Source organism: Podarcis gaigeae, assembly GCF_964106915.1.
Source record: "Podarcis gaigeae genome assembly, chromosome: Z".
Lineage (NCBI taxonomy): Eukaryota > Metazoa > Chordata > Lepidosauria > Squamata > Lacertidae > Podarcis > Podarcis gaigeae.
The window spans coordinates 28,601,323-28,673,411 of record NC_139691.1 but is presented as its reverse complement, the minus strand read 5'-3'; the positions used below and the strand labels follow the sequence as shown (position 1 = coordinate 28,673,411).

Genomic DNA, 72,089 nt, shown 5'->3' with positions numbered 1-72,089 from the left:
TGTTGCAGCTACTGTAATGAAATGATCTTCTATTTGACTTTGAGTGACACCCTCAAAAGGCACCTCGTGGCTGGAGCTCTGCCGCAAATGATAACTCTACACCTACAGCTGAAGAAAACACACAAAATGTATTACTCTATTTTTTTTTGTTTTTCATTTCACTTAACAGTATCTATATATGTAACAACACCTCTAAGCTGTTTCCAAGAAATATTAATGAAAACAGCTAAAAACAAGTAATTAAAATCAACTTTATAAATAGAACCCGCAGCAAAGAGATTTAAGTCAGCCTCTACATGGCTGGGAAGCTGTCCTAAAGAAAAATGTTCTAAGCAGGCACCGGAAGGAATGCAGTGAAGGCACCTGCCTGCCTGATGTTACTAGGCAGGGAGTTCCAAAGTGTAGGTGCTTTTCTTACAAGTGTGAACAAGTATCATGTGGCATCTGTAAAAGTGCCAGTTCTGCAGATTGAAGCAGTTGAGTGGGCACATATGGGGTGAGGCGATTCCCGTCCCAAGCCAGTAAGGGCTTTATATACTAATAAAAACACCTAGAACTTGGCCTGGAAACAAATCAGTAACCAGTGCAGATCTCCAAGCAGAAGTGTCTTACACAGTCAATGCAGAAATGGTTATCCACTTCCAAGACTACAATGGGGTGAAGAACCTGTGGCCTGTGACCAAGAAGTCACCCTCTCGGTCTCTTTATTCAGCCCTTGGTACTCTTCCCACATTCCTTCTCCCCATGCATGCTACACTTTCACCAGCCTTGCTCTGCACTCTCCTCAAGTCCCTTTGCCTGGCTGAAATGTGTTATTGAACTGTGACAGTGCCTTTTGCTTTCATGGATAGAAAGATTTGGAAAGGCAGGGGATTGTTATCTATTAGTGATTCAAACTGGCTTATAGAAACGTCTAACTTTTGCGTGGCTGGAATGTAGCCAGCTTGACAAACGTAAGAGTCCCATCCAATGGTCCACCCACTTTTGCATTTGGCACCACCCACCAATGGCATGTGGTTCCCTTCATCCAATACAAAGAAGCACCACCAATCAAATGTGCCAACAACCACACATTAAGTTAATGACATGTTGTGCTCATGATACTCATTGCTGAGCTTGGCCAAAGTCTTGTTGGCTTTCATGGGTCTTTCACAGCTCACTTTGTTCCTCAGGACAGATTCAGAAGAGCAGGATTTCCTTCGATTCCCCCCCCCCCACGACGTTTATTGACTTTTCGTAAACTCCAGGAACATTTCAAATTAGTATAAGTGAAGGTACGGGATTTGGAGCGATGAAATGAAATACAGCTTACATAAACAGAACTGTGTCTTCCGGACACGGTAATGAAAATTCAGGGAAGCTTTGCCCTCCATTTGATCAATCCTGCACAGCATAAATACAATCTGGCTGTATTTCTTATTCTGCGTTATTGCACAAGTCAGAATACATGATATATTGCTGCCTTAACAGCACAGAATGTTTTATAGTCCAGTGCTATTAGTAACAAAATGTATACACTTAACATGGATTTGATAGTGATGGATAAAGCACATTACTTAATGTTAAACCATGTTTTAAAAACAGCCTCTTGTCTCCTGTGACACACAGACTGCTAAGCAGAAATGAAGTCCAAGATGCCTTGTAGGGCCCTTCATGCCTTGAATACTCCTCATTGTTAAAACAAAAATGAAATCTCCCAGCAATCTGGGACATCTGAGGGAAAGGGACTGGCTGTTGTGATGATTTTCTATTTACAGGAAAGCATTTTTGTTCATTTGTTGTTGTTGTTAAATTTTTATACTGCCCTTTGTCTTAGGATCACAGTGTAGTTTACAATACATTATGTTAAGAGAACATTCAAATATGTGAGTCTCCACCTGCTATGGTACATAGTCCATTCTGCCATTACAAGATTTTATGTACCTGTAGACCAGGCCTAAATTCTGTAACCACAGAATACTGGCAACATCTGGGAACTAGCCCATGAGACAACTGGCCAACCAGACCTGTAGAGATGGACCAGAACTTTGGCACAGATGGGTCAGATCTGATCAGGATGCAAGCCTTTAACATCACCGCCCCAGTCAACCCGGAGTTTGGCCCCATGGCTTGGCAGGAGGTGAGTACAGGTGACTCCCCACTTATGTGGGGGCTACATTCCTGGGAACTCCATATAGTGGGGAACACCATCTAATAAGCCAAACTCCTTTGTGGAAGGGGGTGTTGATCAAGGGGAGGAAAGTTAACAGAGTGAGTAGTAGTCACTCCAAAATCCAAATGTGTCCACAGACCTAAAAAAAGATTTAATCTTTAGCATGTATTTTTAAAAAATCTATGCCTGTCTATGAGCATATGAAAATTTTAATGCAATTCTGTGTCCCCTTTTTATTTGTGGGGGCGGTATGTGTCTCCTCTGCTTTGGCACCATGAATGTTCCACCCTGGTTAGACTGACAGCGCAAGGTCACCCAGTTTGCTTCATAGCTGAGTGAGGGTTTGAAACCTAGTCTCCCAGGCCCTAGTCCATGGGTAGGCAAACTAAGGCCCAAGGGCCAGATCCAGCCCAATCACCTTCTAAATCTAGCCCGCGGGCAGTCCAGGAATCAGCGTGTTTTTACATGAGTAGAATGTGTTCTTTAATTTAAAATGCATCTCTGGGTTATTTATGGGGCCTGCCTGGTGTTTTTACATGAGTAGAATGTGTGCTTTTTTTTAAAAAAAAATGCATCTCTGGGTTATTTGTGGGGCATAGGAATTCATTCTTTTCCCCCCTTCAAAATATAGTCTGGCCCCCCCACGAGGTCTGAAGGGCAGGGGACCAGCCCCCTGCTGAAAAAGTTTGCTGACCCCTGCCCTAGTCCAATACTATAACCACTTCAGCACACTGTGAAGCAACCAACCAAAGTAGTAGTACAGTGGTACCTTGGGTTACATATGCTTTAGGTTACATACGCTTCAGGTTACAGACTCCGCTAACCCAAAAATAGTACCTCGGGTTAAGAACTTTGCTTCAGGATGAGAACAGAAATTGTGCAGCACCGGCGCGGCAGCAGCAGGAGGCCCCATTAGCTAAAGTGGTGCTTCAGGTTAAGAACAGTTTCAGGTTAAGAACGGACCTCCGGAACGAATTAAGTGAGGTACCACTGTAGTAGTAGTAGTAGTAGTAGTAGTAGTAATTACTTATACCTCGCCCATCTGGCCGGGTCTCCCCAGCCACTCTAGGCAGCTCCCAACAGAATATTAAAAACACGATAAAACATCAAACATTAAAAACATCCCTAAGCAGAGCTGCCTTCAGATATTTCCTAAAAGTCAGGTACAGTGGTACCTGAGGTTAAGAACTTACCGTAATTCGTTCCGGAGGTCCGTTCTTAATCTGAAACTGTTCTTCACCTGAAGCACCACTTTAGCTAACGGGGCCTCCCGCTGCCACTGCGCTGCTGCTGCTGCGTGATTTCTGTTCTCAACCTGAAGCAAAGTTCTTAACCCGAGGTACTATTTCTGGGTTAGCAGAGTCTGTAACCTGAAGCGTCTGTAACCTGAAGCGTATGTAACCCGAGGTACCACTAGTTGTTTATTTCCTTGACATCTGATGGGCTAAGCTCACAAGTGTGAACCATCCCTATGTCTTATGAAGTCTGAGTAACCATCTTCTTACCACCATACTTAACTGGCAGCCTGGAAATTTCAAGCAGTGTTGCCTGAAGTTAAAAATAAATGTGGGCATTTTAGTCTGCGAGACAATGGAAAAACCAGCAATGTGCTATAAAAAGTATGTAAGGGGGATTTTTATTTATGGGTTTCTTTCAAGTTCTACTTCCTGCACCCATTTGCTAAGTCTTCTACATAACCTCTCCCTCCTCCACTCTTTGCTTTCTACTTAAGTCAAACCTCCACATATTTGCCACCAAGTATATATAATACCTGACTGTAATGCACATTTTTTGTGTATGCCATCTTGCCAAATGGGTATTGACATTTGCCAGTTAGAGTTTAACAGAATCAGGGAGATGAGAGCAGTTTGGCCCTTAAAGAAAAAAAGAAAAAGAAAGAAAATAAGACAAACTCATAATTTATAGCTGCTTGTTCCATGAGTCACTAAAGGACGGTGGCTTAATAATTCATGGTTATTTCTCTCTTAACATACAGAGGTGAATCCAAGGTGAAGCCTCCTGTGCAAGAATGAAGAGGCTTGAAGAGAGAGATGGGTTGCCTTTAACAAGTGCACAATAAGCAAGATAGTTTCTTCCAATATGGTGATTCTATGATATCCAGCTTTTAACCAGATTGCTCCTTTATTTTACAAAGCACTCTGAAGCATGTTCCTCATGACGTTTCTGCAAGTAAGAGCATTACTGGGGATGTGCCTGTCTTCATATTACAACTTAAACCTATTTCAAACTTGCTTAATTGCCAAGACTTTACCCCCAAAGGATTGTAGGAACTTGTATTACTGTGAAGGAACTGGGACTAGCTAGAAAAACCGAAGACAATATATTCAGCATTCACACAAAATTATAACTCCTAGAATTCTGGGAATTATTATTTTGTGTGAGTGCTGAATATACTTCATCTTCCCCCTGGATCTCAGGTGGCCTATCTGGCACACCAAAATCACATACAAAAATATGTGCAGAGGATCTCAAAGCCTGCTGCTTATAAAGCCTGCGTTTTCTGAATGATTCCTCATATTAACCCACACAATGCCTGGCAGCTTTTGTGACCCCCCCCAAGAACTGTGATGGGGTATTTAATTTTTTATTTCTATTTTAAAGACCTAGCACAAGAGAATGCTTTAAACATTTACGGCCCCTGTGAGGCAGCTATAAAGAAAACACAGGTAGATGTCCAATGCTAAGTCAGACCATCTCCCAGCCCTACCTGGAGATGCTGAGATTGAACCTAGGACCTTCTGCATGTAAAGCAGATGCTCTATTGTTCAGCTACTCTTAGGAGACTTAGGACCAGGAAACTGCTTTATAGAAAGTCTAACTCAGTATTGCCAACACTGACTGACTGCTGTTCCCCAGGGCTTCAGGGTCCTTTTCAAATACTACCCAGAGTTGTGAGCCTGGGACCTTCTGCATGGAAAGCAACTGCTTTATCGGTGAGCTTCATTGAGCCTTGGCCCTTCTCAGTGGCAGTGCTCCACACAGCAGAGGGCACATGGAAAAATCTCTCTTTGCAACTGCTGAAATGCACCCTGTTTTACCTTCAGCCTGGTAGTACACAGCCACAGTGACTACTGACACTGATGTGCAGAACTGAGGCTTGAGTGTGGTCTGGTCTAGTGCTTAGATTAGCGAAGCCCAGTTTAGGAACATAGGAAGCTGTTTAAGTCTCCATTGATCCATCTAGCTCAGTGCTGTTGACATTGTCTGGAAGTGGCTCTCCAAGGTTTCAGACAGGAGACACTCCCAACCATACTTGGGAGATGAACCTGGGGCATTCTACATGAAAAAAAGAAGCAGCTCAAAGGCCCTTCTTCACATATCCCTACTCAGTCATGAAGTTCACTGAAGCATTTTAGGTAAGTTACTACCTCTGTGCCTAACGTACCACACAGGGCCACTATGGTAATAAAAATCAGGTGGGTGGGTGAACTGCTTTGAGTTCCCTAGAGGAAAGATAGGCTATAAATGTAACTGATGAGCACATGAGGCGATATAAGGACCTTTTACACATCATGACTGCCACATGGATGCTTTCATGCATACACTGCCAGCCTCATGTTCTGCAGATTATTTTCTTTATTTTACAACATTATGCTTAATTGTAATAGAACTTCAAATTGGTTTACAGAGCTGGGGATGATCGAAACGATAGTCCAAAACATCTACAGAGTACCACTTTAATGGACATGTGTGTCTCAATTGTGATCTCTGTGCGGAGGCTATGGTCTAAAGTTGTTGCCGAAATATTGTGTGCCCCTCTTTTCTTTTTATGCATGGTTTCCCTTCATTCAGAGATGCTGTAGGAAATTGCTTTACCAAGTATCAGAAATCACTAAATTGGTATTGAAAAATCATAATATTGATGGAATTAAAACAGAGAGTGTGGGTTTGATAATACAACTTTTCTAATCTTCACTTCAAGATGAATCTGCTTTTGATCTCTCAGTACTTATCTGTTTATGTCATTTTGAAAATTCCTCTTGGTTTGCGAATATGTAAAATTCCTTTTTAAAAGGGACAACATTTAACATTCAGTTTTCCCTTTCTAAAGACTGTACATCTGCAGACATTGGAGCAAGCTGTATATATAATCCATTCCTCTACCCATTCATTCCATTTGCAAATATTTTAAATATTTTAAATAAAAACCAATAAACATTTTCTTTCATCTCCAGCGCAAAAGTTCTATAACAACTAACTTACAGTTAAGATCAAATTCATTGTCAACTTCTTATGAGAAAAAATCAGCAGCTAGATAACTAAAAACAATAGAAAGAATGAGAATCCTACCGTTGCAAATTGCCTCCTAACTTCAGATGAATTCTGCAAGTGCCTGATACTGTATACAAGTCACCCGACAAAGAAGGTTGCCGCCACTTTCTGGCCTCCAGCTTAATATAGAAAACAAAACTGGAAGTATGCAAGGCGTTCAAAGAGCATTTGGTTGAACAGAAGCCCCGGTATAACTCGCAATGTGCTTCCGAAAGGCATTTGCAAACATCGTGCAATCAGCACATGGCGCATTGACTTTTTCCAGTAGGCAGCACACCTTGTGATTGATGTTGGGAGAAGGCTATTTCAGCAGAAAGCATCAAACAGCATTTGAACAACCTTTGCCATTCAGCTCATTCCTCATGGTGGAGGTGGAAAGTTACTGTTTCTATATATAGATTGGTGCTTTTCTTCTCAATTGTATTTTGAGTGGTCCTGAGTCAGGGCTGGTTTTGTGGTAGCAAACGGTGTCATTTTTTGTTTTTAATCTGTGCAGCTTGGTATGCCAGAAAGATAAGCAGATACACCCCATAGCAAGTGGGTACCTTTTACCCACAGTAGCATGTGGTTAGCATTTGAAAACAAAGCACTGACTAGTAGCTATGCCAGTTACACCTGTGTCTTCACATTCAGTTGAATGAGCATAGAAATTTGCCTTATACAAAAAACAAATCATTGGTCCATTTAGTATTGTCTACACTGACTGGCAGCTGCTCTAAGGCATTTCAGAAAGACCTACTCCAGGTAGGTCTTTCTCAGCCCTACCTGGAGATGCCAAGGATAGGACCTGTGACCAGCTGCATGCAAAGCATGCGCTCTACCACAGAGCTATAACTTTTTGCATATAAAGTTATGAAATGCTGACATAGTTGAATTTGTGATGGGCCAAAGTATTAAATCCAGCCAAATTTTGTTGGGTTTCTTTGGGGGGAAGTGGGGGACACCAACCAAAATTGGCAAATTCTAGTGTTTTGTTGTCATCTTACCTTATTTCATAAAATACCTGTCTGCATATGTGCCACAACAGAATACAGCCCTAAAGATCATAAAAGGTCCTTATGCAAATTATTCTGTGCTTTTGCTTCACTGTGATCATGGTATATAGTGTGTCTCCCATGTTCCCAATTTCAGCACTTGCTGCCCCTCCTCCCAGGTTACCCACCTCATACATCCCCTCACCTGCATAGGATTATCATACCACCATGTATGTATTCGGGGACATAATTTTTAATGTATTTTTAAGAGCTCTTTTCCTTTTTCAATAGACATTTCCCCCCATAACTCTGGAAGGGCCTCGAAGACAAGAGGCTGCATACATACTTGAGGTATGCCCCCTCTCCCTGTCTATTTTTGCTTCTTCTTTTTCTTTTTGAAGAAAACTCTAGCACTTGGAGACTTAGTTAAACAGGAAATATTTAAAGACGTCCAACAGCTCTTTATCCCATAGAAAGACATCAGTGCAACTCCCTGTTCCCTTTTCAAACGACACCAAATTAGATGAGGAATTGGAGATCTCCAGCACCAAATCTACATCTGGACCTTTGCCTAATGTTCCAAAAACTTATCAGAATGATCAGCCTTCTCTGTACTCCTGGCGAGACAGGATGGACAGATCTTTCGAATTCGAATCTGGCTCTTTGTTGGCCAGTGATCCACATTTTATAACACATACCTCATTAATACTTCCACAGCCACAGATAGAACCAACAATCCTCCAATTAACCCAGGAGGGAGAGGGGGATTGACAGTTAATGAAACACCATGGGACTGTCCCCCCCGCTTGGGGTGCGGTTGGTTGGGTTTTATCTTCTAGGGATACTTACCCTATCAGACCTCCACCTCTTTCCCATACCATTTTGACCCAGGAGTCCTGGCCCAAGGATGACTTGTTATTGAGGGGATGTTACCCATCTATTGGGGAGGCTAGTATGGGATTTGGGATTTCCACAATTGAAGGGCTAGGGAGGAATGGCGGTGGGGCTAGATATCTCTACCGGCGAAGGGTTTCGAGATGCAGTGATCCTCGAACCCCTTCCAATCTACGCCCCATCCCAAGGGATGAGGGTAGGGAGAGCAAGGATTACACACCTCCGTCATTGGTGCTGTGCAATGCCAGGTCCATAGGCAACAAAACCGCCACCATGCATGACTTTTTTGTCTCGCAGGGGATTGACCTGGCTTGCGTGACGGAGACCTGGGTACGGGAAGGCGAAGTAGTCTCCCTACATGAGATAACACCCCCAGGTTTCTCGGTCCTCCATCAATCGCGGACTGTGGGTCGGGGGAGAGGAGTAGCGTTGTTATTCCGGGAGGATTGCTGTTTCAGAGCTCTGCCATCACCGGCAATCTCTGGCATTGAATGTTTTGGTCTCGTGTGGGGCACCAAGGAGAGCTTGGCTGTCTGGCTGGTGTACCGACCACCCAGCACACCTGCAGCCACCCTGTCAGACCTGCTGGAGGTGGTGGCGGGCTGGGCCTTGGAGTTCCCAAACCTACTGGTTTTGGGAGACTTCAATGTCCATGCCAATGCCGCTCCCTCCTCACAGGCTCTGGACCTGGTGACTTCCATGGCAACACTAGGGCTCTCCCAGTTTGTTTTGGGCCCCACTCATCAAGCAGGCCACACGCTGGATCTGATCTTTGGGGCTGGCATAGATGTGATCATGTTCCCCGCTGTGGAAGTGCCATGGTCTGATCACTACGCTCTGAAAGCCAAGATTGACTTCCCGCTCCTCCTATTTGGGCTCGTCCGCGAAAACTGATGGATCCTGATAGATTCCGACAAGCCTTGCGGAACCCTGCTCCTCCTGGCGACTCATTTGAAGACCTTGTTTAGGACTGGAATAACCAGCTTTTGACAGCCATAGATGAGATCGCGCCTAAGCTCCCTCTGCGACCCCATCGAAACCGGGCACCTTGGTTTACTGAGGAGCTCCGGAAAATGAAGCAGGATCTCAGACGGCTAGAGCGAGTATGGCGACGGACTCGTGACGGAGCCTCAAGAACATCTTATAGGATGCTTATGAAAGCCTATGAGATGGCTATGAAAGCTGCTAAGAAATCTTACTTTGCAGCTCTCGCCTGGCACAACTTTTTAGAATAATTAGGTCAATAACGTCCTTAGGAGGACAACCAAATTTAAGCACAAATTCGACCCACAGCTGTGAGGCATTCACTAGCTTTTTTGTGGAGAAAGTCCTGTTGCTCCGCCGTGACCTCCCTGCCAATTTAGATACAATGACTGAACTGGAGGCCCCTCGACTGACTTCAGGTCCAGTGTTGGACCATTTCGATCGGATACTCCCTACTGATGTGGATAGATTCCTCCAAGTTGGTAGGCCCACCACCTGCCTCCTTGATCCGTGCCCGTCTTGGCTGATTAGGGAGTGTCCAGATGTTGCGCGGACCCTCCTGGTTGAAATTATCAATTTGTCCCTTGACACGGGGACATTCCCAGGGGAACTGAAGGAAGCACTGGTGTGTCTACTCTTAAAGAAAACTTCATTAGATCCCTTAGACCTATCCAATTACCGCCCTCACGGGGTCTCTGCCATGGGAGCAAATTCACCCAGTGCTTTTCAAGCTACACTGGCTCACGGTGGAGTACAGGGTCAGATTTAAGGTGCTGCTTTTGACCTTTAAAGCCCTTCACAGCCTAGGACTCTCGTACCTATGGGACCGCCTCTCCTGGTATGCCCCACGGAGAGCCTCAAGGTCCATAAATAACAACACCCTCGGGGTCCCAGGCCCTAAGGAAGTTAGATTGGCTTCAACCAGAGCCAGGGCCTTTTCAACTCTGGCTCCGGCCTGGTGGAACGCTCTGCCTCATGAAACCAGGGCCCTGCAGGATCTGATTTCTTTCCGCAGGGCCTGTAAGACAGAGTTGTTCCGCCTGGCCTTTGGCTTGGAGCCAATTTGATTCCCTCCCTCTCTTTTTTTTTCTTTCTTTTCCTTCTCCTCCTGCGATGAGGCTACATTTTAATATTTTAATGTTCCATTATTTTAATGTTGTATTCTATTTTTGTTTTTAAGTTGTAATCATTCATCTTGTTTTTATTATTGCTTGTAAGCCGTTCTGAGCCCGGAGGGTGGGGTATAAATAAACAATTATTATTATTATTATTATTATTAGTAGTAGTAGTAGTAGTAGTAGTAGGGAAACTAAAAAACTAGAGGAAAGGTAATGGATTGGAGTATTCTGATAAGGGTGCATGGTTGGCAGGACAGCACTGGACAGGATTCACCTAATTTACTCCGTAAGTTAAAGCCTGCTCAAGAACTTCCTCCTGAACAAACGGGGTTTCCCCCCTCCCCCCCACCCCATTACACAATTGGCCCTGTGTGGCTCAGGAAAACCTCCCCCGCGCCAGCACAGTGTGCAGAGGAAGGAGAGATATAATCATTCTGCCTGGCAAGATTAAATGCTTGCACAAACAAGGGGATGTTGAATTCCTCCCCTGGTTTGAAGGTCTCACTTAATTCTGCTTTAAAAACCCCGCAGTCTAGGAGAGGAGATACAAATGCTGTTGTTTTGAGATGACCTAAGGGATTGTGGGTGGAGGAGAGAGAGACATTCAAGGAGCTATGCTTGCAAGTAACATAATGGCTCTTTCTCATCCTTTGTGGTTTGTGCCTGCTGATTACTTAATACACCTTAATCAGAGTCTTGAGACTGAAGGAACTGGGGCTTTTAACATCTTGGCATGTCTGACAATGCTGCTTATTCCTGCTGGCCTTTGAAAGGCCTTCTTTCTACATATAAACACTAAAAGCTTGCTTTTACTCCCTCTTTCTAAATTGCTTTAAATTGTTGATGGTGTTATGGGTTTTTTGGGGGGAGGGAAGGCTGAATGCCTGGGCTTAATTTGGGCTCCCCCTCCTGCTTTTCTAACTTACCTGGGGTGTGTTGTGCTATATCCTGACCCAAATCTCAAGGCCCCAGAAAGCTAGTGCTTCTTCTGCATCAGGAAGGTGGTCTTTTACCTGTCCCTTGGAGGTGTCTCTTTCCCAAGCTTTCACCTCCCTCCTCCCATAAGAATGTAACAAAAGGAGCCAAGGATCAGCTTGATCAGGCCACAGGGGGCCCATCTAGTTCAGCCTCTTTTTCTGACAGTGGCTGACAAGCAGATTTGGAGCTTCTTCCTCTTCTTCTTGGGCGATCACTCGTAGCCGAGTCTTCCATGAACATGATCTTAACAGTGAGTCCGTTAGTGACTGTGGAGGCCAATTCTGGATGCACACATCCTTCCACCTTGGGGACATAGGTTTCCAGGCAGCAGCTGATTGATGTGAGGGTTTGCCAAACATGTCTTCTAGCTCATTTAGCTCATTTCTCCCTTTTGTCCTGAGTTCAAGAGTCTTCAAAGTCCATGACACCTTTGGTAAAGGCTGTTCTCCAATTGGAGCACTCGCAGGCCAGTGTTTCCTAGTTGTCAGTGTTTATACTACATTTTTAAAGAGTTGCCTTGAGACAGTCTTTAAGCCTATTTTGTTGACCACCAGCATTTCCATTTTTAAGTTAGGAATAGAGTAGTTGCTTTGGGAGGCAATAATCAGGCATCCGAACAACATGACCAGTCCAACAAAGTTGATGTTGTAGAATCATTGCTTCAATACTGGTGATCTTTGCTTCTTTCAGTACACTGGTATTAGTTCGCCTGTCTTCCCAAATGTAACATTTTTGGGAGACATCATTGATGGAATCTTTCAAGGAGCTGGAGATGGTGTTTATTAGTGGTCCATGTTTCACACGCATACAGTAAGGTTGGTAGTACAATAGCTTTGTAAACAAGCATTTTGGTTTCCCTCTAAATGTCCTGGTCCTGAAACACTCTGCACTTCAATCAGGAGAAAGCTGCAATCCCAGAGCTCAGGCAATGCTGGATTTTGGCATCTATGTCAGCCCTTGTGGAAAGATAACTGCCCAGGTAGAAGTGATTGGCACTTTTCAATGTGTTGGATTTGTGGCACGGCAGAGGGGTTGTTTTGTGTTTGTTGGTGCAGCACTTTGGTTTTTTGGATGTTGAGTGATAGGCCATGCTTTTCATAAGCTTCTGCAAAGATATTTAGGATACTTTGGAGATTATCCTCTGAGTGTGCACACACTATGTTGTCATCAGCATACTGAAGTTCTATGATGGAAGTTATGGTAACCTTACTCTTTGCTATCAGCCTGCTCAGATTAAAGAGCTTTCCATCTGTTTGATATATGATTTCTACTCTCGTTGAGAGTTTCCCTTCAACAAAGTGTAGGTTCATGGCGATGAAAATAATAAATCGAGTTTAACACCTGTTGAAGCACAACAGCACCAGCCCTCTCCCCACCTGCAGTTGTCTTGAACAGGTGCTGTTCAGAGGTATTTTGCTGCTTCTGACCCAAGAGGGGGAAACCTCTCTCCTGGGCTTTGTCTGACTTTCTGCCCCCCACCTCTCCTTCCCAGGAAGCCAAGAGCAGCCCTCAGTGACACCTGAAATGTACCCTTTTCGCAGAGAGACAGTGGCTGATAAAGTGCCCTCAGCTGCTGGAGATTATAAACCACACTATCTATCATCTATCATCTATCTATCATCTATCTATCTATCTATCATCTATATCTATCTATCTATCTATCTATCTATCTATCTATCTATCTATCTATCTATCTATCTATCTATCTATCTATCATCTTCTATCTATCATCTATCTATCTATCTATCTATCTATCTATCTATCTATCTATCTATCATCTATCATCTATCTATCTATCTATCTATCTATCTATCTATCTATCTATCTATCTATCTATCATCTATCTATCTATCATCTATCTATCATCTATCTATCAACTATCTATCTATCTATCTATCTATCTATCTATCTATCTATCTATCTATCTATCTATCATCTATCTATCATCTATCTATCATCATCTGTGCATAAGAAGCTGCTGCTGGATGAGGCCAATGGCCCATCTAGCCAAGTATCCTGCTCTCACAGTGGCCAAAGAGAAGTCTATGAGGAAAGTGGAACTGGGCTGCACGTGTTGGGGAGCTGAATTTCTATTACTTAAAGGTTGTGATGCTTTGTAACTGAATTGTCTAAATGTTGCGATATTGTGAGATGCGTTGTTGAGGGGGGCTTCCTATGGAAAGTCAGCACAGAAATGAATGATGATGGGGATGATGACACAGTGTGTGTGTGTGTGTGTGTGTGTGTGTGTGTAAACTCACCCACCCATTGCCATTAGCACCTTGTACCTGTAGGGAACAAGTCTTTCTTCTTCAAGAGTCAGCTTTCATATTCAAAAACAAGGGTCGCTTTGCATTCATTACTGCTGCTGCCAAATGGTATATTGGGTGCCGTTTTGTTTGGAAATGCATTGTGGTTTCTGTTTTGTGTCACCTGTGGGGCTTGTAGCTGGGGCTGCTACAACAAATAGCTGTGCAAGCCTTTGGGAGGCAGATGCCTGAGAGGGCATCAGAGGAGGGAGGGAAGGAAAGAGGGACAGAGGCCAGTGTTGCCCGCGGCACCCCTGACCATCATTCAAGGCACCCCAGGGTGCCACGCACACTACTAGTTGAAAACCACTGCAATAGAATGTTAAGAGATGCATTGTAGCACGGGTCACAGCAGGGAGTGGTTTCTATTGCTTATAAAAACTGAATACTTTAACTTTACTGTTAAACTAAATAGAGCTTGTATTTCTCAACGAAGCCTTGTATAACACAATTCGCTATTGTACAAATCTTGGTTTTTTGAACTTGTAAGTCGTTTGTGCCCAATGCATTATGAGAAAACTAATATTGGCCATGATTCCCCAAGCATGAGACCACATGGGCTGCTATTCCTCATGGGAAGCGCCTGAAGGGTTTTTCTTAGATGTTTTGGGCACAAACCAATATATGTATTGATAAAGTCTCACAAATAACCCCACAAAAATTTCAAGCCTACCTGCTTGTCTGCACGTGGCAGTATAAGTAACATCAACAGCCAGAGAAAACAAAGAACTAACCTTGATGTTGCTGGTAAACTGCTATAACAATAATTACTATTTAGAATGTATAGTAGAACAGGTTTTTGAAACTGTATATGTTAAGCATGGTTGAGGGATAATATTGGATCAGAATGGTTTGATTTTGTAATGCATATGAATAAGAAAATGAATAGTATTATGCTGTCATCTCACTCTGTTGCTTTGTGGAACTTATAGGTGGTTTGGTTTGGGTTTTTTTTTTTTTTTGCTGTAGTAACATGAAGAATAACAACAACATTTGTTATCTTTTTACTGCATTTTGTAGATTATTTTCTTGTGTGACATCTGTTGTTCCTATTAGTCTCTGAGTTTTATCTATGCTTTAAATAATTTTCAGAATTCTATTTATGTTTCCAGTTCATTTTTTTTTTTTGCCTGTTTCCATGAAATACACACATACACACAAAGCATGCATAGGACTGCACCCCTCATATGGCAGGTTTGTTTCACTTCTCTTTCCTAAGGAATATTTGGCTGCAACCTTATGCTCTTTGGAATAAGTCCCATCAAACACAGTGAGCTTGCTCCATCCAAAAGGCTGCTCTGAAAGTTTTTTGGTCTAGTGATTTCATTTGCCCTTTGAGACATTTTCAGGGGGAGGGGGGCTATTCCTCAGTGCCAGAGCACCTGCTTTGCATGCAGAAGGTCCCAGGTTCAACTTTTGGCTTCTCCACTTTGTTTTCTTTTAAAAAAAGCAGGAAGGAGGTGATAGAGAAAACCTCTGCCTTAGAATCTTAGTGAGATGCTGCCAAGCAGAGTGAAGAGAACCAAGCTAGATGCTCACCTGCAGTATCTTCATCTAAAGCAGCTTTTTTTTTTTGTTCTCATCTGAGGTATCTACCTAGATTCCTTTTCACAAATATTGGAAGAGAGTAGTTCACTAACCTTAGTTGTCCAAAACATCTTGTCCTGTTCTCTGCGTGAGGGTCAGCATAAGCCCGCAGCCAGTGCCGTTGTTGCTGTTCTTATCTTAACTCAGAGCCAAAGAGCATCCTTTTCAAGATGTCACGTGGTGCTTTTATTCATTCCGGAGAACAGAAGCAAACCACATGAGGATGATGGAGAGAGAAGCAGCAGCAAGTTGAGTGATCACGTTTGAAACTATCTTGTTACAGGCCCAGCAGTTAGCCTGATTCGGGTTCTCTGTAAATGAAGTGAGTAGACGGCAGACACTGGCTCAACATTAGCTGACTCCACTTTGATTAACAGATTCCATTACTGCAGATATGGAATCTGAGGACACATGCTATTGAATGTCTAGAGATGCTGCTGCGTTCATCTTCCCATTTTCCTTTGCCTGCCTCAAACACAGGTTGCACATCGAACTTCCAGGTATGGAGACCTATTTCTGTTCAGCCCACTCTTGGCCATTGTGCTCTCCAGTCAATAAGCATCAAGCTGGTCAGTTGGGTACCCCAAGAAGGCAGATGGTACTGCCTCAAAGTTGGGCCCAGCCCAAGCCACCACAAATCACACTGCCCTAAATGCACACTGCCCAGTCTTCCTTCTCCCTAACACCACACCATGGGCAAATTAATATTATTTCCAGAGTGCAAGGATCTGAGGACAAGGCGCTTTCCTCCAGAGCAGATTTCAGAAATATTTTTTAGGAACTTAGTATTGTGGGATATGTGAGGGTTGGACAAGACAGAGTTATTATTCTAATTCTTATTACATTTATTTATTACCTGCCCTTCATCCTAAAGTCCCAGTTAAACCTGCTGGCCAGGCCTGACCTAGCACATCATTGGAGCATGCTTCCTGGAGGGATGGCTTTATTTATTCCCTAGGAAAATTGTAGATCCCTGTTATGTACTGAGTTGAATAGGATCCAAAATGCACCAGTCTAATTGGCCTTAGAACAATAGGATTCAGAATGCAGCAGTCTGATTGGTCCACAGGAGCCACCCAATCCAGCTCCAGGTGGAAGTGAATCCGCAACCTGATTGACCTACAGGAGAATCCCGGAATTAGCCAACCACGTGGGACCCATTGTGTAAATAATGTATATAAAGCAGACATTCTGGGGGAACTTCCATTCCTCCTCACCACTATGAGCTGAATAAAGGGCATAAAATCCACTCTCGACTTCAAGTATATTTCAATCCCAAAAGCTAGCAGGTCACACTCAGCCTCTGTGTGTGTGTGAAAGAGAAAGGGAGGGATCTCCTCACCCTACTTAGGGTGGAAAAGCTTCACCAGTGGACACTGATTTGCATTAAAACTGCTGGTGTTAATTGATATATATATAGATGTAAATTTAGAAATAATTGCTATAATTTAAAGAGAAATCCAGTTATTTCACCCTAGTAGGGAAGACTGAGGGTAGGTGAACTTGTGAGCCTGTTTAGTATGCTGATCAGGTGTTTAGGGTTGATGGGGAACTTCAAGGCCTCTGCTCTTGATGTTTAAACTTGCGGCTCTTGGTGTTTAAACTAGACTATGACCAGACAGTCCGTGAGAAAGTGGTGGCTGGTGCCCACTGGTGGGGCAGAAAGCAGAAAGACAATACCTGGAGGAGCCGGAGTCAATGGCAGGAGGAGTCCACTGATGCTAGCCCCCCCCCATCCTCTTCCCTATTGGGTTCTTCAGTGCCAACACTTAGAGTAAGTAAGAGGAGGAAGGCGAGAGCTGGTGCCACCACTGGACCAATGTAAGAAAGAAAGGAGGCAGGTGGGGTCTGATTGCAGATAGAACAAGGTATTGTGGATGTAATGACCAAAATCTGCATTTTATTTTATATTTTGAGGTGTGTATGCTTACATGTAATTTTCACTTAATTGCATAGTTTTCGGTTTTCAGCTTTGTTTTTGTATGTCGTCAAATTCATAAAAATAAGTTTTTCTGCATCAGCTGAAAATGGTATCTATATTGATATTATTATGAACATAAGAGGCTATAAAATTTATCTACTTTCCCCTCATGGGCTGCAACCTTTCACCAAATCCAGAATTAGCATAATCAATGAGGACGCTATGGCGTTCGTACGGAGTCCCCAGTTGTCTCACGGACTATTGACCCGTACACCACTAATCCGCTGCCACCAACCAGGTCCTCCCTGGTAAAATCACTTCAGTATCAGTCAGCTTCTCAATTAATAAAGAAGAGTGTATTTTATTTCAGACATAACAAAATTTTTACAGCATTCCAAACATTGTTGCTCTTTACTTTCTTAGTCTTATTTTCCTCTCTCTAGCTCTTCTACCTCCCCCACACTCATGAACCCACTGCCCTAACTGTCTCTCTATTACCAACTGCCTTTCCCAACCAGCCAACCCACTAAAACCAACCAACTACCCACCAACAACTCCCAACCAACTCCTCTCAGAACTCCTCCCAGAACTGGTTTTATAGACCCACTGACTCCACCCCCCTGGGTCCTGTCTGTGCAACCTAGTTAACTATTTCCCCTCCAGCACTCTCTCATATATGTTAACGTCACAGATGCTACTCACCCCTCTCCTATTCCCTAAACCCTCTCACCAGTTGGTTAGAGCATGGTGCTGATAATGTCAAGGTTGCAGGTTCAATCACCATATGGGACAGCTGCATATTCATGCATTGCACGAAGTTGGACACGATGATCCTCAGAGTCCCTTCCAACTCTATCCAACTTCAAATATCTCAAGGGCTGCCATGTGGAAGATGGAGCAGGCTTGTTTTCTCCTGCTCTGGAGAGTAAGACCTGAACCAATGGATTCAAGTTACAAGAATGGAGATTCTGACTCAACATTGGGAAGAACTTTCTGACAGTAAAAACTGTTTGACAGTGGAATGAACTCCTTCAGAAGATGATGGACTCTCCTTCACTGGAGATTTTAAAGCAGAGGTTCTATGGACATCTGTCATGGATGCTTTAGTTGAGCTTCCAGCATTTCATGGGGTTGGACTAGATGACTCTATAGTTCAATGATTCTGATTCCTCTTTTCCTTCTCTCTCTTGAACCATGTAAAGCAGACCCACCACTACTCTGTTCATCCAATGTAACAGTTATGCTTTTCCATGTTGTCTGTTAAAAAGCTCAGTAAAAATATTTGGGGGCAGGGAGGGAAGTAATGTGTTTCCACTGACATGGATCAGCTTTTGGAGTCATTCTTTGCTTTCATTTAATGCATTTCCCCAGAACTGGAACGGCTTATTCTGCCCTATCATCTGTAATGAATTATTTTATGTGATTTCTTTTGAACTGTTGATGATTGCTCTCAAGGGCTATTTGAGGTTCATTTGGCTAATAAGTGTAATTCTATTTGCATCTACTCCGAAGTAAAGCACATTGTTCTCAATGGCGCCTGCTCCCAAATAAGTGAGTATTGGATTACAGCCTAAGATGTTTTGATTAGAGGTGTGTCAAACGTTCCAGCTGAAATCTCTTTGGGCAATATAGTGGTGTCTGGGACTGATGAAAAGGGGAGGGTGCGGAGAGAAAGATGCCATGGGTTTCTGTGGTCCAGATAAATTATTCCAGATTTTGAGTGCTGTTGTGCTCCACTCTTCTTTCTGGCTTCCCATGGGGAACTGGTTTGCCCCAGGAACAGAAAACACAGTCTTATACCGAGTCAGACCATTGGCCTATATAGCTCAGTACTGTCCACACTGACTGGCAGTGGTTCTCCTGGATTTCAGACAGAAGCCTTTCTTATCCCTACTTGGAGATGCCTGAGATTGAATTTGGGACCTTCTGCATGCAAAGCAGATGCTCAACCACTGAGCTCTGCCCCTGTCCCAAAGAGTTTTCACCTTTCACCTGATGTACAGTAGGAGGGCTCTACTCATGTTCACTTCTTGTCCACTTGGAGGCCATTCTTTCCATTGCGTGGAAAGATTCTGCGGATCATCTTAGGTCCTGATCCAAGCCTCCAATGAAGAAACAGATCTCCCAGAGCGAGGAGAAATCTTGGAAACAGATGGAGCCCCCAACTCAGGCATTTACCTGAAATATCTTAATATCCAGGGAGAAATCTTACATTTCCTGGTGAGAGTAAGGGAGGAGAGTAAGGAAGAACTCTTTACTGAAGAAGAGAATGTGGCATGTTAGCATCCAAACTGCACATGTAAAGGGTGAATTGCAAGAGCTGTGGAACTCTGTGATGTCATACGCCTGAGGCTGTTATGGCAGTTGGTACAGTTACGGCAGTTAGTTGAACAGTCTTAACAGTTAGAGAAGCAGGTATGAACTGTTGTGCTGCTGTCAGTTTCATCTATGGAAGATGTTTTAGCAACTTAAGCATCGCCTCCCTGCATTATATATTTAATCTGCAACTGCAAGTTCACTAAGTAAAAGTCATATGTTATTTAAACTTTAAAAGAAAGTGTCTTGCGTAGTTTTTTATAGGAGGGAAGAGAGACCCAATTAAAGTGTCAAAAGACCCAGGGCTGTCTTCTGCATACTCTGCAAATGGGAACTAGAATCATACTTCCCACAGAGAAGAGATACAGGTTCAACAACAGGTAAAGAGTCACTGCAGCTGCTATGATCAGACGGCAGGCTAAGAAGCAGCAGTCCAAGTTAAAGGAGTTTAAGATAAGGCCAAGGAGTTCAGAACTGCACCCATCCAGTTACCTGAAATAAATTCATGGAATTCAGAATTTCTGAAAATTGAAGGCAGCACATTTTGGCCAGAGAATGGAGTTCTGAAGGTAGAGAGGCACTTCTGGTTCAGTACTGTAATAGTGCTACTGCTTCATGGTAATGCTGCATCCTTCGACTAGAATCTAGATCTCTCTGTTTGGTTGTATTGGGGCTAAATGCTGAAACCCTCATGCACGAATAGTTAGCAAATGACTGTTGCAGCACCTAGTGGCAGGACAGAGCACTGCCTTGAAAAGGGTATTTAGAACAGCATCGTGAAGAATAGAAAAATAAAGCATTATTATTGAGAGGATGCACTTTTAAACAAACAATTCTGTGTAGTTGCATGCAGTATTGGGGTATCTACTGCATACACTGGCTGTGTAAATGGACATTTAGAGCCTTTCCATATGTGAATGTCTAAAACTGCCAACAACTGTAAGCAACTGCTTCAACAGAGCCAGGAGTAAATAATCTCTCAAAGCTTATCTACGTTGGGAAGGCAGCGCAAGGGTTGGAATACCCTCCAACATCCTGGGGACCAAAATCAGGCACTTGTTTTTTGGTCCCAAGCTTTCGTGCATGCATGAGAGCACAAGACAAAAGATGGTCATTTTTCAGTCTTGCGGGACCTAAAAATAAGCGAATTTTGCTCTGGCACGCCCCAGCTGACTATCAAAAGGATGACTATCTTTTGGTCCAGTGCTCTGGGGAGAGCAAGCTGTCTCACACCAGAGCACTGGAACAAAAAATGGGACATTCTGGGATCCAATCAGAAGCCAGGACTGCCTTCTGTAATTCCAGGGTGTCCAGTTTAAAACAGGACAGTTGAGGGGGTATGGGGGGCATTAAATTTTGACCTCACTCCCCTGCACCATCAACAAGGCAGTATGTGACCCACATCTCTGCGCTGAAGTACTCTTGGTATGAAAAGTTGGGTTGCCCTGAACTAGTACATGAAGCAAATAGCTACAACAAGGCATATAACTGTATAAAATACTTATATACTGCATGGAGCTTGTCTCTTTCATATATATTGCATGTACAGTATTTGCAAACTTTGCACATAATTTTGCATGTATTTAGTATGAATTAAAAAATAATAATCTCACATTGCACAAACAGCTCCGACATATATGATCACTGTATGCCAGAGGCAGCGTGAGGAAATCTCAATCAGGTCAGCAACACCAGATTCCATGTATAAAACAGATTCCCCTTCCATCTTTAACTTGCATTCTGTGGGGTTCGTATGGAGCCCCTGGTCGTCTCACAGACTATTGACCCGTACACCACCAATCTGCTGCCACCAACCAGGTTCTCCCCAGTAAAAAAACTTAGTCTCAGTCGGGTTCTCAAGTTAACAATGAAGATTGTAGTTTATTTCAAACACAAATAAACTTTAAATGCATTCAAAACACTGTTACCCTTTACCCTCCTAGTCTTATTTTATCCTGTCTCTAACTCTTCTACCTCCCCTTACACAAGAACCAACTGCACTGACTGTCTCTCTATTTTCATCTGTCTTCCAACTGCTTTCCCAACTGCTTTTTCCCAACTGTCTAAACCTCTGGCTAAGCCTTTTAAAAACAGGTAGGCTCCGCCTCTGGCTTTCCTATTGGTCTACCTATTAACCCTTTCTCTCCCCCTGTACAGACTTTTCCAATAGAACAGGCAAACACCAGACATTCCTCCTTCATTGGGAGGGAGGCTTCTTGGCAGCGGCTCTTTTATTTCCCCAAAATTCTTCAGACAGCACATCATTCTGGAGAGGAAAAAAGGCAGCTGCTGTTTTGTTTGTGGACGCCATCCATAAGTCTTATCCTGACCTGGAAGCAATAATGCTGGTTGCTGGAAATCATGGTGGATGGGTTGAGAGTACTCTTGTGCTTGGGTCCTGCTTGTGTGTTTCCTACAGGCATCTGGTTGGGCACTGTGGTGATCCTGGAAGAGATGGTCCATTGGCCTGATCCAGCAGGGCTCTTATTATGTCTCTATCTATTCTTTGAGGTTGGGGAAACCAATGGCTGCCTGAATGGGTGGAGTTAATGCAGAACACTTTCACCTCCTCGAGTCTGCTGCACTTTATAACCCCAGTGGCAGCGCACACAGATTCTTTGTCCCAATTCTGGCAGGTTCTAAAAATGACTGGTTAATATTTATATCATATGACTGCTCTCAAGCCATCAGTGATTAATTGTCAGAGACAGAAATTTCATGTCACTCAGCAACAACTCAGATGCAATACTTTTTCAATGTTGCCTGTTCACACATTCAGCTGAGTATCAAGTGCTGAGTCCCTAAGAGAAGCAAGTGAAGTACAGCCCATGTGTGAACCATCCCTTAGCTAACAGGAGAGAGGAGATTCCATGCCATCGTGTGGCCTAAGAGTCCAAAAGTATGCCATTAAGACATTTTTATTTTTGTTATCCGCCTTGCTTTTCAGCTCAACTTCAGAGGTTCTGCTGCTGTCAAGACTGTTGAGGCAGCTCAAGGGGGAAGCACTGCTGCACTTGAACCTTTCCCGGAACTCTGATGTCATGAAGTAGTAGAGAATTGGATCAAGACAACAATTGAGGCTTGCAAGGCACAAAGAAATGGGATGGAAATATAAAGCTCTACGCCGTACAGAACAGTTTGTGACCATGTTTTGCTTCACCATCATAAATATAGGGAAATTCACATGATACGGTGTAAAACATATGAAAAACACAGCTGCGCACCCTAAGATCATGTGCCAAGCTTTCTGCTTCTCATTGGTGTGCTGCAAAGGACTGTGGGGCTCCTGCAGGGATTGCCTCATTTTCCAAGTGCAGTAAATGACTATCACAACAGGGGCCACAAATGCACAGAATTCAGCTACAATCACCAGAGAGATTGAGGCTCCCATAGACAACCGCTGAACTTCGAGATCAGCAAAGCAGATGTTGGTATTGTTTGATAAGCGAGGACTCCTCAGGATTGGGAGAGGTAAGCAAGCAGCCCCAACCACAGTCCATATGGCAGCACTTATGGCCACATCATACCTGCACTTCCAGTCCTTGGCTTTGAAAGGGTGAAGTAGGAAGAGGTACCTTTGGATGCTGATGCAGGTGAGAAAGCAGATACTGGCATACATGTTAAGGTATTTGAGGTAGAAGCAGAGCTGGCAAAGGAAGCCCCCGAAAGGCCAGCTGTGGTTGATGTAGTAATACATCCGTAAGGGCAAAGAGACGACGTGGGTCAGGTCAGCTACAGCCAAATTCATCATGAAAACTACCGCTTTGCTCCTCTTCTTGATGAAGTGGCACAAAACCCAAAGGGCGATGCTGTTTCCCAAGAGACCCGGAACGAAGATGATGATGTAGATGACTGCATACAAAGAGGCCTGGAAATGCATTGGAGGGTCAGGACAATTTTCTGATGAATGGTTGTTCAACATCTTGATCAGGTCAGTGGCCATACAGGCTAATCAGAAGATACCTGTTAAGAAGATGATTGTTTTTTGAGAAAGAGATTTATGCTGCAGCATTAAACACGCACACTCAGAACTAGATCAAGACATTTTGGCAGCCGAAGAACAATAGTCAAATGACATCCTTACGCAGATTCACTAGGCATGCACTTTCACCAACTGACATGGAAGTGCAGTTTCCTGAGACCTTCACATCAGCAAGCTGCATTGACAGAATCACCAGAAAGAGAACGACCAATTTAGAAGGAGGAACTAAAAGCTGTATTTTCATCAAAGCAACTAAATTCTCTTAATGTCAAGGGTGTGGTGGTGGCAGTGGCTACAGACATTTTATAATATACTTCTTCAAATGTGCCTGCTTTAAATAATCTCCCTTCCTGTCTGATGACTCTGAGATTGTGTCATCGTTATCCACCCTGAGTTATAATATTCGGAAAGCACTGGGAAAGCACATGCAGTAGCAGGAAACTGAGAGCATGAGACTCTTGATCTCAGGGTTGTGGGTTTGAGCCCCACATTGAATGAAAACTTCCTGAATTGCAGGGGGTTGGACTAGATAATCCTCGTTGTTCCTTCCAACTCTACAATTCTATGATTCAAGTTGGGCGAAGGGTAGGGACAATTCTGTCAATTCTCGTTTTTCTCAATACCTTATTTTTCCACTCTTAAATTCAGTCCTCCACAAACTCCATGTCAGTTTGTTGTTTTTATTATTACTACTATTATTAAAAATCCTCTTGAGAATGTATCCCAGTGATAAAGAATCTTTTCCCACCCAAGAACTGCATTCCAAAACATCTGAAGGGAATTAGTTCAGGAAAGAGGGAACTAGTTCAGGGAAGGTTAGGAAAAAGTACAAATGAGAGCATGTTAATGAAAGCATGGGAACATACTTAGATCAGAGGTGGCTAATTTGTGATCCTCCATAGGTTGCTGGACTATAAGTTCCATTATCCCTAGCCATTGGCTATGCTGGCTGGGGTTGAAGGCAGTTGTAGTCCAAAGCATTGGGAAGCCAACAGGTTGGGTAAGACTGCAGTTGGGCATGGGAACAAGGGTCAAAGGTTTCAGAGAGTATCTGAGTAGGCAGTACATGACAAGAGCATTGTATCCCCCAAAACCTGAGGCTCTCACAGTCACCGGAATCATCTGCCCCTAACTCAGGCCCTGGAAAGACTTCCTTCTCATAATCTCTGTTCATGGGCAGTAGGAGGATTGAGGTTGTTGCTACAAAACACATGAAGAAGCAAGGTTTTGTAAATACGCCCTAAGAAGGAAACTATTTTCTAAAAGAGAGTATTTTGGTCTCTGATTCTGGTGGTGGCTACTTTTCTATTAGTAGCTTCTGTTTCATTTCCTCCTTGAAAATGTTTGCAGAATTAAAGATCACAGATAGTGGTTAAAGGCAGTTCATGCAGTGGTGCATGTGCTCAATATACAAGAGGAAGCCTCAAGCTTCATATGGTTTGTATGCAGCAAATTGTAGCTTTGCGTGCAGAAGGTCCCAGGTTCAATTCCCAGTATCTTCAGCTAGAGATGGGATAAAACTGCTTGCCCCAAACTTTGGAGAGCTTCTGCAAACCAGTGGAGATAATACTGAGCTTAACGGTCTGAATTATTAATAATAGTAAAACAATATTTTTTTTATTTATACCCCGCCCTCCCCAGCCAAGGCCGGGCTCAGAGCGGCTTACAAGCAATAATAAAAACAAGATGAATGATTACAACTAAAAAACAAAAATAAAATACAACATTAAAATAATGGAACATTGAAATATTAAAATGTAGCCTCATCGCAGGAGGAGAAGGAAAAGAAAAAAGAAAGAGAGGGAGGGAGGGAATCAAATTGGCTCCAAGCCAAAGGCCAGGCAGAACAACTCTGTCTTACAGGCCCTGCGGAAAGAAATCAGATCCTGCAGGGCCCTGGTCTCACGAGGCAGAGCGTTCCACCAGGCCGGAGCCAGAGTTGAAAAGGCCCTGGCTCTGGTTGAAGCCAAGCTAACTTCCTTAGGGCCTGGGACCACTAGGGTGTTGTTATTTATGGACCTTGAGGCTCTCCATGGGGCATACCAGGAGAGGCGGTCCCGTAGGTACGAGGGTCCTAGGCTGTGAAGGGCTTTAAAGGTCAAAAGCAGCACCTTAAATCTGACCCTGTACTCCACCGGGAGCCAGTGTAGCTTGAAAAGCACTGGGTGAATATGCTCCCATGGCAGAGACCCCGTGAGGAGCCTCGCTGCAGCATTCTGTACCCGCTGGAGTTTCTGGGACAGCTTCAAGGGCAGCCCCGCGTAGAGCGAATTACAGTAGTCAAGCCTGGAGATGACCGTCGCATGGATCACTGTGGCATTCCAACCCCCTCCCCCTTTGCAAACAGTGGACATATCCTGTATATTTAAAGCAGTATTAGACCACTTTAACAGGCATTGTGTCCCCCAAATAATCCTGGGAACAGGTGCTGAGAGTTGTTTTGAGGCCCCAATTTGTCTTACAGAGCTACAATTCTCAGAGTTTCTTGGGAAGAGGGATGACTGTTAAATCATTCCATAGCCAACATTGCAAGAAAGTGGCATTTGAGAGTATAGATGGATGAGACTGTGAATTTCTGTATCTTTGTGGTCCCTGTGACCCTAAAGAACCAGTAACAAAAATAGTTGTAATAGCCAACTAGGAACAGGGGAGAAATTAAATTCAGTTGACACTTAAAGGTGAATCTCCCTCATTTGCACTTTCCAAAGTGATATGTTTGGAATCCAAACTGAAATTCATTCTTCCTTCAAAATTAGTGCTTCTCTGCATTTCACAATGCAGTTCCCCCTGCCAAGTAACGCTAACCCAAAGTGTGAATAAAAATGCATATATTCCTGAGAAGAAAATAAAAATGCATTATATTAAGTGAAATCTCTTTGCAAAAATGGTTATATTAGGCAAAATCACATACAACCCTTATATTAGGGGAAACTCCTTTGTTAAAAAATGCACACAGCCATGTGCATATTAGGAGAAATTCAATGATGAATATTCATAAGCATTAAAAAAATCACAAAGTGATCTGTAAATGTGGAAAACCGAAGACTGCAAAATGAGAAACTGAGAGAAACTGACAGATTTGCCCATCCCTATAGTACATAAAAACCAACAAGGATATTTCTCTCTCCTCTTCCTGCTCCGCCCCCCCCCCCTTGTTCCTTTGAATATGGGCACACTCTTCATTTTTCATTCCTGTGGGTTTTTGTGTGGTTAAAAACTTTCCTCTTCACTGCAATATGAACTCCGAAGCTTCAGCGTTTTGATCCTTTTAACAACACATGGAAACATGTGTCATCGTGTCCCCCCACCCATCCACAGTTCATTTTCCAGACCCTAGCCACACCAAACTGAAGGCTACTTGTAACTAGAGATGGGTGTCTGGGGAGACTAACAGTGCCAAGAATCATAAGCGTCCTTCAGGAAGGAGCAGGCAGCAATAATAATGGCTGACGGCTTTCTCAGAGTATCATTTCCTAAAGCTTTTGAGTGAAGAGGATCAAATGGGGGAGGTTGGGGTTGGGGTTTTTTGGTATGCATGGTAATTATTATTACTTCCCAAACCTCTGCAAGTCCTTGCTCAGCAACAGTAGGAAGCTATCTTATACCATGAGGCCATCAGTCTATCCAGTTCAGTATTGTGCACATGGACTGGCAAAGACTTTGGGAAAGTCTTTCAGACAGCGGAACATTCCTAGATTTACATGGACGTGCTAGGGATTGAACCTGGGACCTTCTGTATGCAAAGATGGTAGTCTGCCACTAAACAAAGACCCCCTTCCCAGAGATTGCTGGGACATGGCCCCATAGATGTGTGCCTAAGACTGTAACTATAGACTTTAAATAATGCCATTGGCAGGAAAATATCAAACCAAAATTAAAAGTAATCATTTCAGTATAATGTGCTATGCCCCTCTGATACAAAATAAACAACATGAGAATCATGTATTGTCTCCAATGCAAATAGCTGTTGTAAAAGCATCTTTCTTAAAAATGTGCCTATTTATTATTCTATAAAGTTACATTTACCCTTCAAAGTATCTGCTATGTTAAGTAAGTCTTAAATGCTTATGGCTTATGAATATCTTAAAAACAAGAAAGTTTTAGGAAATGGCAAAGCATCTGATCAACAAAAAATCATCGTCAGGCACCGAAGCAGCCACATTGATCAGTAAAGATTTGCTCAACCAAGCATGTGGTTGGTAATTTAGATTTCTGTACTGTATGGCATGATTTTGTATCCCACACCAATGAAAAGGACTATCAATACCTTTATGAACCTTTTATTCAACTCTAAAGCAAGTCTAAGTTATGCACAGTGTTGGACAACAATCTTGAACTGTACAGAGGTGATGTACTCAGGATTGGGAAGCCAAATAAATATTTATACAAGGCTTTAAGTCTATTGCTAGACCTTACTGTGTCTAAGCAATGCTTTGTACCTCTCTATGGTTATTGTTTAAATATTATTATGTATGTAGTGCTTGCTGCTTAATAATAAAAATCATTTTTAAATCATTTTTTCCTAGGCTGAAATCATTTTCCCTTTAAAAAGCATGCAGTCAATCCATCAACACTATGGCTAACAGCAGATCCAGAACAACTCCGCTGAATTTGATAAAACTTCATTCTTGGAAAATATGCCTTAGTTCTGCAGTTTCATGTGCTGACCCCTAGTCATGTGTACATAAATGTAAGGACCATTGGTTTCCAGGGGATTTGATTTGGCTGCAAGTTAAGTATGCCCAGGACTGTAGCCTTAGCTTTGCCAAAGGAAACATGCTTTTAAAAGACCCTCCCTTACCTCACTGCAGTTTCCATTCATTCTTTGACACGGTAGCAACCACAAGAAGAAAAGCGAGCGTCTTTTGGGTTCTTTTGAGCTGATGCATCTTTTGAGCTTTACAGCAGCACAGTTTCCACCACAATCCAGATTTCTTTACAGGATCACGAGTTCTAAAACCGTCTTGAGGAATTGGGTAGAAGTGCTAGTGGTGTTCGGAGACGGGAGCTATGACTGTACTAAAGGAAATCCTGTATTTTGTTTCTCACAAAGACGCTCACACAACACAGCTTTTGGAGTCGAAACAAATCAACAGATGACATCACAGTGATATGTTTGCCAGAAGAGGAGTAGTTTAGCTGCTGGCTTTCTATCCATTCCTACTTCTTTGCATTCACGTCCAATTCTACATACTGCTTCTATTTTACTGGTACAAGCTTGGTGTGGTGTAGTTGCCAAGCAGAGGTTGTATCCTATGTTAGTCATACTTGGATCAGACCCACACTAAAATTAATTCAGACACATTAATTCCAGTGAGTCCACTCAGAGTAGAATTTAGCTGGACAGACCCAAGAGGAGCTATTTTTGTTCGTTTGTTTTAAATTCCATGGTCGTACCCTGCCCTGATGCCACGTGGTAATGAAGAATGGATGAAAGATATTGTGTTTGTTGAAGGAGCTTATTTGTATCATATAATCATAGAGTTTTAAGGGACCACAAGGCTCCTCTTATCCGTCCTCCTGCAATGCAGGATATTTCCCCCCAATGTGGAACTCAAACCCATGATCTGAGATTAAGAGTCTCAGGCTATACCGACTGAGCCATGTCATTTCTGTTTTGCTCATTGTTTATGTTTTTTTCTTTGATCAATAAAGCCTTTGAAGAAGAAAAAAGTGGCTAATGGTGTTTTTTTTAAATAAATAAATAATACATTAATAAATAAATGACCAGTAAGTTTAAATTTCAACAATTCCAAGCTTTAGCTATCCCTAAGACAGTATTCCTTCAGCCTATTTTTCATTTCCCAATCAGTATTATTAGAATAGAGAATAATAATTAAAAAGGGATGCCTCTGAAAGGGTTTGTATTAATGGTAGCTAAAAATGTGCGAAGGGAGTCAGCATTTTATGTTTGAAATGTGCTGGAGGAGTGTGACAATTAGTCATTAGTGTGAGTTGAGTCATACTGCTGCTGGGTCATTTTTCAACAGTAGTACTTTATAGGCTGATGTTTCATGCCAGTGCTACCATATCAAGCAGTTTTACAGCAATTGGATCCCATTAATGTACACAGTACACACCACTTTCATGCAGTAATTAATTGCTACATCATCAAAGGAACATTGCAAAATGCCTTATACCGAAACTGACTATTGGCCCACCCAGCTCAGTATTACTGTCCACAATGACAGGTGGGAGGTCTCCAGGGGTTCAGACTGGGGTCTCTCCCAGCCCTACCTGGAGATGCCAGGGATTGAACCAGGGGGTGCTGATACCCTCCCACCAAGCTATGGTTCTCCCCATCATCAACATATTCATCATCTCAAGGACATGGGAATTTGCCTACCAGATTCTTTTTTATTAAGAGAGAAGCAGTTCCCAGCACATTTGGGGAGTCTTGAGTATGATATGAGTATGGATTTTTCTGCTGCATAGTAGTGTGGACAGGAGTTTGGTCTTCAGGACCCACCCTCTTTTTATGGTAATGTGTCTTACCTCATTTCCTGTGTGGTAAATTGGGCCAGTATTCCATTATCCACTCCACAACATCCAACAGGCAGCATGTCGTCCATTAGCATGTTCAGTCCTAATTGGGCTGTTTTTGACTCTCTTCCACTATTTTTTTGTACTCCTGCAAAGCTTATGCTTCCCCCAAACTTACTGATACCTCCCTCTAATGTGTAGGTGCCCTGACCCTCTCTACATTCCTGGTTGCTATTTATTCTTATTATTTATTTGATTTATATACCAGCCTTTATTAAAAGATCCCAAAGCGGTGTACAACATTAAGAACACATTTTATGGAGCATAATAATAAAAACACAACACAAAGCATAATAAAAGACAGGATATTAATACATTAATCATAATAATAGTTGTAGGGTTTGATCTTTGCTTTGAGAATTAAGAAGAGCTGGCAGATGTTGGAGTCAGCAGTGTGAAAATGCAGGCTAGCCTTGTTTTTATGGACCAGGGTATTGCTGGGAGGCGAGCTATTAAGGGGAACAAAGGCTGGTGATGGCCTGCCATCAGCTCATGAAGAAGTCATCAATAGGGCTAAGCCTGTGAGAGACAGGGAGGGACGGGGCTCATCCTCCAGTTGTTACTGGGCAGGAAAAGAAAGGGTTTATGGCAGGGGTGACATAACTGGGCTCCTGAGCCCCACAGGAATGCCGCAGAAAGAATGTCGGTCAAGGGAGCCATGGTCTCAAAAAGGTTGAAAACCTCTGGTTTAACAACAGATTTGGATGGCATGCGCATTTATTGTATAATAAAGGGAAGGTACATAAAGGGTTTCATAACCACATAATTAGGAAATCACTCTTAAAAGTATGGGGAAAATATAAAGATTTATTAGAACAAAAGACCCCATGGTGGGTATCTCCATTAGAAGTAATTTCAATTAAAAAGATAAACAGGGAAAGAGAATAGCCTACATATAGGGATCTATTAGAAGAGAGAGAAGGGAAATTAAAGCTCAAGGAGTTAACGAAATAAAAGATTATGTTTATGATTGGCCACATCATCGTCAAATAAATGAGGTTTTTAAAGAAGATAACAAGAAAGGATTTAGTTATACCATATCTAGATTCCAAAGAGAAATTATAGATGAGAATACTAAACTTCTAAAGAAAATGTATAATTTATTATTAGAATGGGAAACTAAAGATGAGGAGGTGAAAAGTGTATTGATTAAGTGGGCACAAGACATAGGACAAAATATACAAATGGAAGACTGGAAAAAAGTTATGGAAAGTGAATCTTAAATTCATTGATTGTATACTGCTAAATGAGAATTATATGAAAATGATGTATAGATGGTAGATTACACCAGTAAAGATTATTAATAATAAATTATTATTATTATTATTATTATTATTATTATTATTATTAATACCCCGCCCATCTGGCTGAGTTTCCCCAGCCACTCTGTGCGGCTCCCAATCGAGTGTTAAAAACAATATAGGATTAAATATTAAAAACTTCCCTAAACAGGGCTGCCTTCAGATGTCTTTTAAAGATAAGATAGCTGCTTATTTCCTTCACATCTGATGGGAGGGCGTTCCACAGGGCGGGTGCCACTACCAAGAAGGCCCTCTGTCTGGTTCCCTGTAACCTCACTTCTTGTAATGAGGGAACTGCCAGAAGGCCCTTGGCGCTGGATCTCAGCATATGGGCTGAACGATGGGGCGGAGATGCTCCTTCAGGTATACAGAACCAAGGCCATTTAGGGCTTTAAAGGTCAGCACCAACACTTTGAATCGTGATCAGAAACGTACTGGGAGCCAATGCAGATCTCTCAGGACCGGTGTTATGTTGTCCCGGCAGCCACTCCCAGCCACGTTCTGGATTAATTACAGTTTCTGGGTCACCTTCAAAGGAAGCCCCACGTAGATCGCATTGCAGTAGTCCAAGTGGGAGATAACCAGAGCATGCACATGGCAAAAATGTTTAAAACAGGTTCCAATAAGAGTTGGAAATGTAAAGAAAAAGAGGGTACATTCTTTCATATGTGGTGGAATTGTAAAGTACAGTGGTACCTTGGGTTACAAACGCTTCAGGTTACATACGCTTCAGGTTACAGACTCCGCTAACCCAGAAATATTACCTCGGGTTAGGAACTTTGCTTCAGGATGAGAACAGAAATCGTGCAGCGGCGGTGCAGTGGCAGTGAGAGGCCCCATTAGCTAAAGTGGTGCTTCATATTAAGAACAGTTTCAGGTTAAGAACAGACCTCCAGAATGAATTAAGTTCTTAACCCAAGGTACCACTGGAATTAAAAAGTACTGGGAAATGATTTATAATGAATTGAAGAAAATGTTTAAGTTAACCTTTGTGAAAAATCCTGAAGCTTTCTTGCTAGGCATTTCAGCTCAAGATTTGCCAAAAGAGAAGAAAAAACTTTTTATGTATGCTACAACTGCGGCTAGGATTTTACTAGCACAAAGATGGAAGAGTGTTGAAATACCAGCTAAAGAATGGCAAGAGAAACTGATGGAATGCACTGAAATGGCAAAATTAATGGAAAGACTTTGAGACAAGGAAAATAGAGACTTTAAGAAAGACTGGGAACCAATTATGTTATATCTACAGAATCAATGTAAAGAAATGGACTCACTTGCAGGGTTAGATTAAACACTTGCAATTAACAAAACTAACAAAACAAATGTAGAGATGGAAATACAAGGTTAGAATGATAAGAAAAGAATAATAATTATGTTTTAAAAATCTTAAAGAATAAGTAATAACCAATAAGCAGGGAGAGACAACATGCCAAAAAAGTCAGAAAAGATAGTTGAGGAAAGTCATGGGTTTGGGGGCGTTTTTTGGGGGGGGCGGGATTTATACTCTATTTTGCTTTCTTATTTGAAATAATGATTGTGATGATGATAAAATTGTAAAACTCAATAAAATCATTTAAATAAAAAGAAAACCTCTGGTTTAGGGTTTCAGCTTGGATGATGTTGGCTGAAGGAAAGTTGTGGCATTTTGCAAGAGGCTTGAAAAGTGTTGGAGAAGAGAGGCTGGCAGAACTATTGGAGGGCTGGCTGCAGTGGTGGACTTTGGGCTCTCAAATTTTGGCGGTGTCCTGTGTGACGCTAAAAGTTGGCGCACACACACTTCTTGTGCTCCATTCTGCAGCATCGTTGTGACATATCCTGCAGCAGAGTGCCCAGCGCAGCTGCACCATTCACACTACCCTAAAACATCCTTTCTTGGCTGGAGGAGGCAGCAACAAAGGGACAGGCAACATGGCTGCTTCCTCTGTTTGAAACCTAATCCTGCTGCTCCTAAGAGAGGAGCAAAGACTCATCTTGAGATGTGAATGCGCTGAACCTTCTCTTCACTGTAGACACAGGTTGTATATATTTGTAAACAAACCATATATCCTAAAGTCACCATATATCTGTCATGAACATGAACCCTGGGTAAGCGCCAGGACCCTGAAATCTCACACTACTCAGAGTCTGAAGAGGTATTTTACAATATCAAAATAAGAGGCCTATGGGAACACTCAGTAACAAAGGGGGTGTTGGGTCCCCACAAAACTTCATTGGAGACCCAAGACCCCAGCAAGGATTCCTGCCCTTGCTGTAAACAAAACTGAGCTGGAAGCATAAGGCAGGTTCTTATTATCGGTTGTTTTAACCAAGTGTCCCTAGTTAGAAGCATTTTATTTTTTTTTAAATGATATTTATTAAAGTTTCAAATAATTCACATAAACACAAACAACAATACAAACATACACAAACAAAAACAAAAAACAAGTATAATTTAAACCTTATTTTCTTAAGCCTTGTTTCCCCGACCTCCTCATACCTCCCCCTTCTGTATTCTAATTTCTTTTTTTTATAATACCTTTATTAAACAGTTTTTTAAAGATACACATATCAGAGAAAAGAGAAAAAGAAAAAACGAAAAAAGAAAAAAGAAAGAAAGAAAGAAAGAAAAAAGAAAAAAAGGAAAAGAAAAACTTATACACTTACAAACAATAAACCTCCATCCATCTCAGTTTAGATGTTCCAGCTGGGAAAAAGCCCTGTGTGGATTGCACCATGCATCCTTTACTACTCTCACATGAGGCAGCTGAGGAACAGAAGAGGGAGAGGTTCTATGTTGTACCCATCTCTGCTATTTCCCCTTGTTAAACCTTTTTTTTTAAAAAGAAAAAGCAAAACAACCACTTTTGCCCTCTCAATGGGGAAGCTGTCACACCCAGAGGGAGATCCTCCCCCCCCCCCCGGCCCACTTCAAGGCCTTTCCTACCCCCTCAAATTATTTCCTACACACATGAGTTCCCTCCTTTTTGTTCCTGTCCCACACCCATTAGTACCTTGGGAAACAACCAATGAAAGCAGCACAGTGACAGACCGGTGTAAACATTGCACAAAGAGAGAAAAATCTAGTGTATTTCCATAAGACATAGTTCATGACTAGTACAAAATAGTAGGGGGGAAAAGCCCTAGAATCTCACTGTTCAGGGCTCAGCTTCACCCGCAACCTCACCCATGTCTCCCTCTTTTCATATCTCTCCATACATTATTTCTCAACTCACCTTGGCTTTCCCTTCCACAGATAAGATATTCTCCATGTTTGCTGAATTGTACCTTTTCCTCAATTAGCTTTGACTACAGCAGTAGGGCTGTTGTGTTTGCCGGATCTTCTCAGGAGGGTGCTTACTTCTCTCTAAGTTCTCTCCAAATGGGGGCTGTAGCCACCTCTGCCCTCCCATTCCAGGGTCTCTTAGCTTATGTGTTGCATGTGAACCAAATTAGACATGAGGATGGTTGACATGTGTTTCTTGTTATGTGTCTTCCCTGGTGAGTACTTGACTAGCAAAAGCAATGAGGGCTAACAACAAACCCTCTCAGTTCCATGTGCAGTTGTTTTATGTGGTGGACAACTGGACCCTACAGTTTGCACCATGTTACTGGGTAGTGAAGTATTCTTACTGTGGACTGGAATCACCCACCTAGGCCAAATCCTGTCCATCCATGGCCTATCTATCTAGACAGGAATGCCATAAAGAGCTTCCTGTTTGGCTAGGATTTGGCCAAATCAACATTGGTCTTTCTGGCTCTGGTGGGTTTCTTGGCTTTCATTCATTGGTTCACATCCTGGATCATCTCTGGCAACCTTGTGTGGTTCAACACAAACAATGGAAGAGATGTACTGGTCCATCTCTCCCCCCCCCCCCCGGTACCTTACCTGTTCTCACTTGATTTCTCCATCCATGTTACTCCATTCCCAGCTTGCTTCTGGTGTTTGGAAGGGAGCCAACTTTGGGGAAGGAAAGCCATCCATATATGTCCTCTTAAAGGCAAGCTTACCTAATTTGCATTTTCTGAAACAACATGTAAACTGAAACAGAGCCTTCCCTAAAAATTTACACTTCTCCAAATTTTGCAATCTGGTTCTCCATTCAAGTGATATGTGACAAAATGCCTTTATTGGGGCAAAGTGCGCATAAACATGCATATATGGGGGAGGGAATAAAAATTCAAAAAGTCATTGCGTTAGGTGAAATTGCTTTGCAAATTTATACATATTAGGCAAAATTGCATACATAGGAAATTCACACTAAAATACTGATGAATTTTCATGAATACTCTTTTTTTTTGGGGGGGGGTGCAATCTGATGAAGAAATATGGAGAACTGAACTCAAATTGAGAGAAATCCAAACCAACAGCTTCAACTTTCTCTTGCTTTCCCTCTTTGGATATTCCAACTCTCATGTGTTTCGGATAGGAGATACTACCAGCGCTACCTGGAGATGCCAGTGATTGAACCTTTTGCATGTGAAGCAGATGTTCTACCACTGAACTCAGTCTGGCTCTTCCCTTGTATCTGATGGAAAAACAGTTACACAGATTAGCTTTTCTTTTGTTCAGTCTGAATTTTGCATCTGTATTGTGTACTTAGGACATAATATATTGGCAATATATAAATGTGCAAATTTGCATGAACACATTGCCCAGAACTGTGTACCACATACCACTAGATGGCAGTAGTTTTGTTAGGGCAGCAACAATATTATTGGTCTATGCAGTAAAATATACCTCCTCCCAGACCTTGGACCACATTTTGGAGAAGAGCAAACAGGGAAATTGACTGCCTTTTATACACGGTATTACAAGAATGGGGAAGGCAATGTGCAGGATGCATTTTAGTGCCATCACAGACACACACTGGACAGCTTATCTTTCCAGCACCACCCACTTCCCCAAAACTATACTGAGAGTGATGCTCCAGGACAGGAGTGAGGATCCTCAGGGCTGGAAGCCAAGTGTGCCCCCCCAAGCCTTTCAATCTGGCCCTTGGGAGTCTTCCCAGGCCCCCTTCTTATCCCCTTACTGACCCTGCTTTGCACTTTCCTTGAGCATTTACCCTAGTTGGAATGAGTCCTTGCACTCTGATAATGCTTCTTCCTTGCTGCATTGGAAGGTACAGAGGAGTTTACAAGTATGTGTAGAAATTAGCCTTCTTACTGACAACCAGTCCAGGAGTTGGCACTGCCTGTAAGCTTCCGCCTCCTTAGTCTTGGTGTGGCCCTACAACTCAGCAGGGAGGAGGAGGAGGAGGAGGAGAAAACTATTGCAAGTTGGCTCTGCTTGTCTTTGGCTCTGGCTTCAGCTACTGACGGGCTCCCTGTCTTCTGCCCTACCAGTCCCAATGGGCACCAGCTACCACTTCCAAAGTGCAAAGATGAAATTCACACATTTGCTCTGCCCACTACTGCTCTGGCCCTGCCCACCCCTAGCATGTGGCTCTCAGATGGCTGCTCAGTAAAAATACAATCCCTTGGGTTGGAAAAAAAAAGTTCCCTTCCCCCTGCTCTAGGACTCCAGGGTGCTTCTCTGGTGCATCTGGTCACATTGAGACAGTGATGAAATTAAATGCAGCCTAAAAAAGTTCCCATCTCCTTTTGTGAAAAGGTTGGAAACTTTTCAAGACTGCACTGCATTTAAAAGGGTGTGTGTTTTTCTGCCTCATTCTCTGGATACTTTATTATTTCTTTAGAATCACAGTGGCTGTGTGGTTGAGCTTGCCTGAGCATTATGAGGTGGCTGTGAGTGGTTTTTCCTCTTTCCATTAATCTCTGCAGTCTACTAGCTCCTCAGCTGCCCACAGTTAAAGGTAAAGGTAAAGGTACCCCTGCCCGTACGGGCCAGTCTTGACAGACTCTGGGGTTGTGCGCCCATCTCACTTAAGAGGCCAGGGGCCAGCGCTGTCCGAAGACACTTCCGGGTCACGTGGCCAGCGTGACATCGCTGCTCTGGCGAGCCAGAGCCGCACACGGAAACGCCGTTTACCTTCCCGCTGGTAAGCGGTCCCTATTTATCTACTTGCACCCGGAGGTGCTTTCGAACTGCTAGGTTGGCAGGCGCTGGGACCGAGCAGCGAGAGCGCACCCCGCCGCAGGGATTCGAACCGCCGACCTTTCAATCGGCAAGTCCTAGGTGCTGAGGCTTTAACCCACAGCGCCTTCCTGATCCCTAAAAGGTCCCATTAAGGGAAAAATTGCTTCATGGCATAATTCTTTGGGTTTCAGTTGAAAAGTGGCAAATGGGATGACCCGTTGGTGCACTTGCTGATTTTCTTTTAAGAGAAAGGTGATTTTTTAAAAAACAAAACAAAAACAACATTTTTAAAAGACCAGGCTTCTTTAGTGGAAGCCACGTGCTCTAAATACGCTTTAAGTGTGTGGTGTGGATGTGACCTCTATCATTTTATGAGTCTTCATCTTCTGAAATATCATGTATCCCTAAGGGCATGGCACAGCGTTGTGGCATCTTTCAGAACACTTTCAAAGCTTTGCTAATTTTTGCATATGTACTAACCAAGGTTTGTAAAGCATTCCTTAAATCAAGAGTTTTCACAATCCCTTCTCCCTGGTCAATATTAACAGTCTTGTTGGGAGACTGACAGTTGTACAAACCTCTGGAACTGTTAAAAAACCCCATTCTTCTGGTTAGTGTATGTAATGTAGATAATTAGACTTTTTTTTAAAAAAAGGAGTCTGTAGGCAGAAAAACAACTGTACCCTGTCAACCATCAACCGTTAAAAATAACTGACAGGATGCACCTGACTGTAAAAGGAGTATGCCCACGCCTTTTGAGAGGAAAGAAAGAAAACTAACAGAAGGGGAAGGGGAAGCCCTGTGCAATGCATTATGCATTCATAATGCATGTGGACTTCCTCACATATTGTTTGTATGTGGGTGAGGAGGTGGGTGGACCAATGGACAAAAAGATACAGAGACAGCCAGACTGACAGTCAGTCAGATAGATAGATAGATAGATAGATAGATAGATAGACATGATAGAGGTATAATTAATTTTACATCGTGTGGAGAAAGGGGATAGAGAAAAGTATCTTTCTTTTAACACTGGAAATTAGGAACATCCAATAAAGATGACGAGATGGCTGGACAGTGTTCTTGAAGCTACCAGCATGAGTTTGACCAAACTGTGGGAGGCAGTGGAAGACAGGAGTGCCTGGCGTGCTCTGGTCCATGGGGTCACGAAGAGTCGGACATGACTAAATGACTAAACAACAACAACAACAACAACAATGAAGATGAATCTTGGAAGGTTGAGGACAGACAAAAGGAAGTACTTCTTCACACAGTGCTTAGCTAAGCTATAGATTTTGCTCCCACAAGAGGCAGTGATTGCTACCAGCTTGGAGGTCTTAGACAAATTCATGGCACATGAGGCCAGCAGCAGCTACTAATCACAACTACTTCCTCCACTGTCAGAGGCAGTATGCTTCTGAATACCAGTTACTGAGAATCACAAGCTGGGAGAGAACCATTGCACTCAGGTTCTGCTTGCAAGTTTGCCATAGGCATCTGGTTGGCCAGTGTGAGAACAGGATGCAGGACCAGAGGCACCATTGGCCTGATCCAGCACATTTTTCTTATGATTGGACTTCTTCAGGTGCCCTCATGGAATAAAAAAGTGGTGAGGGAGGTGAAATCAAAATGTTTTGATATATCATACCCTCCAACATATCCCAGAGGTAAACCGGGACTCGTGTCTTTCAGGGCCACGATGTCGTGTGAGATCTGTGTGACTTTCACAGAGTTGTTACTTGGTCTCAATTTATTATAAAAAAGTATTTATTGTATACGCTGCTGTCCTCAAGGCAGCTTACCAAGATATTCAAAATCAAAACGCAATCAAATTAGGGAAGGCAGGGCTCACTGGAGAGCCAGTGTGGTATAGTGGTTAAGTGTGATAGACTCATAATCTGGGGAACCGGGTTCGCGTCTCCGCTCCTCCACATGCAGCTGCTGGGTAACCTTGGGCCAGTCACACTTCTCTGAAGTCTCTCAGCCCCACTCAGCTCACAGAGTGTTTGTTGTGGGGGAGGAAGGGAAAGGAGAATGTTAGCTGCTTTGAGACTCCTTCGGGTAGTGATAAAGCGGGATATCAAATCCAAACTACTACTACTACTCCTCCTCCTCCTCCTCCTCCTCTTCTTCTTCTTCTTCTTCTTCTCACACGCCTCCCAGTTGTGTAGAGTTTCAGCAAGTGAAGCCTCTGTGTCACTCCTGTTAAACGTCCAGGACACCCCTGTCCTCTTTCGCCTCCCCAAATCAAATATTAAAAACCACAGGAAAATAAAAAGGCAATAAATAACAAATAACAAGCTGACAATTAACCACCCCACCTCATATAAAAACAGCAAATCTGTCCATTAAAGGGGGATCAAGGCTCCTGAGGGGCCATAAAGGCCATTACAGTATTACAAAGATTACTTCTTAAGAGGGAACAACTTGCCTAGGAGAACTGTAGCTGAGGCAAAGGAAGTGTGGAGCTCATAAGAAACCAGGCTGAAAGCCCCCAAGATAGAGTGGGATATATAAAGTATAAGAAACACTAACTGGAAGTAAAGGTTTAGTGTGTTTGTGGCAAGTTTCTCTTAGTTATAAAAAGCAGTGCTTCTGTGAAGTTACTTTATTTCTGTGGTTAAGGATATATAGGCTGTTGTGAGCACAGGGGCCAACTATAGGGGGCTATAAGGGCCCAGGCACCTAGAATTTTTTTGTGGGTGCTCAGGACCCACAGTGCGGGTTCTGATGTGACTGCCAGGCAAAAACGTTCCTTTTTAAACAGGCCTTTGGTTCATTTGATTGACATCTTATGTCCATTTAAAATGTGGAGGTTTTTTGTGGGGGGAGGGGTGTTACTGGGTTGTTGTTTTTATTTTGATTATATATACAGTGGTACCTCAGGTTACAGACACTTCAGGTTACAGACTCCGCTAACCCAGAAATAGTACCTCGGGTTAAGAACTTTGCTTCAGGATGAGAACAGAAATCATCGGTGGCAGCAGGAGGCCCAATTAGCTAAAGTGGTACCTCAGGTTAAGAACAGTTTCAGGTTAAGAATCGACCTCCAGAACAAATTAAGTTCTTAACCTGAGGTACCACTTTATTGTAGTTTTTATGTTTATCTTTTCTGTGTACAACCCTGAGACCTCCAGGTATAGGGCAGTATATAAATTCAACAAACAAACAAACAAACAAACAAACAAACAAAAACAAACATAATAGGGATGTGACATGGGCAGGGAATGAGGCAGAACTAGCAATCCATGTCCTTCGTCCCCATCATAGCAATCTTTGGGGTGTTGAGAGGATGGCGAAATAAGGCTTACGTTTTTGTTGAACAGTGGTGAAGAGAACACAGTGCTCTTGCCTTTTTTCCTTAAAACTGTTATTTTATTCATGTATGTACATGTTTGTGTACACAATTATGCAGATATAATCAACGAATCTACAAATAAAATGCTTATGTTTCACAAGGAACATTCCCAATGGAAATCAGTAGGATTTGCTTCTGAGGAAAGGGGCATATCCTTGGCCGGCATACTTTTTTTTAACTAGGTGACTACCTTATTTATTCTCCAAATGTCATAGTATCATAAGATCATAGAAATGTAGAGTTGGAAGGGACCACAAGGGTCATCTAGTCCAACCCCCTGCAATGTAGGAATATTTTGCCCAATGTGGGGCTTGAACCCACAACCCTGAAATTAAGAGTCTCGTGCTCTATCAGCTGAGCTAGTCTCCCACACAGAACTGCAGAAGCTGCTGTATGGGGTTTAGCAGGCGATGGGCTGCAGCCTAGTGGTGGATCCTCAGCTTTGCATATAGAAAACCCCATAATAAATCCCTGAGCTCTCCAGGTAGGAATGAGAAAGAACTCTGCCTGTAATCCTGGAGAGCTGCTGCCAGTCAGTGTTGATGATACTGAGCTAGTTTTCTATCTTGCTTTATCATAGCTGAACATACGTTCAGTCACTGGCACTTCCAGGTATGAGTTAGAATAAAGATTCCTGCTTGAGACACTGGGCTGGATGAACTTGCAGTCTGAGTCACTATAAAGACAGCTCTGTCTTTAGACAGTTCTTGTGTTCTTTGGTTGACAAAAAACCTACCTGGCTGTTTTCCCTTATACAATTAACAATAAGTTAGGTGAGGCAGAGTGCCCCCATCGTCATAGCCCTCCCCCCCACACTTTTCACATACTGGGGACATGCCTGTTGAAATGACGCCGTCAAGTTTTGTAGGATCTTCTTCTCTTTCAGTCTCCCCCTTGGTGTCAATGGCGTAGCGTGAGTTTCCAGTTCCCATGGCCACATGGAGGGGGTGGGGTGGGGAGGGGAGGGAAACGAACGGAGTATGCATGCACATTCAACTGCATAAGGGCATCCGTGTCACCCAGGAGATTGCAGCCACAGAGATAAAAAAGAAGAGTCATTCTGTTGTATAGAGAGGTCACTTTCTGGTTCACATGGAGAATTCATTTTCAATGGGCCCCAGAGACAGAAGCGCTCACCTGTATTGAGGCAACACCGGGTGTTGAAATTGTGCACTCCTAAGAATTTTGAGCCCAGGGCGGTCCTCTCCATGCTATGTGCGGAATCCTGACTGCACAAGATGATACAAAGCGAGATGGACGAGTCATGTGGCTCTGTATACAGCTTCTGACTATGGTTCCTTGAATGATTAGAAGTCCAACTTATTTTATTCCTTAACAGAAGAAGCACTTTCTCTGCTCATCAGACGACTCCTGATGGCCAAGCTGCTGTGTCTTGACACCTGACCCTTGAATTCTGATGTTGTGAAGAAATAGAGGATTGGATCTAAGCAACAGTTAAGACTTGCAAGGCTTAAGCAGAAAGGGTGCAGATGCAGGATAAACCAGCGTGCGCCACAGTCTCTGATAACGTCCTCTTTCACCATCATAAAGAAGAAAAACACAATGTGATATGGCGTGAAACACACGAAGAAGACAATGGCACACGTAGCAACCATCCGTAGTGCCTTCTGCTTCTCGGTAGTGTTTTGCAGAAGGATATGGCATTCTTGGAGGGAGGCTTTTGTCTTCCAAGTGCAGTAGACAATGGTGATGAGAGGGATCAAAAACCCAACAATTTCAGCCACCAGCATCAGCAGGACTGAGCTGACATGGCTGCCTATTTTCTTGACACCAAGGTCGGTAAAGCAAGTATCATTGCTGTTCGAACTTCTCATCAGTGGAAATGGCAAGCAAGCAGCTCCAACAAAGATCCACACAGCAACACATATGGCCACGTCGTACCTCCGTTTCCACCCTTTGGCCCTGAATGGATGGAGAAGGAAGAGGTACCTTTGAACGCTGATGCACGTAAGGAAGCAAATGCTGGCATACATGTTCAGATACTTCAGATAGAAGCAGAGCTGGCAGAGGAAGGTTCCAAATGGCCACTTGTCGTTGATGTAATAATATATCCGCAGAGGCAAGGAAAGGACTTGAATGAGGTCAGCAGTGGCCAAATTAACCATGAAGATGATGGTTTTGTTTTGCTTGCTGATGAAGCGGCATAAAATCCACAGGGCCATGCTGTTGGTCAGGAGGCCTGGGATGAAAACGATGGTGTATGTCACTGCATAAAGGGAATGCTGGAACTCTTTCCTGGGTTCCGTGCAATTGTCTGTTGCACTAAAGCTCTGCAGCAGCAGCACAGCTGCACTCCCATTAGAGGCAAAGTGAGATGAAAGGGGCACTTCTTTGGAAATATTTACCCTGTTTTTAAAAAAAAACAGAAGCAAAAACAAGTAGTGTAAGGTTTCCTGTTTTCATTATTGTGAAAAGACACAGTATTGTCTTTGCTTTGATTTACAATGCTTTAAAAAGCATTGGACTAATACTCAGTCATACTGACCAGGGAAAGTTTGACCACAGTAGATCACACATTGGTTTATTCAAGACTGAATTATTGCAATGAACTTTATGTGGGGATTCCCTTGTATTTGATTCAGAAGCAGCAGTTACTGCAGAATTCTGCAGCAAAATGACTGGCAGTACATGTGCCCCCTCCCCTGCAGATTCACACAGAGAAGGACCAATGAAACTCTGTTTTTGGCGGGGGGTAACCTGAGATTATACTGGTAAAATGGGAGGGGCGTCCCTAGATATTGCTGCAATTTTACTCACCTCTATGTATTGCTGCAAATCTTATTTGCACTGTAAACAAAAACAACTGATTCCTGGTCTGTTTCCACCCACGGAAATGACTCTTGCACATAACCAATTCTCAGCTATTGTCTCCTGCAATTGCTCAACTCATTCCCTCTTAGCCTCTTTCATCACTTTTCTTTTGAATCCTCACCTAGTTGTGTGTTCATATGTTTTCATTAAGTCACTCAGAAATTTAGTAAAAAACACACGACAGCAACTGATTTCTAGCTTCAATTTTACACGAAGATGTCTCTGGAGAAAATAAAGCTTAATGCAGTTTACAAAAGGACTCTGGGTTTTCTCCATCCTTGGAGAATTAAATCAGTGCTTCTAATGTAATTAGGGTTGGCTCAGAAGATCAATAGCATATGTAGGTTGCTGGCAAAGTAATTGTGTCAGTGGCTGACACAGGATTGGCCCTACCATTTAGGCAGAGTGAAGAAGCTGCCTCAGGCGGCAGGCGCAGGTGGCAGGTGTAGGGGTGGGGATGGAGCTGTGTGTGCCTTGTGGCAGGCACTGCACCCCCAAAGTTAGCCTCATGTCCTCAGGTGTGGTAGAGGGTGCTGTCTCAGTGCCAGTGCTGAAGGAAGATTCACTTGCCAGTCTGGTCAGCTTCAGTACATGGAATTGTGTACACCAGGCAGCCTAATGTATTGGGCTGACCCTTGTTTCTCTCTGGGCATTCAGCCTGTTCACATATGAAATGAAGTGAGGTAGGAGGGGCTTCCTTTAGCACAGATGTGAACTGTATCCAGCCTGCGGGCCAGATCCTTACCTTCACTAGCCTGCACAGGCAGCGGCGTAGCGTGGGTTGTCAGCACCCGGGGCAAGGCAAGTAAACTAGCCTGCACAGGCCAAGTTCAACAGATGGGCAGGTTTGCCCTCCTGTCTATCACCTGATGTCACAATAGCATCAGCTGCCTACGGGTAGGCAAACGGCTGTTTATTAGGCCTGCTTATTAGAGCTCACATATGACAGTGTGCCAACCTTAATGGTCAACTGCTTGCTACTTGCAAAGAGCATTGCACAGAGCTTTTGCAACCACCAACAACCAGCCGGTCGTTATTAGGAAGTGCTGTGTGTAGGGCATTGCACAGAACTATGCAGGTGCTGGTGTTTGGCTGATTGCAAAACACCTGCAGCCCAACCACATCTTCACTTGTTTCATATCTGATTCCATATCTGATGTCAGGTATAGGGAAGTTTGGTGTGGCTTTTCAAAAATGACCAGGCAGGCCAAACAAGGAGCCCTAGAGGGGCTAATTAAGGCTGCAGGTTCCCTACTGTTGTTTTAACTGAAAAGGAGCAGATGGAAGAAGTACATTGATCCCCATGCCCACTAACAACTTACCTCCACACAGTTCATTGTAGTAGGACCTAGAATTTAGGTACTTTCCTCCCAGTCCTCATTCAGTTCCAGTACTGGAGTTGAGAAGGGAGAGGAGTGCTTGGAGCAGCGCCCTATAGTAGGATGTGTTGAGGGACAGAGGAGGATTTCCCACTTCCTACCTATGCATTCCTTTTTCTATGATCCATACCCCTTCCTTCCACGTTAAATGCCAGAAGGATGGGCATGTCAATGATGACTTTAGCACAGGTGTTGCTGGGTACCGCAAATTCCATCATCTCTGACCATGCTTGTCCAAGCTGATGGGAGTTGAAGTCCAACAATATCTGGAGGAGCACAGGGTGGTTGCTCCTGCCTTATCACATGCCTTCAGATAAGTATGCATGTTTAAACTGACTGCCCACAGAGTGGAGAAAATGTATAGGTTTAGGAACATGAACAAGTGGCCACAGCATCTGTTTTTCTCTGCGCCTCTCTCTGCTAAGAAAACCATAAGCTGTTCCATGGTTGTTGGATTTATTAGGCAGCCTTCCTGTAAATTGTCAAACAGACTCTCTGCACTGTGGACCAACTTTGTTTGTACAGGTTGTTTTTTAAGAGCTTCCTCAGTCTGTGGCTTCCTTTCTCCAGTAAGTGGGCGTAGGTCTTAAAGCAGTAAACACAGCACTTGTAACTAGTAGCTTTTTCTGTACAGCGGCAGAAATATGTCATATCTGGACCATGTGCCTTGAAGAATAGGGTCTCCTGCCTGTCTTTCCGCTTTGGGTTTTCCACAAGAATTAGGCTTTAACCGGATTCCAACAATGACGGCACAGTCCTGTCAAAGTGTTCTTAGAAATAAGCCCTTTTAGCTCAGTTGAATTTACTCTCTAGTAGTAGCTAAAACACATTTATGAAACCTAATTTCTGGTGGTGTGTGTGTGTGTGTGTGTGTGTGAGAGAGAGAGAGAGAGAGAGAGAGAGAGAGAGAGAGAGAGAGAGATTGTGGTGCACATGTGGTTGCAGTGTGCATACTGTTGTGGTGTCTGCATGGTACCCACAATAGTTCCTCCAGGTGGCAAAAATGCCAGTGGGCCAGTAAAGGTTGGCCTAGCAAAATGTAAGCCAATTTGTGTGGAGGAGTTGTTGTTTTGTTGTGTGGGGGTATTTTCTTTTTTAAAATCCACTTCCTTTCCATTGACCCCAGTTTATTGAAAATAAATACTGCAGATCTTATGCATGCTTACTTGGAAGTAATTTCATTGAAATCTGGGGACTTTACTTCAGCAGAGGCACAGGAGAGAATTTCCATTCAGTTTGCATATTAAATATGAATTTATCAAATTATCACGTTATGAAACAGCATGAGAACTGAAACACATCCTTTGAAAATTACACTTATACACACTTTGCAATGCAGTTCTCTAACCAACAAAAGTTGTTGTTTTTTAAATGCTTATATCAAGAGAAAGTGTGCATCCAAATGCATATATTAGTGAAAATAATATTTAAAAATGTATTGTGTAAGGGAACACTGCTTGCAAAAATATGTTCATTAGACAAATATGAATTTATTAGGAAAAATTCACACTAAATTGCTGCTGAATTTTCATGAGATTTTAAATTAAAATTCACAAACTGATACAGAAATATGGAGAACGGCATTTAAGAAAACAAGAAACTGAAAGAACAGAAATAATAATAACCCACCCATCTGGCTGGGTTTCCCCAGCCACTCTGGGCAGCTCCCAATAGAATATTAAAAACACGATAAAACTTCAAACATTAAAAACATCCCTAAACAGGGCTGCCTTCAGATGTCTTCTAAAAGTCAGATAGTTATTGATTTCCTTGACATTTGATTTGAGGGCATTCCACAGGGCTGGCGCCACCACCTAGAAGGCCCTCTGCCTAGTTTGGCAGATCATTCCTTCTCTAGTTCAGAGTAAATATGGATGGGCTTGTGCTACTGTTGGCTAGAATGTGGGGCCAGCTGAGACAGCAATGGCTCAAGTGTTAATGAAATAATCCTCAAAAGTGCATTTCTAACATAACCCATAGCTATTAATCTGGTTTAATTGTTCAAATTCCACCTAGCTGGAAGTGGAGAAATAATGTAATTCAGATTTTAGAAGGCAAAGCTCATTACTCTTCCTGGAGATCCCATGTGTAGTTTTTAGGGAAGGGGCCTTTCTGATAGTGGACTCCCATCAGCCTCAGCTTCCAATATTAAATCCTACTCTTTCCATTTATGCAGCCATTTGGAATTTTTTTTAAAAAAATCATCCAAACTTTTATGCATATTTCTCCTAATATCCATATTTGTGCATGCTGTTTTGACTAATGTAAACTTTTTGAAAGTTATATAATGCAGTTTTGTTTGTTACTTTCATGAATATATTTTATGCACACTGTCACCTAAAACACATTTTTGTAAATATTGTTTGGTTGGAGAATTGCATTGCAAACCTAGGAGAAGTGTGAATTTTGAAGGATGTCTGTGTTTTAGTTCTGATAATGTTTCAAAGAGTACAAATTCAGATGATTCACCTTGAAATGCGAGCTGAATCAAATCTCTCCTCTGTACCTAGTGAAGGCTGCTTTAAGCAGCTGCACATAATGTAGTCGTTCATTTAGGTCGTTACTCACTCTTTCCCAAGGTTTGGCATGGACTGCAACTTCTCTCCCCGCCCTCCTTCCCAAAACTACACCCTTTAAGAAGTTTTATAAGCCAAAAAGGCAACTCCCTACACTCACCAACTTTTATAATTGAAATTTGGACTGTGGTGGAGCCAGCTGAGGGAGGGGAGAGGGGATAATAAGAGATGGATATGAGATGCATTGGACAATAAATCTATGCCATAAAAGCATGAGGAGGTGCCCTCAGTCATTTTCACATTGAGAACAGTTTCTGGTTAAGTCCAATTCTCCACATTTCTGCATCAGCTTGCAAAGAAAAACATAAAATGCTGGTGAATTTTCATGAGGAAGTTTTGGGTGTTTTTCTTTGCAAGCGGATGCGGAAATGTGGAGAATTGGACTTAAGCAGAAACTGTTCTCAATGTGAAAATTGATCAACAAACTGCAGGACCCAGACCTCTTAGATTTGGAGGGTTATGATAATCGATGGGGATGGCCCGTGTACTTAGCGTAAGGGAAAGCAAAAGTTCATAGGAATTTTTCAAACCATGTTATTAGGAAATCTTTAATGATGGTTTGGGAGAAGTATAAAAACCTGCTTGAACCCATCGGTTCCCTGGTGGATCACGCCAAAGGCGGTCAAGAGAAAAAATACCCAGGGACCCTGGCCAACATATAAAGTACTCCTAAAGGAGGATAATAATCAATTGAAATTAAAAAGCTTTGGGGAAATAAGAGAGTGCTTTTTTGACTGGTTTCAATATCACCAATTATTTGAGACATTAAAAATGACAAACAAAAGGGTTTTTCCACTGAGACCTCTAGATTTGAATTGGATTTGGTGAACTCCAGAATTAAAACACTTGCTAAAGTATACCGACTCCTCCTTGACTGGGAAGTCAAGGAGGAGGAGGTTACAGCAGCTATGATTAAGTGATCACAGTATTTTGGGTACTTAGTAACAATGAAGCAGTGGGAAAACCTCTGGAAAACAAACTGGAATTTTACAGCCTGTTACTCTGTGAAAGAGAATTTTCTTAAAATGCAGCTTCGGTGGTATTTAACCCCTGGAAATTGTCCAAGATGTTCAAAAATGTCCCAAATAACTGCTGGAGGTGTAAAAAAAAGCCAGGTACTCTATTCCATATGTGGTGGCAGTGTAAAGAAATCAAGGTGTTTGGGGACGACATCCACAAAGAATTGGAAAAAATGTTAAAGATATCTTTCAGTAGGAAGCCAGAAGCTTTCCTTTTGGGAATCACAGATTTGGATATTCCTAAAAAGGCTAAAGAGATCTTCTTACATGCTACAGTAACAGCAAGAATTCTCATTGAGGAAAATTGGAAAAGTGAAAAGTCCCATCAAGATTAGAATGGATTCAGAATGTGTGGATTCGGTAAACTTGCCTTTAAATGTAAACAAAATCAAATTTCTTCACCATCCTTTCTAAGAACTTCCATAAAATAAAACTGACAAGTAGTACTGCAACATGCCCACTCCATTAAGAACATTGTGCCCATTCAGTGATGCAGCCAAGTCATTTTAGACGCTGGACTTTTCCAGGCGGCACTTCTCTTGAGACGGTTGTGTGTATTGCTTCACTTACATCAAAATGAGGCAAGCCAGCCCTGTGGCATTTGGGGACCCTCTTGCTCGTTCTGTTGAGCGGGGTTCTGGGCATCTGCCCCACACCATCAAATCCTGCTCTGATAGCACCAATGTGTTTGTGTGGCCTTTTAAGATAATTTCACACTTATTTCTGTGCCTGTACCTTTTTCTGCTGTCTCTCTATGTCTTCTGTGAACTTCAGCTTTTTGTTACACTTCAAGTTTTTTGTCACAAGGTTTATGCAGGGGAGGAAATTGAGTGCGGCTCCACTCCACTCTGGCCCTTGCCACCTTCACATTAGCATTAATGTCTGATGCAGGATAAGCCTAAGTACATTTAGCTTTGGAAAAGGTGAACCTCAGACCTGGGGCCAAACTCAGCCCTCCAGGCCTCTTTGTCCAGCTCTTGAGACTCTTTCTAGACCCACATGCTTCTCCCCACACCCTTCCCAGGTTACATCTCATGCCAGCCCTACCGCACATCCTTTTCAAAGTATTTCTTAGCAGCTGAAATGTTTCCTTGAACTAGGATAATGCCTCTGGATGGATGATGGAGAGATGGCTGTGTGTATGGCTACAAAGGGTCACCCTTGTTAGCCCACCCACTTTTGTTTCTGGCCCCACTCACTGTTGCCCCTACAGGGGCCCACTACTGGCATGTTGCCCCCAGAAAGTTCCCCACAGGGAATGTGGCCTTAGGACTGAAAAAAGTTCCTGTCTCTAGCATTAAAGCTTCCCCAAATCCTGGAATCCTGATCAAATATGCTACAATGCAAATAGCAAGGGCACAGATGTGGTGCCATGCACCATGGGGCAGGGGCAAAAGCATGGCCCTGTTACCCCTTTCCGCTTGCTTTCCTTCTTTGCACAAGAAGTACATTTAGCTATGGGGTGTATAGGGTGTTAGAGGAGGTGTAACATCTCTGGTGGGCAACACATCATGTTCCTTCTGGGATAGTTTGTCCACCTTTGGTCCCCACCCTGCACTCTGCTCTCACATGTGGCTCCTAGAAGCTGTCAGCATGCAACAGCAGCCACACCCTGGGAATGGCTTCTACTGGCTGGCTAAATCAGGTGAGGGTAGCTGGTGCATCTCAAAAGCTTGGTAAATTGGGGACTTCCCTGCACATGAAGACAGACTCTGGCAGACTGAGCAGACAAGACCAATAGTGGGTCCAATGGTCAAGAAGGTGGTTTCTGAACATGTGGTGGCAGGAAGTGAGGGGGAAATGGGGCTCATCAGCCTAGGATGGTAGCCTATCCAGGAGCAGAAAACTCTGGTCCTAAATCTCTGCTGCATGGCAGGATATCTTTAAGAGAAGTAAAGGCTAAGGAGTAAACCCTACACAAATCTGGAGTGGAGTCCCCAAGGCAGTGGGATGGGAACTTGTTTGTCTTCTTCCACCAACTCCTGCAGCCAAGCTGGTGCCAAATGTATTGCTCTGCTTTTCTGTGGACCACAAAATCAAGGTTGAGAGGGTTTTTTTGTTGTCTGGTCAGTCCAAAACCTCCATACACACTACCAGGGCTTGCACCCCAAAGAGGTCACTTTGGTGCTGCTAATGCAGTGGTTTGAGTTCACCCCAGAGGCACACTCCATTGTCTCTTGAGATAGATGGATGCCAAAACAACATTTAGCCAGCAATCCTGTACACCCTTACCTAGGAGTAAGTCCCACTGAAGTCAGCAGGATGTTCTTCTGTGGGCAATAGGATTCCTATGCACATATCTGGGAATAAGCCTCACTGAAAATTTTGGGACCCAAATCTGAGTAAACATGCATAAGAGTGCATTGCCAACTTAAAAATCTAACCTTAAAGCCCTCTCAGCAATTAGATGGTAGATTTGACCGTTATTTGATCAATACCAGCCGCAAAATGTGAGATAGCTGATAAAAGTGAAGACAAAACAGAATCATTTGCTAATATATCCCACCCACAAAAACCTTCAACCTAGCCATGAATATCACAGCATGAACAATGCTGTTCTACGCTGTTTCTGAAAGATTCTTAGCATTGTAAATTGGCATATCTCCAGTTTAAGGAAAGCCCCCTGCTGTAAGCCAACCATACTCAATCAGCTGTGGGAAATCCATGAAAAGGATGTGGGAGATCTATGGCTGGATCTAACATTCTTTTTAGGACTAAAAAGAGCCATGTGGGAGAGTGGAGAGAGGCAATTTGGATTAGGAATGTGAAGCTACTCTAGGTGATGAAAATTGACTCTTCCATCCTATTTTCCTGATTCAAATCAACACACACACACACACACACACACACACAGAGAGAGAGAGAGAGAGAGAGAGAGAGAGAGATTGCTCCCTGGAGTTTCAGACCCTGTCCTTTCCCAGCCCTACTTGCAGTTGCTAGGGATTGAACCTAGTGCCTTCTACATGCAGGACAGATGCTTTACCATCGAGCCACAACCCTTCCCAATATTCTTTAAGGCAGGCCAGCAAAAGTGTATGAGTGTAACCACCAGAAACAAGAATAACTGTTTAAATTTTCAACTGAGGGGGGTGGGTTAAAAATAAATAAATAAATAGGCCAGTCTCAGTTTGGGAGTCCAAGGGATCTATGTTCAGCCAGCCAGGTAGCACACATGGTAATGGACCAGATAGGCATCAACATTTTTTCCTATTGTTAAAAAAAGAAATTTTCTGGGGCAAAACAATGCGGATCTTGCAGATTCATCATCTAAAGCAGAAATGGGTAGCCTGTGCTCCCTCTAGGTCAGGCATGCCCAAACGTGGCCCTCCAGATGTTTTGGGACTACAATTCCCACCATGCCTGACCACTGGTCCTGTTAGCTAGGGATGATGGGAGTTGTAGTCCCAAAACATCTGGAGGGGCAAGTTTAGGGGTGCCTGCACTAGGTGTTGCCACATCATCTAACCCTCTCTGACCATTGGCCCTGCAGGCTGGGTCTGAAGGAGCCCAACAACATCTGGAGGGCCACAGGTTCCCAATCCGTGATCTGAAGTTTAAACTGGATGGAGGGACAACTCTGGATTCTCTTTTGCTCTGTTACATTGTCGTAGGAGGGTTTTCCAAACACAGAGTGACATATTTGATTTGTTAAGACCTAAGAGAACCTTACACTGTCACCAGCATGGTCATTTCTCAGTCTGTCACCTATGTTAAAGTTGCATTCAATTCAAGCTTATCCAGCTATTCGGTGGTTTAAAAGGCAGATGATTAAACAACTAATCAATTAACAGTAGGAATGGAGGAGAAATTTAGTTCAGTACATATTTGAAGCCAAATCTATCAGCTTTGCGCTTTCCAAAACAAGTGAACTGAAGCACAGCTATCCATCGAAATATGCAATTACTCACATTTTGTGATGCAATTCGCCAAGCAAGCAATGCTTACAAAAAATGCATATTTTATGGGGAAGTGTGCATAAACATGTCAATATTAGTAAGACTAGCATACAAAAATGCACTGCATTAGGGGAAATTGCTTGCAAAAATGTGGACGTTAGTCAAAACCGCCTATGAAAATGTTTTTAATAAAAGACATTTGCACCAAAATGCTGGTGAAGTTTCATGAGGTTTTTTTTAAAAAATAAAATAAAATGCAAAATGTGGAGAACTGAATTTCAGATTGGAAATATTATATATGCATAGAACCAAAATTGGGAGATCTTTCCATCCCTAATCAACAGCTTTAAGTGTTTTCAGAAAAATAATTTATATTAGTCATGTCATGCTTTCTACTGTTTTGCAGGCATACAGACTAGTTGCCCAAAGGGCGATAGAACAATAGAGTTGGAGGTCACCTCAAACATAAGATAATCTACCCCTGCCCCAGGGTAAAGGAAACCCATAGCTACAGCATCCCTGACAGGTATATATCTAGACTCTGCTGAAAAACCTTCTGCGAACATTAATCACCTTCTGAAGAAATTTTAACCCTGCCAATGAGAGATGTTTAGTGAAAACTAGAGACAGGAGAGAAATTTTATTCTGTTACATTTAAAGATGAATCTACTTATTTTGCACTTTCTGAAACAATATGAGAACCTAAAGATATCCACCCTTCAAAATTCAAATTCTGTAATGCCATTCTCCAGACAAGCTGCGTGTGCACAGAAGTGCGTATATTAGTGAAAATAACATACCAAAAATGCATTATATCAGGGGAACTTGCTCTGCCAAAATGTGCACATTGGGTAAACTTGCATGCAAGAAAAATGTGAATTTTAGAAATTTGCAATAAAATGAATTTTCACGAGGACTGTTTTTAAAAAAAAATCACATACTTTAGTGTGAACATTTGAACTTCAGATCAGAAAAATGAGAAACTTATAGAAACCAAAATCGAATTTGAAATCATTGGTTTGAATCTTATATTCTGGAGTCTGGCTTCAAAAAATGTCCTTTTAGCAATCTTTTGCTGGGCAGAAGCAGTTCTCCTGAAACTCACAGAGGGTGTTGTGGCGATAACTTTCCTACAGCATGATTCCAAAGCCTTACCTCATTGGAACGTCCCAGTATTAGCAAAAGTAAGCCCTCTGGGAAACTCAGCGTTCTGGCAGCAGTGTTGCACCTTGTTGCTTTCATGTGTGATTAAAACGGAGAAAGGAAGCCAGTAGATAGAACTTGCTACAGGCAGGTTAATGCAACAGGAAGTAAAACGCTATGCTACTTCTACCACAGAAGTCTTATTTACACGCAAGAACATCAGTCTGAATCATAGTGTTGCTATGCTGGTTTTCTGTAACCAAACAAAGACTGGGACAGATTCTCACAGCCACAGACCCACTCACCCACATTTATTCTTCGCGACCAATGATTAGGGATGGATTAATTTATCAATCTTGGTTTCTCTCAGTTTCCCAATCTTAAATCCAGTTCTTCACATTTATGCATCAGCTTATTTTTTTCCAAACAACCCATTGCACCTTTGCTTGCTCCACTCACCCCCTGCCATTCCCCCACATTAACCCCCAGGGTTTCCCTTCCCACCCCATGCAGCTAATAAGCCTGCTTTCCACTTTCCCAACCCCATTTCCAAAGCCACTTCTCTCTTCTGTTCTGCAGCCCCACTCTGAACCCGTTTTCACCTTCACCACCGTATCCTTGCCTCCCCTCTCCTTGTGTGAAACCACCCATGGTTACCTCCTGCACCTTCTTCCTCCCCCCCCCAATTGCATCACAACTATTAAGCTGCCTTTTCACCACCAGCACAATTATGATGCCCCCACCCCTCCTATTCCCCAGGCCCTTTCATGCACCAGCTTTCATCTTCGACACCATTCACAAGGCTCTTATTCCCCCCTCCCTCTTTTTGCATTCCCTGTTGAAACCACATTTTCACCTTCACACATTTTCAACCTCCATCGCCTCCTTACTTTTCTCAGCTACTTTTCCCTTACAGACAGATCACCCCTCATTTCCATGCCTTGTATTCTCTTCTATTGCACAGTCTCATTTGTGCATGCACACACCATGATATTGATGATATCTAGGCTGGATTACTGTAATGTACTCTGTGTGGGGCTTGCTCCAGAAACTGTAGTTAGTGCAGAATGCTGCAGCAAGGTTGTTGGCAGGAATAAGATCCTATCAGTGTAAGCATGTTACCTATGCTCAGAGATCTGCACTAGTTTGCTTGCTGCCAGGCCATTTGTTTCCAAGCCATGTTCAATGTGCTACTATTAGTGTGGGCAAATAATTTCAGTAGGAATCAATGTATATCCTAATTCTGATTAAATTATTTAACCGCCGCTGCTGTAGTCAAAATAGCAACACACAAGAGGAAGGCATGAACAGATTTGACGTATCACAGAGATGTGCACAAGTACCAAAAATATATATTGGGAAGTAAAACCTTAGTGGGTAGAGGGAAGTGGAATCCAAAATAGTCCAAAGAGGTCTAAGCTTAGTGCCCACAAAACTTTGTATGACTGTGTTGAGGAAGCAAGAATCCTGCATGGGAGGAAGAATGGAAGGGGAGGTGTTATGTACTGAGTTGAATAGGATCCAAAATGCAGCAGTCTGATTGGTCCTAGAACAATAGGATTCAAAATGCAGCAGTCTGATTGGTCCTAGAACAATAGGATCCAGAATGTAACAGTCTGATTGGTCCGCAGGAGCCACCCAATCCAGCTCCAGGTGGAAGTGAATCCACAACCTGATTGGCGTACAAGAGAATCCCGGAATTAGCCAATCACATGGGGCCCATTGTGTAAAAAGCAGACAGTTTGGGGGAACTTTGATTCCTCACTACTATGAGCTGAATAAAGAGCATGAAATCCACACTCGACTCCAAGTATATTTTAGGAGGGTAGAGAAAGGGACCTTGATATACAAAAGTGCCCATCCAGATCCAAACATGTTTTGTTGCTCCCTCTATTGCTGTTGCACAGGGAGTAAGTGTTGACTCCACCCACAATCTGCCCCCAACTCAACCACCTTCAGTAGCTCCAGAAACATGCAATGGTCAATGGTATCAAAAGTTGCCAGAATGTCAAGAAAAACAGGAGGGTCATACTGCCCCCATCTCTCTCCCATCAAATGTAACCAACCAGGACAACCAAGGTAGTTTCAGCGTCATGACTGGGTCTGAAGTGAGGCTGAAACAGATCCAAGTATTCAGTCTCTGCCAAGGATGCCTGAAGCTAGACTGCCGCCACCCTCTCAAGCACCTTGTCTCAAGAGGATATTAGCTTGTTTTCATACCTGGGGGGAGAGGAGGACATCCCATTTTTTATCACAAGAGAATGGCGGCCATTTTGGTTGCCTTGGTCTCACGTGATTTCACAGTGCGATTTTGCATTTGGGTCGTGGGGAACTGCAGCATAAAATTGCACAAGATCATGGCAACCCAAATGACTGTTGTGCTCTCAATAAAAATAAATAAATGGGAAGATGGCATCCAGGAAGATGGTGTCCCAGGTTTTAGCTTCAAAGTGTTGGAGGGTATGTGTTTCAATACACACACACTCCTCTCTTCTTTTCCGCCATTCAGGCAAGCAAAAATCTTTATCCGAATTCAAAGGCACATTCCAGCCTGTCAAAAATACTCAAAGAATTGTGAAGTAAGGCTGGTGACAGGGACTGCCTGATGATAGGAGGTGTGGCTGGGTAGGGGTGCAATGTGGGGAAAGTCCTAAGGGCCAGACTGAGAAACTTGGAGGACTGCATTTGGCCCCTGGGCCTGAGGCTTCCCTACTCTAGGGTAGACAATTGAGGTAGATAGACCAATGGTCTAATTCAGTAGGTGGCAGCTTCCTAGGTCTGGTAGAGTTCCCTTAGATGATGCCATTTCTTCTTCTTCTTAAGTATTCTTAACTGAATGAATGTTCTCTAGCATAGGATGAGTCATCTAGCTTTGCACTTTGTCATCTGTTAAACCTTTGTGGCATTCATTTTCAGGCCTTTTTGGCAATGTCTCATAGGGACTACATGCGCACAGTTGAATGGGTGATGGTTTGACAGTTTATATGCAGAACGGAATCTTTCATATACATGAGCTCTTCCTCCTCAGTTCCCATCAAGTTTCCCCCGCTAAATGCAAATAACAGAATCTATTAGAAACATAGGTGGCTTCCTAGAAGCAACATTCATCCATCTGGTTCAGTATTGTCCACACTGAGTGGCAGCAGCTCTTTAGGATTTCAGGTAGAAGTCTTTTCTCGGCCCTACCTGAAGATGCTTGAGATTGAACCTGGGACCTTCTGCATGCAAAGCAGATGCTCTAGAACCTAGCTATGGCCCTTCCTCCTACGTTACAGCAAGGGAAGTGCAGACACAGCACAGAGGAGCTGGTCTCCCTCTTCCTTTTTGGAATGGAAATAGTTTTTAAAATGCAGTATTATTGGGAGGGGAAATTAATATGGGATGGAAGAACTCAGTAGCATTTCTCTGTTCCCACTTCTGCCTTGCAGAGTTTTGGATAATGTAATTCTACCACTTTTGGTGTCTGTTCCTCCCTTTGGTTGGCACCTTAAATAATTAGTTCTGTTTTTGCAAAGTGGATAGTTTTCAACAAGCACCAACACTTTGGCTTATTAGTTGTTATCCTATGTAAAAGGCTGGTGCATTGTCATTTTTTTAACCTGCAGGGAACTGCCTTGCCCTGATCAATTTTACAGCTGTTTCATTTATTTATTAGAGTTAGGTGCTCAACTATTGCTCATTGTCTAAGGTTACAGTCCTAAGCACCCTTACCTGGGAGTAAGTCCCCTTAGACACAGCATCAGATTGTGCTGCAAGTGTTCCTTGTGAAACTCAGTCATTGCAGTTACGTTTCACAAACTTTTAACAATTCTTTCACACTTTGGATTTACCCAATATATGCCTCTGGATTGTGACTTAACCAATTGTCTATCTAAATGAAAATAACATAAGTAGAGCTTGCCCTGCTGAATCGGGCCAAAGGTCTACCTAGTCCAGCAACTTGTTCTCATAGTGGCCCACCAAATTCCTCAATGGGAAGCCAGCGATAAGGACATGAGCATGAGTTCTCTCCCTTTCAGGTTCTCCAGCTAGAGATGGAGTAGCAGTTTGATTCAGGTTGCACTTAAAGACCAACCTATATATTTCTCATTTTTCAAAACAATTTGTGAACCGAAACACAGCCATCCTTTGAAATTTACACTTCTCTGAATATTGCAATGCAGCTCTCCAGTCAACCAATGCATCCAAAATAAATATACCAGGATAACATGTGCATAAAAACACATATATCAGTGATGCAACCTACAAAACTGCATTGTATTGGGGAAATTCATTTGCAAAACTGTGCATAACAGGCAAGATTGCACACAAAAATGTGTATATCGGGGGGAGATTCATGAGGATTAAACAAAAACAAAAACCAAGCTGACGTGAAAGAAACTGAAACTGGCTGATTCTCACATCCCTGTCTCCAGCAAGGGCTAATCAGAGGAAGACTGATCCTTGAGGTAACCATCAGGATTTGTAGTCATTAAGGTGCTCAGAGATGCCTTCTTCTACTACTTCTACTTGCTGAGCAATCCGGCCTTTTCACTTTCATAAGCTTATAGCAACAGAGAAAATATTGCATAAAAACACTCTTTCATCATAGCTACATTGAGTGGTTAGGAAGTAGCATGAAGCAATCAGTAGATGAAACCAATGTTTTAGGAAGCCATAGAAGTGTGGTCAGAGAGCACACACCCAAGTATGGATGGATATGATGAAAAGATAACGGTTGCATGAGAGCTTTGTGTAGAACACAGCTGCAGGCCATCTGCAATACCAGAAAGAAAAAAGTAAACCCCCCAAAGCAACACAGAAGTATAGATACTGCATTTGTATAGTGCTCTGGATGACATTTTAATGCTTGTTGAACCTTCTAAGATTATGAATCTTGCAGATGGATCTTTCAGAAGGATAACTGGAGTTTTCCCACAAAGGCAGCAAGGCAACAGAGTCTCTCACCCATTCCTTTGGTCCTTGGTTCAGAAAAGTATAGGGTTGACCTTTCAGATTGTTGAGGAGCAAAGAGGTGGTCCTGTTGGAGCTGTGAGCTAACTAACTATTGAAAACCTGGTGTTATGATATACTTTGATGCTAACTTTTATAGAGAGGGGAGGGGGAATTCCTCAGTGAGTTGGATAACATGACACCAAGTCCTTTGAACTGCTATTTGCTGCTTCTAGTGTACTCTTGTGAGATATGTTTAAAGTGGAAGAGGGCCTTAATTTTGGGAAGACCACCGATTTATTTTTACAGTCCATGAATCATAATTTTACCTTTAAAGAGATGTTCATTATGTGTGAGAGACATCTGCTTCCTGCTCAAGAGGCTGAAAACTATCTCTGGAAAACACAAAGATAACTGCTCTGATCTTTTCTGCAACTATTAGGGTCAGGATGTTAGCTGTTCTTTCACGGTCATATCTGAGATAGGAGCTTGTAACAGGGTCACAGATAGTTCATGCGGGATATATTTTATATTAAACTTATTCCAGTTGCATTGATGTCATGTAAACTATGTAAAAGTGCAGACTAGCCCTACAGACTAGTTACTACAGATTATTGATAAGTGGGTGGTTCCATCCATCTGTCAGTGTTGGCTCTCCAGGAGATGTGGCCCACCAGTCCCACCATAAAGATCTGACCCACTAGGCCAAAAATGTTCCCTACCCTTGCTCTTGGCCTTTGATCAGCAGTATACATTTCAGCTGAGCTTTTAATATTTTGGTTTTAAACAACTCCTAAACATATTGGGAGAAATTTCACTGTCTTGACTCCACCCACCCCAGCTGCTGCTGCTGCTTCTTCTTCTTCCAATCCCTCTTCATTTTTTATTTTAAGCAGTGCTTTTTTCTTTAAAAAGGTTCACTTAATCTCATCTACTGTTTTGCAGGCAATTTGTATGAAAATTTGCACGAACAAGAGAGGTTTGCTTCGGCTTTCAGAAGTATTGAGATGAAACTCAGCTTGTATTGAAGACTGATGGGTTTGCAAGGGAAGGAAGTAAATTGGAAGATGTAACACTGTGTTTCCTGTGGGATAACCAGCCTCATATAACCAACATGCTTAAGTTTACTTAATGCATGAGGGCATTAATGTCATAGAGTAAGCTGTCCTGCCAGGCTTAGCTAGGTCACTTCCCCTCATCTTGGGAGGAAGTCCAGCATATTGTTGCCTCATTCTACCATGTGAACCTCTATAAAGAGGTCTGAGGTGGTTGCTCCAAGCTCAGACCACATGGCTTTTCCTACAAAGCCATCTTTATGGTCCTATGATTTGGGAATTTACACCACTTTGGAACTAACCTAAGTTCTGGTCCCCGTGTTTTCTGACTGCTGTATGGAAACGCATGATTCTGACTTTTGAAGAGTTTGTAAGCAAATCATTTTTAACTAACCAAATGTGTGAGGTTTTTTTCCTATGCTAGGGAAAGAGGAGAACTTTGGAAGCAACTTAGAAAAGGGTATTTTATAGGTCTACTAGCCTCTATTTTCATTTTATAGTTTGCCATATATTTTGTGAATTTAAATCTCTGCTGTGGTTCTCTCACCAAAGGGAACTTGCTCCAAACCTGGGTCTTAATCATCCAGGGAATTCTCTTTCTATACCTAATATTTCTTTCCCAAACAACACTTCCTAGACTATATTTCTGCAGAGGTGAAGCAACCTGCTCTGGTACCCGGAGTGGTGTGCGTCTCAGGGGGCATGGCGTGCGCCCCAGGGGGTGCCGCCAATCAGGGCGTCACCATTTTGTCTTCCCCCCATCCCCACCTTGGAACGCCCCTGTCTTTCTGACCTAACCTGTGCTAACATTTCCTCAGGTGCTAGACTGATAGTCTCAGGGTTGCCAATCTTACTTCCTATTTCCGCTTCTTCTTTGCTCCTGCCCACCCCACCAAGAGACGTTTTCCTTTGCTTCTCTTCTGCAGAGATGAAAGACCAAGCATGGCTCTTTGCATCTTCATCCTAGTTAACTAGAACTAGGCTCTTTTCTATCCAACATGTTATTTCCTACAATACAACTTAGCTTTCTTAAGAAGTAACGGACAGAACTTCCCTCCCTCTGCTTCCTGCACGCTCCCCATAAGCCCCTTATATCTATTGTGGGTTTTCTCATCATCCTCCCAGGGCAGATTTAGAGGGCAACTGGGGAGAGGAAAGGGAGGGGAAGTTCCACTGCACAGCCAAAAGTGCTTGCATCACCAGAAACACACACACAAATGTACTCCCACTTTCCTCTAAGATCTGGATATTTTCAAACAAGATATGCACTGCAAATTCTCCTAAGAAAATATGAACTGAGAAATCAACCTAAAACAGAAGCAATGCTACATGAACCAAAGGATGGTGGCATGGTTGGTTACATTTATAAATTATTATATGAAACTTAGGGAGGGGGAATTAAAACATGGTAAATATTTTGGGGTTACATCCTTCTTTTCTTTTCTTTTCTTGAAGCGTATTGGACACAAAACAGGCAAAGCTTCATTCTCGATGAGTCTGAAAGAGATTTATTTTAAGACTCTGCATGGGTGGTAATTGTCACCTTATAAACAGAAACATATATAAAGGATGTCACAACTCCCATGCAGATTTTTGCATCATCTTTTGGGGAGTGATGTCCTCAGAACACTGAATAGCGGGTATTTGTCCCTCTAGCTTTGCAATGTTCATCTTTTTGCCATCATTGGGCTCATCTGCTACCATTTTGTTGGCCATCTGTAAGCCCAAACACCACAGGAATGTGATTTAAGCATTTGTGAAACCCACAAATATCAAGGATTTATCCAAAACAATGTTTTAATGCAAACAATAATTTCTGACCAGAAAGAAGACATGACAGGACATGCCTACATCATATGCAGTGGGGGAACCTACATGCTCCTGTCCTGTTGCTCCGCCGTGACCTTCCTGCCAATTTAGATACAGTAGCTGAACTGGAGGCCCCTCGACTGACTTCAGGTCCAGTGTTGGACCATTTCGATCGGATACTCCCTACTGATGTGGATAGATTCCTCCAAGTTGGTAGGCCCACCACCTGCCTCCTTGATCCGTGCCCATCTTGGCTGATTAGGGAGTGTCCAGATGTTGTGCGGACCCCCCTGGTTGAAATTATCAATTTGTCCCTTGACACGGGGACATTCCCAGGGGAATTGAAGGAAGCAGTGGTATGTCCACTCTTAAAAAAAAACTTCATTAGATCCCTTAGACCTATCCAATTACCGCCCAGTTTCAAATCTTCCATACCTGGGTAAGGTAATTGAGAGAGCAGTTGCTGAACAGCTTGGTAGGTTTCTGGAGGAAACATCGGCATTAGATCCATTTCAGTCTGGTTTCCGTCCTGGTTTTGGGACGGAGACGGCTCTGGTTGCCCTAACGGATGATCTCCGTAGACAACTGGATCGAGGCGGGTCAGGACTGCTGATCCTTTTAGATTTGTCAGCAGCCTTTGACATGGTCGATCATGATCTTCTGGACCACCGCCTTGCAGATGTGGGGATACAGGGCATAGCCCGTAACTGGTTGTGCTCTTTTATCTCTGGTCGGGGACAGAGGGTGGCACTAGGGAGGGAAATGTCGTCGCACCACTCCTTGATGTGTGGAGTGCCGCAGGGCGCAATTCTCTCCCCGATGCTTTTTAACATCTTTATGCGCCCCCTTGCCCAGATTACCCGGAGCTTTGGGCTGGGCTGTCACCAATATGCTGATGACACTCAGCTCTATCTGCTGATGGATGGCCACACTGACTCGGCCCCAAACACACTGACCAGATGCTTGGAAGCTGTGGCTGGATGGTTTTGTGGGAGCCGATTGAAACTAAATCCTTCGAAGACAGAGGTCCTATGGCTAGGTCGGGATGGCATGGGGTTGAGGGACCAACTCCCTTCTCTTGCGGGGGCCCAATTAGTGCCATTGCCTTCCGTTAAGAGTTTGGTTGTAATCCTTGATGCCTCCCTTTCCATGGAGGCGCAAGTTACAGCAACAGCCAAGGCGACATTTTTCCACCTTCGCCACATCAAGCAATTGGTCCCTTACCTTTCCCGCCCCGACCTGGCCACAGTGATCCATGCGACGGTCATCTCCAGGCTTGACTACTGTAATTCGCTCTATGCGGGGCTGCCCTTGAAGCTGTCCCAGAAACTCCAGCGGGTACAGAATGCTGCAGCGAGGCTCCTCACAGGGTCTCTGCCATGGGAGCATATTCACCCAGTGCTTTTCAAGCTGCACTGGCTCCCGGTGGAGTACAGGGTCAGATTTAAGGTGCTGCTTTTGACCTTTAAAGCCCTTCACGGCCTAGGACCCTCGTACCTACGGGACCGCCTCTCCTGGTATGCCCCACGGAGAGCCTCAAGGTCCATAAATAACAACACCCTAGTGGTCCCAGGCCCTAATGAAGTTAGATTGGCTTCAACCAGAGCCAGGGCCTTTTCAACTCTGGCTCTGGCCTGGTGGAACGCTCTGCCTCATGAGACCAGGGCCCTGCAGGATCTGATTTCTTTCGGCAGGGCCTGTAAGACAGAGTTGTTCTGCCTGGCCTTTGGCTTGGAGCCAATTTGATTCCCTCCCTCTCTCTCTCTTTTTCCCCCCTTTCTTTTCCTTCTCCTCCTGCGATGAGGCTACATTTTAATATTTTAATGTTCCATTATTTTAATGTATTTTATTTTTGTTTTTAAGTTGTAACCATTCATCTTGTTTTTATTATTGCTTGTAAGCCGCTCTGAGCCCGGCCTTGGCTGGGGAGGGCGGGGTATAAATAAAAAATTATTATATTATTATTATTATGTTTGAGGCCATGAAGCTTGAACTGTTATGGAGACCCCTTTGCAGCAAGCTCTGAGGTCTGAGTACTCACCGTTTTCTTCATTGATGGGATTGTTCCATGACAGATCACCACACCTTTGGCCAGCATGACTACATGTATAGTTCAGTTGGTAGAGCATGAAACTATTATTATTATTATTATTATTATTATTATTATTATTATACAGCTGGGGAAGTTTGGGAAGCACTGATCTATCTGAACCAGGCTGATAGACAACTGGAAGATGGATGGTATTAATCTACTATAACAATTTTAAGAAGTAGAAAGAAAATGACATACATCATAGAGGTTCTCCTAGGCAAGTAACCTGCCAAACCATAGGTAAATAGATCCAGGTGTTTTATGCTAGGCATGTTTAAATGTGGTTTCTTTGGGAGGGGGAGTGCATTAAGCCAATGACCCATCCAGCCCAGCAACCTGTGGTCAGCCAGATACCGTATGGCAAGTCCCAAAGGAAGACCTGAATGCAACAATGCTCTCCCTAGAGGGCTAGAAAGTTAAGATGAAGGTGGGAGGGGAGGGGAACAGCCAGTTGGGTTCTGCTCAGCTGCCACCACAAATCCCAGAAGCTAAGATCAAACTGATTTGGCAAGAGTGGAAGTGTGGGCATGTGCCAGAGAGGCAGAAGAACGTGGACAGCTAGCTTTAGAATCAGCAATCAATATAGTACAGCATTGATGACACCAGGGGTAAAAGACAGAGGGGTGGCACAGAAGGGGCAAAGGATATTTCCGAGGAAAACAACAGTATATGTTACTAACAGGAATTCAGAAATGGGATGGGAGCACGTGAGGAGGCAAATTCCTTGCTTGGGGGGTGGGGGTGGAGACTTGCATTCTGCCACCCACTCTGCTGCTGCCTATATGGCACAGACAAGAAAAAGTCAACGCAGTACATCAACAATACACACATATTATTATTTTTTGCAAGGAACTTTTCCAGATATAATGCATTTCAAAGTTATTTTCGCTAATCTCGTATGTGCATTTTCTGCCCAGTTTTCCTAATTGTGGGCACTTTGGTCCTTTTTTAAAAGAGAGAACGAGTGAGCTGCATCGCAAAGTGCACAAAGCAGAGATTTGCAAGGTTAGCTGCATTGATTTCTGTATATATATCTGGGAAGTGCAAATGAGAAGTTTGCACTAAAATGGGAATCCTGAGAAATTCCTTCTCCATTGCTAGTTGTGAGGACAGAGCGTCGTTGCCTATTTTTGTATCTCTCCACGATTAGTAATTGTAGAGTGCATGATGCATACTAACCAACAATCTGTGCTGGTTCAGGCAATAAAAGGGCAGTAAAGAATTCGGGGTTTCTTTGTCCAGAAGTTGGGTGCCTATTTTGGAGTGTGAACATGGTCCTTTTTAAAAAATAACCTCACCCACTAAATTCTTCTTCTGCTTTTCTCCTGGTAGCCACAAGATGGCAGCATGCACCGTAGCAATTGCCTGTAGCTAAATTCCTGTTTTTAAAAAGCGAAAAGCAGATCGAGGCAAAAGGACAAGATACTAGACGAGATGGGGTGGTTTTAGCGTCACGGTGGGTAGGATAGCCTCCCCGCCCCCCAATTCTTTCTCTCTCCTTTTGCTGGAAACCTGAGGTCCACAAACCACAGCCAGGTGCAACTTAGGAGGCTCAGCTGCTAAGAAATAAGCAACAAGGAACCTCTGAGCATGTGCCCAGCCTAGGAACTGATCAGCACCAGAACAAAACATGCAAGTTCTGTCAGCCCACTCCTGGCTGTGGCAGCTGGTGACCAATGCAACTGGCAGGATGGAAGGCAAGGAAACCCAACAGCAGGGGGCATCAGAGCCAATGACCTGCAAAGCCATCCCTGTACAGTGGTATCTCAGGTTAAGAACTTGATTTGTTCCAGAGGTCCGTTCTTAACCTCAAACTGTTCTTAACCTGAGGTACCACTTTAGCTAATGGGGCCTCCTCCTGCTGCTGTGCCACTGCCACACGGTTTCTGTTTTCATCCTGAAGCAAAGTTCATAACCCGAGGTACTATTTCTGGGTTAGCGGAGTCTGTAACCTGAAGTGTATGTAACCCGAGGTACCACTGAGGTACCACCACTGAGCTCCAGCGCCGAGGGCCTTCTGGCGGTTCCTTCATTGCGAGAAGCAAAGCTACAGGGAACCAGGCAGAGGGCCTTCTCGGTAGTGGCGCCCGCCCTGTGGAATGCCCTCCCATCAGATGTCAAAGCCATAAACAACTACCTGACATTCAGAAGACATCTTAAGGCAGCCCTGTTCAGGGAAGTTTTTAATCTGTGATATTTTAGTGTATTTTTGGTTTCTATGGAAGCCGCCCAGAGTGGCTGGGGAAACCCAGCCAGATGGGCGGGGTACAAATAATAAATTAGTAGTAGTAGTAGTAGTAGTAGTAGTAGTAGTAGTAGTATACCACTGTACTGGTTTTTAGTAAGAAGACAGGACAGTGGGGGCTGACTGAGAGCAGGCTGAGGCTGGTGAGACAGTGCCCACATTTACCAGCTGCTGGCTTTCCCAAAAGCATTATTTTTCAGAAACTTATTTTGGGTGTGTATGGACACCACAGAATCACAGAACTGTGGAATTAGAAGGGACCATGAGGGTCATCTAGTCCAACCACCTCCAGTGCAGGAATCTTTTACCCAAAATGAGGCTCGAACACATGACCCTGAGATTAAGAGTCTCATACTCTACCACCTGAGCTATCCAGTGTTTCCTGTTGTTAGACAATTGGGGATCAGAAACCCACAAAAAAAGGTCTACCAGCAAATGCTCATCTAGTTTCTGCCCACCCTGTTTCAGACGACATTCAACAAAATTACTTTACTGGTATCAAGGGCCTAAGCCCTAATGGAATCAGAATGCCATTAAAAGGACAGACCTCAGTCTAATTCATTTCCCATTCTGCATTTCCTATTTTTGGTGGGGTGGGGCTCCTTCAGTAATAGGTCTTTCCATCATAACGTTTAAACCAAGACCAGCCCAACCCAAGGGGCTGAGCTGATTTCAAAAGGTCCTGGGCAAATTGGGAAAAGCCTCCATGGAAACAGATTCCCATTCTGAAATCTTGGGAATACAGTGGTACCTCAGGTTAAGAACTTAATTCGTTCCAAAGGTCCGTTCTTAACCTGAAACTGTTCTTAACCTGAGGTACCACTTTAGCTAATGGGGCCTCCTGCTGCCGCTGCGCTGCTGCTGCACAATTTCTGTTCTCATCCTGAAGCAAAGTTCTTAACCTGAAGTACTATTTCTGGGTTAGCAGAGTCTGTACCCTGAAGTGTCTGTAACCTGAAGCGTCTGCAACCTGAGGTACCACTATACAAGAAATGAGATTCCGACTAAACATACAGAAAAACTGTCTGATAGTAAGAGCTGTTGTGGACTCTCCTTCCTTGGAGGTTTTTAAGCAGAGGTTGTATGGCCATTTGTCATGGATGCTTTAGCTGAGATTCCTGCACTAGATGACCCTTGGATTCCTTCCAACACTACGATTCTACAATTCCATCCAAGTGAATTGGCACTTTTTTTCATTCACTTGTATGCAGCAGAAGACTGCAGTTCTTTCAGAGAGGAAAAGATAACATTGCATGTAAGGTTGGGATAATTATTTTGATTCAGTTCACATTTAGAAGCGAGCCTACAGAATTTGCACTTTGCAAAGCAAATATGCAAACTGAAACACAGCAATCCTTCGAAATTTATACTTCTCCAAATTTTGCAATGCTGCTGTCCAGCCAAGTAATGTGCCTATAGTAGGGTAAAGTTTGCATTAAAAATGCACACAAATAACATACAAAACACATTATATAAAGGGAAATTGCTGCAGAAATATGGATAACAGAATTTAAGAATGGGGAAAAACAGTAACAAAGAAAACTGAAATACGTTTTTGTCCACCCTTCCTTTTTCTCTCTCAGACACATTCCTGCAACGTGCACCCCCTCCCCCTTAATACTATTGGTTTTCCTAATAGCAAACCTTTGATGGATCAGTGAAAATAGGGAGTGCAATCAGAAAAGTCATGAAGAATGTGAACACACATACATGCAAATTCAATTCCCCGCCCTCAGCTAGGTAGCAAAAGAGCTTGAGTCAGCCTTGTTTTCAAAGTGAACACAGGCTGTCTGTTTGGGACTCCTACTCCTCTGCTTGTGGTCAGCCTAGAATGTCATGTGTGCAAAAGCGGGTATGTTTTCTTTATAAACTCCCAAGGAAGGCAGCTATTTTCTAAGACTGAACTGTTGCTTAGGCTACCATATACAGATTAGTGCAAACAAGTGCAACCTCTGTATCCATTGGTCCAGGCCTTTTGTATCTTACCTCTCATTTCCTCAATCAGAACAATGTTTTCCAGATAATGAACTTGGGGCAGGGGATTCTTCCTTCCTCGCTTGCTTCCTTCCTTTCTTAAGTGGCTGTAAATAGAATTGCAATAAAAATGGAACTCGACCCCAGGGAGGGGACTCTCCATAGTGAAGTTAGATGCACACACACACCCCAAACCCAAGGATTTAATGCTCCAGGCTTGGAGAGATAAGACTGCAGAGGAAATGTGGATGGGGTTTGAGGCTTGGGATCAGATACCCACACCTGGAGCCACATCTGCACCATACAGTTAAGGAAGCATTATACCACTTTCAACAGTCTTGACTTCCCCCAAGAATCCTGGGAACTTTAGTTTATTAAGGCAGCTGAGAGTTGTTAAAAGACACCCATTCCCATTCCCCTGACAGAGCCACTGAGGGTGCCTGGCCTCTAACACCACCACCTGCTATCTTACCACTGACTCTGGCACTGCAGCAGTGACGGAACCAGGGATCTCTACCTGTACCATAGGGCCTCTGTTGTGGCTGCTGCAGTTGCAGACAAGCTTCCATGATGCGTCTGCAGATGTGACGGGCCCCAACAGAGGCTCCATGGTAGAGGCAGAAGCCCCAGCTCTGCAGTGGTGCCAGAGAGTGGCAGTGGGAGGGGTGAAGGCTGAGCAGCAGGTGCAGGCGCAATATGACATGACGTGCACTGCTTGGCACCCATAGCTTGGGGCCCAAGTTGGTGTCTCTGGCAAGTGGGATTGTTGTCACTTAGGGAACTGTATTTCTGTGCAGAGAAGGGGGGGGGGGATCTTCTAACTACTCTCAGCACAAAAAAATTCCTTCCAGTAGCACCTTAAAGACCAACTAAGTTAGTTCTTGGTATGAGCTTTCGTGTGCATGCACACTTCTTCAGATACTGATTATGGTATCTGAAGAAGTGTGCATGCACACGAAAGCTCATACCAAGAACTAACTTAGTTGGTCTTTAAGGTGCTACTGGAAGGAATTTTTTTGTTTTGACTATGGCAGACCAAAACGGCTACCTATCTGTAACTTACTCTCAGCACGCTTATCAAACTACAGCTCCCAGAATTCTCTGGGAGAATCCATGACTGTTGTGAAGGATGTGAAGGAAATAAGCAGCTATCCTATCTTTAAAAGACATCTGAAGGCAGCCCTGTTTAGGGAAGTTTTTAATATTTAATGCTGTACTGTTTTTAACACTTGTTTGGGAGCTCCCCAGAGTGGCTGGGGAAACTCAGCCAGATGGGCAGGGTATAAATTATTATTATTATTATTATTATTATTATTATTATTATTATTATTATTATTATTAAAGTGGCATCATAGTGCTTTAAATGTATGGTCTGAATGTGGCCTTATTCACCCATGCACAGAGAGAATTTACTGGGACAGAACCTTCCTGCAGAATAACCAAGTGAATCCTTGGGGCATAGTGGCGTAGCGTGGGTTGTCAGCACCCGGGGCAAGGCAAGTAATTTGCACCCCCTAACCCGTGGATTTGCGCCCCCTAACCCCCAGATGTTGCACCCGGTGTGGCCGGCCCCCCCCTGCACCCCCTTGCTACCCCACTGTTGGGGCAGGGGTACTTTAGTGAGTCCATCAAATGTGGATCATGTTTTCCCACTCTTCTTCTTCTTCTTCTTCTTCTTCTTCTTCTTCTTCTTCTTCTTCTTCTTCTTCTTCTTCTTCCCCCCCTTACTTACCTCCTCCTCTTCCTCTTCCTTTTCTTTCCTCCCACATCACTGGGGACTGTTGACAGATGTTCCCTAATCTCTACTGCCATGTCCCCCTATGAAGCCCTGCAAACAAAGCTACTCTGACGTTGTTGCCAACTGCATCTGGAATATCCCAATGTTCTCCTGCCAATCATTTCTCTCTCATGCTGCTTTTGGAAGCCCATACTATCAAACCCTGTATTTCCAACAACTGTTTTTTCATTGAAATTGTGTTCTTCCAACAGAGAGGAAGCACAACACAGATGCAGGGGAGGGGCCACAGCTCAGAGGTAGAGCATCTGCCAGGCCCCAGGTTGAACTCCCAGCATCTCCAGGTGGGGCTGGAAATGTTCCATCCCTGGAACCCTGTGTAGACAATACTGACCCAGATGGACCATGGTCTGACTCAGTGTAAGGCAGCTTCCTATGTCTTCCTATAGCAGAGGAAGAAGGTGCTATTCATAACTCATTTATTTTGAGGCTGCCACACAAAGCTATAAAAATTATGCCCCCTCCAATCTTGTTTTATGTCTGCTGCTTCCTCAAACAGGATTTTCTTGCTTTTTTAGATACTAATTAGATACTGTGAGTTTTATGCAGGAAATATGACAAGAAATTAGAGTTGGGCAGCTGGTGGAAATGCAAACACTTAGGAATACATAGACTGCTATATCCATTTCTATGTGCATGGAAAGAGAGAGAGAGAGTGGGTGGGAGAGAGAGATTGGTTTAGTGTTTGGCATATCTTCACAGATGTCTAATGTTGGCAGATGGCTTTTGTTATACCTTGCTGAGCAATGCCAAGTTGACTCATAAACAGAGGACCCAGATGTCTTATGACTATCACAGACAGTTTAGGAACAGGGTTTGTCTGTAAAGTATGAATACATCAATAAACAGCCAATGTCAGCATCCAGCATTCTCATGCCACAATTAGGGTCCGGATAAGGCCTCACTGCTAATGCCTGCCCTGGGCCTTGTTCTTTCCAGCTGCCCTTCCTTCTTCTCTCTCACTTTTCATTCTTTCAAACTTATTTAAATTTATTTATTTGATTATTCAGTAGCAACAACCAAATAAAGCATGTATGGTACAGCCTAAAACATAATCAGACAGTGCAAGCGTGTTGTGCCTTATTAGCCTAATAAGTCCTTCCAGAGAGTGTTGTGAATCTGTGGTGTCAGATCTGAAATGAACATTCAAACCTGCACATCTGCACTTGATACAGGAAGCAGGTGATGGGAGTTCATGAACCTGTATTGATTTTTTTTAAAAAAAGCATCTCTTAACCTCTCCCAGTCAGCTCACTCTAAACACAAAAACAGACAAACCCACAAAAGTTATGAAAATCGTGGTTTTATACAACCCCAAAATATAATCAGTACCTGCAGTTAGTAACTTCACTGATTAAAAACATAATATTTGATGTTGTTTAATTTCTTTTTGCTTTTAATTTGTTTTAACTCTTTATGATTTTATTGTTTGATTTCATGGTTTTATATTGTAGTATACCATGTGATATATCTCTATGATACAGTGGCAGATAAAGATGTAAACAAACAAATAAAACCTAGGAAACTGGTTCCTACCAAGGCCACATCTGTACCATACATTTAAAACACTATGATACCATGTTAAACAGTCATAGCTTTGCCCATAGAATTCTGGGAGTTGCAGAGAGTTGTTAAAGGTAAAGGTAAAGGGACCCCTGACCCTTAGGTCTAGTCGTGGCCGACTCTGGGGTTGCGGCACTCATCTCACTTTACTGGCCGAGGGAGCCGGCGTACAGCTTCCAGGTCATGTGGCCAGCATGACTAAGCCGCTTCTGGTGAACCAGAACAGCGCACAGAAACGCCATTTACCTTCCCGCCGGAGTGGTACCTATTTATCTACTTGCACTTTGACGTGCTTTCGAACTGCTAGGTGGGCAGGAGCAGGGAGCGAGCAATGGGAGCTCACCCCGTCGCGGGGATTCAAACCTCTGACCTTCTGATCGGCAAGTCCTAGTCTCTGTGGTTTAACCCACAGCGCCACCTGCATCCCTTAGAGAGTTGTTAAGAGACCCCTATTCCTGCACAGAAGTACAGTGCCCAGAGTTTCCCCTGAAGAAGAATGAATTGTTAAACCACTTTTGGAATTGTAGCTCTGTTAGAGGAATAGGGGTCTCCTAACAGCACTCACCACTTGCAACAAACTACAGCTCCCATAAGTCTTTGAGGGAAGACATGATTGTTTAAAGTGGTATACCATACTGCTTTAAATATATGGTTCAGATGTGACCAAACTCAGACCATTGGTCCATCTATTTCAGTATTGTCAATACTGACAGGCAGCAGCTATCCAGGATTTCAGGTAGGGAGTCTTTCCGAACCCTACCTGAAGATATCAGGGCCAGGCCACCCATGAGGAAAGGTGAGGCAAAATGTGCCTTGGGCTGCAAGATCCACAGGGGCAGCAGATATGGTCTCCAATGAACACATTGCCTGCCTGCTGCTGCTCTAGTGGCAGCGATAGCTGCAATGCACTCCTTGGAGATTGGATTTGCCATCTCCTCAGCATTACCCTCAATAAGAGGCACTGCTGGTCTCCTCTCCCACCTTTGTTCCTGATGTAGATCTTCACTCATCCTTTCTTCCCTGGCAGGAGGTGGGGGCATCATTTTGTGATTT

General features: G+C 43.3%; 2 protein-coding genes, 1 long non-coding RNA gene and 1 pseudogene across 4 annotated transcripts in view; 1 reads left to right on the top strand and 3 right to left on the bottom strand.

The window, feature by feature from the left end:
- GPR174 (G protein-coupled receptor 174) overlaps positions 1–7,431 on the bottom strand; it is a 10,799-nt gene extending 3,368 nt beyond the window's left edge. Inside the window, exons 1-2 of the mRNA XM_083722452.1 lie at positions 6,464–7,431; positions 1–108 (exon numbers count right to left, since the gene is read on the bottom strand). The exon at positions 1–108 is cut by the window's left edge and continues 3,368 nt beyond it. The gene's annotated coding sequence lies outside the window, so the exon portion shown is untranslated. The remainder of the gene's footprint in view (positions 109–6,463) is intronic.
- A 9,894-nt stretch (positions 7,432–17,325) lies between these two features.
- LOC310836866 lies at positions 17,326–22,660 on the top strand. The gene is made up of 2 exons (XR_014560280.1): positions 17,326–19,906; positions 22,474–22,660. It is a non-coding gene; the product is annotated as an uncharacterized lncRNA (long non-coding RNA).
- LOC310836708 (putative P2Y purinoceptor 10 pseudogene) lies at positions 21,380–29,882 on the bottom strand (annotated as a pseudogene). Its single transcript, XR_014568610.1, has 2 exons — positions 28,310–29,882; positions 21,380–23,489 (listed from the first exon to the last, which is right to left on the bottom strand). The product of XR_014568610.1 is annotated as a putative P2Y purinoceptor 10 pseudogene (transcript).
- Positions 29,883–40,721: 10,839 nt separating this feature from the next.
- Positions 40,722–53,730, bottom strand: P2RY10 (P2Y receptor family member 10). Its single transcript, XM_083722441.1, has 2 exons — positions 53,584–53,730; positions 40,722–43,093 (listed from the first exon to the last, which is right to left on the bottom strand). The coding sequence occupies exons 1-2, from the start codon at positions 53,586–53,588 to the stop codon at positions 42,052–42,054; spliced, it is 1,047 nt and encodes a 348-aa protein (XP_083578567.1). The 5' UTR covers positions 53,589–53,730; the 3' UTR covers positions 40,722–42,051.
- Positions 53,731–72,089: the final 18,359 nt, after the last annotated feature.